Source organism: Columba livia, chromosome 2 (assembly GCF_036013475.1).
Source record: "Columba livia isolate bColLiv1 breed racing homer chromosome 2, bColLiv1.pat.W.v2, whole genome shotgun sequence".
Lineage (NCBI taxonomy): Eukaryota > Metazoa > Chordata > Aves > Columbiformes > Columbidae > Columba > Columba livia.
This window is the reverse complement of record NC_088603.1, coordinates 116,832,113-116,904,201: the sequence shown is the minus strand read 5'-3', so window position 1 is coordinate 116,904,201 and position 72,089 is coordinate 116,832,113. Positions and strand designations below refer to the sequence as shown.

Below are 72,089 nucleotides of genomic sequence, written 5' to 3'. Positions count from 1 at the left end.
TATAATGCGATTAGTAATGCACAAAAGTGAATTGGGATCTGTGTTTTTCTCACTTGGCTAAAAGTTGTCTATCTCCTCTGTTAGGTACAGTTGGAATAAGTTTCAATATGTCTTGGGCAGCATATATTTTATTATGATGGATTCATTTTCTTTAATATTGAGGAATTTTGAATATAGAAGCAGAAAAACTGATATCTGTGCATGTCTCAATATATGTATATATTTTCCAGTATCTGATATGCAATGTATTTTCTGTAGCTTAATATTTTTTACAGAAGCAAATTCAAGTATGACCCACTTTTGAGTAGGAAATAAAAAAGGAAATACAGTAGATTGGGCAACTCCAAAATGAAAGCATCAGCAAGTTCGATATCTCTCAGTTTGTACCCAGACTGCAGTAAAATTAGTAATCTCCAGTCAATGTGATTTTTTGTGGAAAATTCCATCACAGATTTGGGTTTAGAGGAAGATACCACCATTTTCTGAGCCCAAACTCCGCAGTGATGGTTATCTCATATACATATAAACAGCTTTTACAGTCATGTTGTTAACTTGCCAAATCAAAGACATAGTGACAACAGAAGGATAGCAGTTCCTGTGCTTACTATTTACTCGTATGCTACTCCACTGATGAATAATAAAAGCAGATGTAAGAAGAATTATGTCTCATTTTAAGTAAAAAAAAAGTCAGCAGTATGCATTGTTATAGAAACTGCAACAAAATATGTTCCAGCATATGTGAAAACTTGACAGTCAGAATGAAGTCAACTAATTTCCTCTGTCAGTTATTGGTTTTCTTTGGTATCAAATAAATCATGAGGAAAATGGTAATATCATGCCACTGGCTGAACTCTAATTTTGTCTATTGCTACGTTACGTTTGGTGTCAGTTGGTTAAGATTTACATCTCAGTTATACACAAATTTAATTTCTTTGCATATCATTGCATTAATAATGTAATGTGATAAAATGTCGTTAGCCAGTGTAAGATAATTAAGTGCAAAGGTTATAAAAGAAAATCAATCAGGGACTAAAACTACATTTTTTTCTGGTAAATCACACACTCATTTAAAACATGTCTTAATGTAAGTATGAATAATGTATGGAAAACATTTAATAATGAAGGATAAAAGTAAACGCTCTTTAAAAAAATATAAACTCCAAATAAGCCCTTAATGCCTGTCAATAATATGAGAAAATAAAAACACATTGTCATCATTGACATATGGAGAATAGAAGACTCAAGAAGACAGCAGTAAAACTACATCGGAGATTTTAGGAATTACTGACGGTAATTTTTCAGAACTGAAGAGGTGGCACACACAGACCTGACAGTGGTGGGAAGGGCTGGAATGATCACCGTGCTGGAAGCTTGTGGTGGCGTCAAGATCAGTGCTCACGACCAATGACATCAAATAAGGGCAGACAGAGTGCAGGCTCAGCCAAGATCTGGTACATGTGCACATTTCTGGCCAATAGGCATTTACAGATATGTATGTGTTTACTTAGATACCAGCATACAGGTAAATTGTCTACATTTGCCTAATTAGTTTCCTAGAAAAAAAGAAATAGTTAAGAAATAAGAAAATCTGAGAACGTATCAGGGAAGAAACTTAACAATATTAATGAAAATGAGGGTGTATATCAGAAGACTTTATTGGATAGAAAGTGTTCCACAATATTTTAAATATTAAAATGAACAATTTTATTAAAATCTCTTTCTGGATTTGGAAGGAAAGACAATAGTTAGAAGTAGATAGCAATCAAAAATATGTCGATAAAAATTACCAAATGAAGCCAAAGAAAATTCAAGCCGAGTAAAACCAGGGGCAATAGAAGTATAAATAAAAGAAGGTAAACCAGCAGCTAAGGCTCTGTACTGGACTGATAGGAGAGTGCTAATGGTGCAAAGAAGTGTTCAGCCGTCAGCTACAGTATTTGGTAAACACAAAAGGTTCTATTTGTAACTGATCAGGCTACTGGATAATTTGCCATCCCATAATGACCAGGTAAGTATTAAACCACATTAATTAAGAATAAATATTCTAAAAGGAAGACAGAGAGCACTTTCACCCAGTAATCCTAGAAGAGTTGGCTGAGGAGTTTTCTGTCTTGCTGTTAATTACTGTTAATAATTCTGAGCATGCAATGGAAGTCCTCCGATGCTGGACTCAAATGACATGGTTGACCTCATTAGTTATAAAATGTAAAAGATGAAGTTCAGTCAATAAAAATATATTTATACTCACTAACATGGTTTTAGAATTAGGTCTCAGCAGGTTTTTCCATGATGAAGTTACAAATATAATTGTTTTTTTCAACTGTAGTACACTCCCGTAGGATATTTAACCTAGGCTTTCATGTCCTACAAACTAAAATAAATTAGCATCATATAATATGAATAAGGTACACAGGAAATAAGAAATGCTATATGACAGTTCTTACAAAGTAGCATCAAAACCACACACACCTGATCTAAGATACTATTCCTATGAATAATCTGGAAACAAATATAAACGCATCAAATAATTGTATTTGCAGATGTGAAAAGCACAGATGAAAGGATAAATCATAATGGCAATGGACATTGTGCAGTGTGATCTGAATTCCAGGATAAATTGGGCCCATTCAAAGAAAGCGAATCCTAAAAAGTCAAGTGCAAGCTCATATATCTAGGGGAAAAAAATTGTTCCGTAATTCTAGAAGAGTAACTAGTGGCTGAACACAACCAGGCACTGGGGTGGAGAAGCAGCATGTGCTTCCCTGGTAGCGCTGCTATCAAGGAAGGCCAATGACTTCTGATGAGGATAATGACAGTAAAAGTTGAAAATGAAGTATTCATTGCATTATATTCAGGGCTCTAAGAGCAGAACAAGTAAAGGAACCTCTGTTTATTGCGACTCACCTACTAAATTTCACTTCTTTTTTTTTTTTTAATCAAGAGATAGAATTAAACCCTTCAGCTTAGTTGTTTATCTGAGCGCTGTGCACTTTTTACACAAATTTGAAAGAAATAGCTGCTGTACACCACTGTTCAAATAGGGCAGAGTTGGGTATTTATTGGTTCATTTCAGAGAGGTTTTGCTACTCGTACATAATTTTTCAGTATTTGTGAGTTCCTTATTTCCTATTTTTGAGGGCTTTGAGCACTATTAAGCTAAGCATTCTGGAGAGTCACAAAGCTTTAAGGGGCTTGTTGGCTCTGGATTGACAGTGACACTCAATCTGAGTTTTAAGACTGATTTTGCCCAAAGAGGCAAGACAATATCCTCACCTTCTCTGTGTATGTGTAAATCTGTCTGGCAGCACCTGACCTTGTGGAGCCTCCACCTGATGACAGAGCTGCTGTGTCAAGACCTGAGCCTTCTGTACCTCACCCAGACACCGTGCCAGACCCATCTGTGAGCACTGGGGGGCTGTATCTGCTCCAAATGCCAGTGCAGAGCCAACCCCAAGGGGACCAGACACCCTCACCCAGTGCTCCCAGCATGGAGGGTGTGGGAAAGGCCCAAAGAAAGAGAAAGAAATATGGTATGAGAAGGCTCTAGCAGGCAATAGCTCAAGGAGGCTGACCTAGAGCTGCAAGCTGGTTTTATTAGCTCTGCTGACAACAGCAACAGCTGCCAAATCCATGGTATTTAGTGAACACAGTCTCTGTTGAAGGGATACAAGCATAACCTTGAGAAAGAAGAGCTGGGAACATCGTAACATGATAAAACATTAAATAGTTTTCCCTCCTAGGCCCTTAATGTGGCTGCACTGTCCCTTCAAGCAAGGCATAGCATAACTCAGATAACCTGCACCCACAGATAATCTGCACAAAATTGCATTAAGAAAATGGGGATAATAGAAGGGGATGAGACGCTGGGAAATGGTTCCTGAACAGAGGCTCTGGGATACATTTCCCCTGGTGTAACCTGAGCGTGCATTGAATGAACGCTGCTGCTGAAACAGAGAGCATTTTCCCACCCACACCTAAGCCATGATTTTACAATTGAAAATGCATGTTGAAGCACAACAGGTGTTTGCTGACTAGCCTAAAAAGAGCACACTGAGCTGCCTTTCCTCCTTGTTTCCTTGTCCTAATTAAAAATACTAAGATTGTAGAAGATTTCCTCTTACGAGTTTCCTGTCATTTATGCAAGTCAAAAAGAGACAAGTATTTCGCACTCCCCAAAGGGAGGCACAAGAGCATGCACATATGTCAGGCAGCAGGGCTGTTGCCTTTAAATGTGAATTTTAACTTTAGTGAGCTTCCTTACATGATGACCCTTCATCTATTTACCTGATCATAATGAAACTATTCTGAGAAAGTAATCTCTGACAATGATATTATTCAGTATAGCATCCTAAAACATTAGTGTCTTAACCTTTGTTAGACTGAGAACAAAAATTAAGTTACTAGGTAACATCAATTGAAGTAGAAACAAGCTGCCTGGTGGCAGCATGTGTTGCCATAAAGCTGGTTTTATAAAATCATGGTGTAATCTATAACTTGCACTTGTACCTTGAGGAATGCAGCATTCTCCCAGGAGAAACCCTTGTGAATTTAGTCAAAAAGATAAGCCATATAAGCACGGATGCAGAGAGAAATCCCATCAGAGTTCCAGACCCGAGCGGACGGAGGAAGAAATGCAGCCGACTCAATATGAGTGATAAAGCATACTTCAACTTTATTGCCCGAGATAGCGTGCATTTATACCAAATACCATAATTATGCATACTTGTCTCTATCTAATAGGCTAAGCACATTTACTTACTCCACCTACTTGGGTTTAGCTAGCTATGCGCATCCCACATTCTTCTGACTCTTATGTCTTCAAAAATATCCTGACCCTGCCTTAGTTAGTACTTTTCCGTTCCCCCCTTTCCCACGGCCTAATAGACAAGCTAACTAAGGCCTACTTATGTCAACTAAAATGGGCTCTGCTCGTACAGTTGCTTGGTGGACTCATGTCTGTGCTCCTTGAGCCAATCCCCGACACACGGATATTTTTAATGGTTAGCATTTTAAGAGAAGGATTAAAATATTTTTGTTAATTTATGAAATTACTTAGCTTCCATGCTTCCTTCATGAGAAAGCGGCAATGAGGAAAACCAATTAATTTATTCACTGAAATTTATTTTTTGTTATCAGCATATAGGAAAATAATCTGCTTAAAGCCAAATAATTTTTAAAACTTTATTTGGTATTTTAATTTATCTATTCCTGATATTTGCCTCCAGCTCCAGTCCTATCTGTAACTGTGGTTTCCACACAGGTTCACAGACCTTCCCACTGAAGCCACAAAGGCCTCCCATCCTGCCCATCCTTCATGTACCCTCAAACCATTGCTCTGACCTCTAAGCAAACTGGGATTTGGGTCCAATAATTATTCCTTGCAGTACTGCCCTTCCAGGTACAGCTTTGTACACCGCTGTAGTCATTTTTCTCCAGTGTTTCTTTGTAAACCTGTAATTCAAGTTTGCTGCTTTAGCTTCCTAGGTTTTTGTTATGCTTCTTCATGTAGTGTTGCCTGACCAGTATCACTCACTGCTTTCCTGATCAATTTGAAATAGACATTATTTGTAACAAGTAAATATTTGGGTTTTGTGTGTGTGTGTTTTTTTTGTTTGTCTGTTTGTTTGTTTTTCCTGTGTGAGAATGCATGCTTGAGTAAATGTTCAATTTTCTCTGTACTGACACAGCATTTTCCCCTGAAGAAACCTCCACCAAGGAAAGGGACCAGCAAGCTTGAGACAGTGGCTGGCTGAGGGACAGCTCGCTCCACCTGGCTGGGCTTTTGGAAAGTGAACTAGAGAGAAAAGAAGCCCCAGGGGCAGCGTGAACAAGAGGCAAATGCGAAGGGAGCTACTGCAAAGCCTTTATCTAAAAAGGGTGTAGCCACACCGACCACATTCAGATTAGAGGAACTACACCTCTTTGCTGTTGGGCTCTTGCACCTGTCTGCTTATTAGAGGATCTGTAATGGCAAGAAGTGAGTTCATGAGTTCTGTTCCAGCAATAGAAAAAGTCTAGATTTTTCCTTTTCTAGGGGATGCCCCCTTTCAAAGGAAAGGGCAGCTTCAGCTCAGGAATATATGATGATTTTTGCGAAGTATAGTAGGTGCAGATCTAACAGGTGACTGAAATATTGTTCCTCAAGAAATTACTTTATTAATTTGTTTTTCACCTTAAACTGGCACAGAAGTTGAAATTTTGAAGGTCAACCAGGATGTTTAATTTTAAAAAAGCTTCTGTTTTTACTTGGTAATGTCATGCTTTTGATGTGTAATTTATGTTGTAATGTGAAATACCTTTTTGAATTAAATGGAATTACTAAATGTAAAAATTTAAGCAGGCTATTTGGAAGTGGTTAGAAAGTTTGGACTTAATCTTGCTATGGCTGCTACCAGACATGAGACGTGGAAGAAAAAGAAATTATCCTATGGTCGTGTTTTTCCAGTTTGGAAGCCAGCACTGACAGATGCAATCTAAGACACTCCTTTTCCTTCCTCCATTTCCCTTCTTTCCCAAACAGCAAAAAAAATAATTATCTATTTGATTCTAATTCCTAGCAGAAAGGATGGTTCTTACTTGTGTTGGTATCGTGCTGTTTGGAAGCTGCTGGAGTGGAGTGCTCTGACTCTACCCTTTGCCTTCCATCTCTTCCCAAGCTCAAGACTGTATTCCTATAAGTACTAGAGGAAAAATCACATCTTGCACATGAAATTCAGTGACTCCTGGTATAATTGAGGTGAGAACTTATTCCTTTATGCTTCAGATTATAATGCAGCAATTGAGAAGCTGAATGATGTCGCAGAATAAAAGTAGCATTTCTTATATTCAGCAGGAAGACTTAGAGCAGTATTGTACATTTCAATAAACAAAGTTAAGTGTTCTCTGTTTCCCTGTTGCCAGCCCATTGGTTCACTGTTACTGAGGAAGCAGCTCTGGTGCTTTCAGTGCAGACAGTAGCTGGTGATTGGAGTTATCCTCAAAACTGAGCTGAAAGAAGACAATGCATGGCTATGGCTTTGTTACCAAGTTTTGCAGCCTAAGAAGAGTGGATTTGTAGACTGGACCAGCTGGCACTTTTGGGCTTGTGGACTGGCCACCCATCAGCAGTTTCAGTGCAGTAGCTGTGCCCACGGAAAGCATTTCTAGTTCAGTTACATCTAAACCCTTCTCATACGGACCCAAAGTGCAGTGAGCAAGCACACTTCTCATCCAAATTAAAACAGCGACCAAGTTATATCTTATTGCCTCTCCAAGTCCAGTTCATGCTGTCTAAGGAACATTTCATCACCTTCGGGGTGGTTTTGCAGATAGCTGAGGTCACTTGCAGCCCAGGGTTCCTTTGAAAGGGCTGGTCCCATCTCCTGCTCAGAGCCACGGCTCCTTTCTCCTGTTTGTGCAGCTTTGGCCAAATGGTAAAATGGACCACTTGTTAAAAATAGGGTTAATTTTCAGCTGTGTTAGTTCATTGTTCCAGGTGATTTTGCATTCACTTGAGAAAGACTTACTGAGGTTCAAAGTGGTAGCACAAAGCGGGGAGGAATTAGGGAGGGTGGACCTGCTGGTTTTTTGGTTTAGTTTTAGGTTTGTTTTTTTGTTTGTTTGGGTTTTTTCTTTGTGTGTGTGTCAGTAATTGAGGCTTAAGTTGGCTTCAATTACTTGTGAAACTATGCCATAAGTAGACATCCACATGATGGTTCCTAAGATAAACAGAAACACCCAGTAGCTATTTTTATTGCTGATTTTATTCAGCAAGCACTAGCATTTAAAGAATTATTAAGCTGAGTAAAACTCATAGATTTTACACGCTATTTGGATTGTTTCATCTTTCTCTAAACTCTACAGACACACAGAATGGAAGGAACATGTAACTTGAAAAAAACTTTCCCCATTCCTTTGCCATTGGTATGAAAAAATATCTCTTGAGTGCTATTTTTCTTTCACTTTCCTCCTGTTGTTCTTTTTTTTTCCAACCATGATAATTTATGATCACAAAGAGTCTAAACAGGGTACTTTCTAGGAATATGGTACAGTCTATTAATAGAATCCAAATAACAAAATGTTGGTTTGGAAATATTATTTCTCACACCTTTTTGCATACAATAAAGTCAGTTTCAAAAAATTCTTTCAATTCAATCAGCCTGCAGTGTGGTAGATGAATTGCATCTACTTGACTATGATGACTTAAATTCTAGCAAGCTTCAGTTGACCTCTCTATGGCTACTTAGTTATTTCTAATGCATTGAAATACTTTTTGCAGTGATAATCGGCACTGTTTATGCAAAGACTGAATTTCTTTAAATGATGAGGAAAAGTTTATTTACTCGTTTTGCTCTGTTTGGTTTCTTAAACGTGGTAAAACAAATCTGTTTGTGGACAGAGAGGTGATTCTAATAATATGAAAGACAGGAAATCTCAAATTGATTTTATCCCCTGGAGTAATATCTGGTAAACAATGGAAAACTCTGATGTTATCATCCCAAGGCATTTTATTGTATGACTACGTAGCACTTTATTTATGTAACTAAAAGCCTGGAAAAATACTCTTTGTGAGCCAGGAAAACATCAATTGCTAAGTGAGAATCTACTCTTTGGCTCATTTCCATCTTCTCCTGTCTCCAACTGTTCTTGCTGAAGAGCAGAAGAGAAAATCCAGTTGAATACAACAATAATGTGCTGTGAATGCCTTTTAAGAAAAAAGATGAGAAAAAACTAATATTAATATGTATTTACAAGTTTCCTCTGCATTGAGCACGTTGCTTTTTGGCTAAAAGTATTTAAATGTAACTGAATAACAATGATTTGTAAAGTCTGTGTCTCAGAACTTTTAACAACACAGCTTGCCCTGGTAATGTGAAAAAGTGTAGCTTCTCTGTGGACATGAGAAACCAATATCCATATGTTAGAAAAATTCCATCTGGTCTTAAACCACAGTCTCACCCAACGACACTACAAGTAACTTGAGGACATGGCAGCTTCTCCTTCCCTCCCTGCTGCTCTCTGTGCCAGCGGCCAAAGCGGCTTAGGGCATCGGTCTGGTGGGGGACATTGGTCCGGTGGGTGGCACCATTCTGTTGGGCCACCACAGAAGTCATGGGCAAAAGGAGCTTGCAAATCACCTTGCAATGACTCACAGGAAGCTCAGTTTTCATACATGGCATAGTACAGTCTAATTTACCATAATTTTTTTGCAAACTGAACTAAAAAGGTTGCTTCATGTCACGATTTATTTAGTATTTTGCTATATAGCATGGAATAAAAAAGAAAGCTTTATGTTCGAGAGAAAATACTGTTTATTTTCATGGCACAGGAAGGAAAAGGTTTTGTTTGTGTGTTTGTTTTCTTTAACTTAAAGGCTTTACATGTGAATTCACCTCAGGTGAGCAGATGTAGTATGTTCATGATTACATCATGAAAAGTTCTGAAATCACAAACCCACTTGCATTTCCACATCCACACACTTAAGTTATCTAGTTATTGCCCCAGTGAATTTTTTTTTTCCTTTTATATAGATGGCTTAAATTTAACATCACTCTGACAGCTAAGCTCACTGAAATCAGAGTGGAAGCTAAGGAACTGGTTTTAATTAACTGGTTTTAATTCATACTTTCAGTTACTCATCTACACTTCTGTGTATGTATAGCATAACCAGAGCTTGCCTCTCATCCACGTGGCATGTTGCTACTCACTTTTGACCACCTACATGTTGCAGCTGTGTACTACACATATTCTAAGACGTACTTCAGAATACACCTTGATCTAGAACTACGCTATATGTTGGGCTTCTGCATGTGGCTAACACTGCAAAAATGAAACCAGTTTGGGGAAATTAGTTCGAATAGCACCCACACATTAAGAATCAGTTTGTTAGTCAGTCCTTTGTTAGTGATTCAGTTTCACCAAGTAGGGGCAACATCCCCAGGAATTCCTCTGACAAAGGACCCTCCAGAATCTGGAAGATTATCCAACTACAGTTTAAATAAATGTACAGCAAGGATGACTGATTTAAGATAGAAGTCTCTGAGATCACTAGGAAAAGAGAAGGAAAGTGTGAGACATAGAGTGTGTGAGAGAGAGCAAGGGAGCAACCTTCACTTTTTCTTACGAGTTATACCTGTCCCTAAACTTTGTAGTGAGTGGAGCCAAGGTCCTGGTGCTGAGCTGGGACTCACTTGCTTTCCTTCCTTTCTTTTTCTGCTTCTCTCTTTCTTTTGTTAAGCAGAAGCTCCATACTTATATGAAAAACCTTGATTCTTATGGATAAGTTTTAGATTGACATCTGTTAATAAAAAGAGGCTCTTAGCTTAGAAGCCTTGGGGAAGTACCAGCAAAGAATAAAAGATTGCTGTTGATCTTGGCCTGAGTCAGGGGAGTGGTAGATGGCTGCTTCAATGGTGAACAAAAGAGAGGTTCTAAAGAATTGTTACCTTGGAATTCCTAGCCTGAGCAGGATCATCAAGAGCTACCAGCTCTTCCTAGCTCTGCCTAGGTACAGGAAGTTGTTCCCATGAGGAACTGCCTGGAAGGAGAACTGTGTGAACAGGTATTCCCATCTCATCCCTAAAAGGGCATGAGTGTCCCATTGATTCATAACAGCTGGAGATGGACCATCTGCTATCATCTACTTTTTATGACCCACCCTGAGGCATGGCTGGGCAAACCTTACCATTTAACCCTCCCAGCTTCAGAACTGACCTTCTCCTTCAGCCAGTGTGTCTTCTGCCACCATGGGCTTGGTGCATACAGGCTTGGTACACACTCAAGGCCCCTGGCACAGTTCTTGCTGCCTTGCTGTGTGAAATCTTCCTTCAGAACTATTTTTTCCTTGTCTCTTGGGAAAACATGTGTTGATTCAGCCCAGGAGGAGTTGTTCTTCCTTCTGTCTGTGTGTGCTGTTTTTTGCTCATCTTGCAAGCTGCAGAAGGGCATTTTAAGAGATTTTCCTGATCTACGGAAGGCAGTGGAACTCAGGGGGCTACTTGTGCATGGCAGACGTCACAGACCACAGCCTCTCCTTGGCAGCAGTTCATCTTCCATTCCAGTGATGCTGGTGCAGAACAGCCAACACACAGGATCACGTTGGCCAAGATCACATTTGCTTATGGCTTGTGAAGGCCATAAGCAAATCCAAAAGCTGAGAAATCAGGGTCGGGGATTAACCTTGAGGAGTTAGCATGTAACAGCTAACTGGCTGTAAATCTGCACTGATACCTAAGTTGCAATGATTTGTTACTGTATCACTGTGGTTTATTAAAAAACCCTCAACCAACCAACTTCCCTCCCACACCCCAGTATGTAGCTTCTTGCATGATTTTAGCTAAATCTTAAAATCTCACCTCAAGTTATGCTGGAGTGAATTGCTGTGCAAAACATCACTTTTGTAATTCTGCAGAAGCTTGAACTGAGCAAAAACTCAAATGTACCCTTGAAGTTTGCAGGGAACTGGGAGTCCATGATGTAAACTTTCAGGGATACATTTTAACCTGTAACTAACCTACAGGTAAATGGACATGTTCCATATTCGAGTAACTGCAAATAAAAGCATTGGATTCAACCTCAGATTGCAGCATTTGCAATTCTTTATTCTTTTTCATCTGTCTTACACCTGCACAATAATACAAGAATGATTTTATTAACAGATGAATAAAACCTTTCAAATAAACTTTCTCATTAGCAGCTTAGTGAAGCAGAAAGGTCATGATCTCTGGCGAGGTGATCTGTACACAGGAACCGCAGAACTAAGTTCAGGAAGCTTCTAGCCCAAGGGGGTGAAAAAGCACTCCTGCCAGAAGCAAGGAAGCACCAGAAGGGTAGAGGACACATAGTTTCAAGTCCAAATTTTACAGTCATGTTATGTTTTTTTAACAATTGAAACAGTGCACATATTTTTCTATCTCAGTGATGTTTTTGTTCTGGTCTATTCAAGACACTTTTTTACTATCTGCTCTCTTTTTCTGTTCCCTCTGACTAGGCCTCCCCTGTCCCACCCCATACTACACAGTCTCACTTTTATTCACCTTCATTTCCTTTGACCCATCTCTTCTTCTGTAAGAAACAGCATTTTTGGTTAAATAATTCAGACAGTTAAAGCACTGATTCATTACTTTGTATTATCCCTTTGTGCTTCTGTCCAATATCTGTCCCATCTATTTGTACACTGTCAGAAAAAAACTTGTGAACATGTTGCCAGGCTTGGGAATGATACAAGTAATTAGTGGTGCTATATTCCTTCTGATGTGCCTTCTGCCCTGTAAATATAGTACTCTGTGAATCCTCTTTGACTATAGCATTTTTTGCAACAGATCTGGGATAGAACACCCTGAGCTACTGTGTTCATTGGAGATGAGGTTGTTCATCCCTTCTTAGTACGGCAGGCAAATCAGAGGCTGCATCAAAGGTTTCTCCATCATGGGAAAACACAACAGATCCATGAGATGGCAGAGACTATGAAACAGGCGTGACGGAACCAGTCCTTTGGACAGAGTCATACTGGGAGAGAACTGCCAGGAGAGCAATGCTAAGGATTGAATTGCTAATGCTGGTTAAAATGAAAATGTGTAAAGCATGTTTTCATATACAGAAAATAAATGTTGAGCACACAAATGTAGGTTTAGAATGCAGAGCTGCTCTAATTAAAAAAAAAAAAAAATCAAAACAAAATAAACACAACACATTTACAAAGTTCACCCTGTGTAAGCCACAAAAAAGAGTTTTCACTCTGTAGCAGTTACCAAAGATTGCTCAAAGCCACACCCTGACTAGAGAGCAACAAATAAACAAAAGTTGAATATCTGCCAGAAAGACATCATGATGGTCAGAATTTTAAAATACATTTTAATGTAATGTGTGAGCAGGTTTGGGACTTCTTCTGATCCAGTTCGATCTGGCAGATTTAATTTGTGTATCGTTCTGAAGTAATGGTTAAGAGGAGTACGGGAGAAACACTGTTGTTCCAAAGCCTCCATGTGGAGGTCATACTTCAAAATATCCATGAAAACATTATTTTGGAATAGCACTGGGGAATTTCCAAATGTGGATGCACAATAAATATTTGTAGAATGTTGGCCTTCAACTTGCTCTAAAAAATCTATCAAAGCCAAAATATTTTTTCTGCAATATTTAGTAGCTTTTGGATAGCATCCCCAGGACTCAGTCCTGAAAAACAGTGAGTTGTATGGTCTATCAGGTTTTTTTCTTACTGCCTATATTAAATAATTAATTTTTCATTCAAAGGAGTTGACCCAATTGATATAGATGAATGAGTGAACACTAATTTCCAAATGACTGAATTTGTTAGGGAAGACAATTATATATTATTTTTATGAGGTTTACTTGGTTTTTAATTAGGATATATTAATTCTGTAATACTGACTATAAAAATAACCACATCTTCCTTTTGCCTTTTTTTTTTTTTTTTTTAAGGATTTTATACATAATGACTTACTGTGGAAATCAGTTGCACATAAAGAGTAATTCTGGCAGTGGGGGAAATGAGTTTCGGCTTTTTATGCCTTTGTAAATCATGCATCTGAAAAATAAGGTGTGATCTCCCATTCAATGTAAGTGATAATAGCATCTCTAACTCCGACATTTGCATTTAGGAAGGACTGATCTCCTGTTTTAAGTCTTCCCTCAGAATAAGGTCTGTCCTGTACTTACCTGTCACCCTTCAGTAATTTGTAAAAACTTTCTGCTTCTGACAGGCCTGTCAAAACCTCAGAAATTTGGCTAATGATTTCCAAATCTTAGTTTTGAAATCATGCTCCATCATGGTCAAGCCTTGATTTCCAAAGACATAAGGGCTTTTTTTTTTTTGTGATGTTTACAAGCCTTGTCTTAAGGACTGTTCTTGACAGCATGTTAAAACCCAACCCTACTCCAGTACTCCACATTTGTAAAAAACGTGTTCAAAATTACTCCTTCTTGTCACTGATCACCATTGTTGTCTTTCTTTCAACTCACTTCCTTACTCAGGTTACAAGTGTAAAAGCAGAATTCTGTATATCGATCATGCATTAATAGGTAAATCTCAAAAATGATTTTTATTTTATGCATACAACTGAACAGCAACAAGCCTGCCAAAGAAACCACAAGCAGTTCTTTACTTTTTAATTATTCTGGCTATTTTTTTTTTAATAACTCCAGAGCTGCATGCTTTTTAATTTTTTTTTTTTTTTTTTACTTGTTGGGTTAATAACTTTGCAAAACCCTGGCTGATCCAACTTCCCCCTCCCCTGCACCTCGTTTAACAGGAAGCACCTCCGCTGGACAAAAAGCTGGCCCGGGCTGCCCAGCCACGGTGGGAGGGGCAGGGATGCAGGGTGAGGCAGGCGGCTTGCGCAGCGGTGGGGCTGGCACCTGGGCAGGGGCAGCGCAGCGGCTGGGGCCAGGGGGCAAACGCCAGCCCTCGGCCTGCCAGAAATCTGCCTTCTATTAGAGAGCAGTGTAGGGGAAAGGGACCTGGGGGTCCTGGTGGACAGCAGGATGACCATGAGCCAGCAGTGTGACCTTGTGGCCAGGAAGGCCAATGGCATCCTGGGGTGTATTAGAAGAGGGATGGTTAGTAGGTCCACAGAGGTTCTGCTTCCACTCTACTCTGCCCTGGTGAGACCACATCTGGAATATTGTGTCCAGTTCTGGGCCCCTCAGTTCCAGAAGGACAGGGAACTGCTGGAGAGAGTTCAGCACAGGGCAACAAAGATGATTAAGTGAGTGGAGCATCTTCCCCCTGAGGGAAGGCTGAGGGAGCTGGGGCTCTTTAGCTTGGAGGAGACTGAGGGGTGACCTTATTAATGTTTGTAAATATGTAAAGGGTGAGTGTCATGAGGATGGAGCCAGGCTCTTCTCAGTGACAACCAATGATAAGACAAGGGGCAATGGGTGCAAACTGAAACACAAGAGGTTCCACTTAAATTTGAGAAGAAACTTCTTCTCAGTGAGGGTGACAGAGCACTGGAACAGGCTGCCCAGGGAGGTTGTGGAGTCTCCTTCTCTAGAGACATTCAAAACCCACCCAAACACCTTCCTGTGTAACCTCATCTATGTGTTCCTGCTCCGGCAGGGGGATTGGACAAGATGATGTTTCGAAGTCCCTTCCAATCCCGAACATTCTGTAATTCCGGGTGTCTCCGGCCCGGGTACAACAGCCTGCAGCCTCAGCGAGGCGAAAGCCGTTGGCAGCACCTCTCCGCGAACACCCGCCTCGGAACGCACCAACAGCCGCGGCGGCGGGGGGTGGAAACATATACAAACCCACTCCCGCCCGGCCACCGTCGCCTCCCCCTTTCGGCCCCTTCTGCTCGTGCGCTCCCGGCCCGGCCCCGCCCCCTTTCGGCCAATCACATGAGTGAACGCGAGGGCCGCCGGGAGTGGGCGCTACCTGGGGGCTCGGCTGAGGCGCAACATGGCGGCGCTGGCCGGTTGCTGAGCGGTCGGTGGCCGCGGCGCCGGGGCGAGGCGGCTGGAGCGGGAGCCGCGGGGAAGCAGCAGCGGACAGACAGACAGACGGGAAGCCGGCGGGCCCGGACGGGAGAAGAGCGGAGGAAGGTGGCGGGGGCGGCTCGAGCCCCCGGGCGGCGGCGATGGCCCAGTGCGTGCAGTCGGTGCAGGAGTTCATCCAGGACTCGTTCGTACCCTTGGTGGCCGCGCTGTGCAGTGAGGAGGCGGAGAAGCTCACTCGCAAGAACAACCTGAGCTTCGCCGAGCTGGTGAAGCCCTTCTGCCGCCTCACCTCGGAAGGTCAGTGCCGGGAGCGGAGCCGGGGCGCGGGGTTTGTTTACACGGGGCGGGGGAGGCGGCGCCGCTCCCTTCCGCCCGGTGGGCCAGGAGCCCCGCCCGGCTGCCCGGAGCGGCTGTCACGGCGCCTCCTTGGCGCGGCTGAGGCGAGACCCCTTCCCCCGGACCGCGGTGGTGTCCTCTCGGTCGGGAGTTACGTGGAGCGGTGACAGGCTTCGCGGAGGCGCACCTTTGCCGGGGTTGCACCAGGTGGCTGTCAAGTCTGTTTTATTTATTTATTTACTTGTTTATTTTCGGTCTGTTCTTCTCTGCGGAGGCTTGGAAGTTAGGCTCCTCCTGGAGACATCACAGCACACGGCGGAAAAGAAGGGTGTCTGCAAATCTAGCTCTTCTCTAATTTTTCTTTCTTTAAAACGACTTCACTGTTATCTCTTACCTGCCTATTGCTGTAGATTTTCTTGGATTTCACAGCCGTGTTAAGGCTGTTAGAAAAGTACTCAGTCGTTGAAGGTATGCTCAGAGTTTCGGAAACATTAGTTGTAATTTCGGTTGCAAGTCATTGTTTTAGCTCGCTTGTAGTTTTATGGTATATACTTGTTTTGCTTGTTTCTGTGAGTAAGAGGTGTGCAAAGAGCAGGTGGGAACTGAGCTGGCTGTGTGGCACAGGTGAAATGACAATGTAAAGCAGCAGCAAAACTGGATATTGACCAGAGAAACTGACCAATGGAAGGTGGTACTATAGGATTCTTTTACTGTAATGCTTCAACTTACTATCTGGATTTTTATTTTTTTTTTTTAATGTAACTAAACTATGCTCTTCAAGCCACTGCTCATCAGAATAGTATGCAGAATAGCAATTGGAATAAACTGTCAGAATAGCAATGCAGTTACACTTGTCAAATTTGGTTTCTGACAGCTCAGACTTCAGTCTCTTCGTGTCCTGTGTTGAGGAAACAGTGTGGGAAAACACTTGAGTTAGTTTTTTGCATTACTATATAAAAAAAAAAAGGCACCAACTTAAAAGCTAGTATGCATTAAAATCTGCCTTAGTCCTGTGGCAGGTCTTAACTTAGTAGACATAACCTTTATAAAGGCTTTTCCCTTTTTTAGCAACACTCATGAGCTCTGTGAGAATGCATAGATAAAAATAATAAACGCAGCAGCTCACGTCCTTGCCGTTCTGAAGTTGCTTAAATATCCCTATAGGTTCTTTAGTGAAAGGCTTTCAAAATGCATCTAGCAAAAAAAAAAAAAAAACAGGCAGACTGTTCAAAATGAAGCATTTGCTCTCAAGGTTACTTAATTCTGTTGTTGCTTAGTAGTAAATATTTTTGTTGCAATTATAGCAACAGTTAAGGAACTTGCAAAGCTGAACTATTCTCAGTGTTCCCCCTGTAAATGCACACCTGAGTAGTATGTGGGTACTTTATATAAACCAAACTAGTTTTTACTGTCTTTTAGTAAAGGAATTAGTCATGGCTGAAGATTACACTTCCTCCCTTGATATAATGTAAGACTTTGAGCTTATTATGGAGAGACTGATACTGACTCAATTTCTGCATTCTTCTAAAAACTTGTAAAGAAAAGCTATACTGTTTGTTTTTCATAATTTTGTAGTACTTTTTGATGTTTCTGTAATTGGTCTTATGCAAGCTCTGTCATGGAAAAAAGTAAAACCTCCATGAATTGCCTCTAAAACCCCATTAATTTCCTGATTTTGCAGCTGTGGCTTTTGTGACATATATTTGAGAAGGGGCATCCTTGCTGTTCTGTGTAGGCTGCATAACTTTAACAGTGTGAACCATCTTATTCAAAACCTGATGGTCAGAGAACCAAGAAGCTGAAGCTTGGTACTGTGGGTTTTGTTGCTCTGTATTCTGATTCAACAGGCTGCAAGCCACACTGCAGTTCTTCACTCCTAGTGTGACTTCCTATTCTAGCTTCATGGAGAAAACATTACTGTGTGCTATATGTAATTTCTTGTGGTGAAAGCCAGTGTGCTGATGATAGCGAAACCAGTAGCAGGCGGTATTTTCTTCAGACAGAACAGTAGTTCAGTGTAATGAAGTTTCTCGTGAGTTTGTTTAAGAATAAGCAATTTCTCTAGTTCTGGACTTTGTGGAGTTCTAAGACAGGGAGACATGCTTGTTGAAGTCACTATTCTTGTTGCATAGTGACACTGTAAACTGTATCCTGTGTACAAGACCTAGAAATATTGTATAAGTTCTTAAATTGCTGTACCTTAATAGGTCTGACCAAACTTAGCAGTAAAATTTTTCCACTGTGCTTTTCATATCCAACTAAGAGGATGAGAAGCACAATTAATGATCTGACCCTCCACAACTGCATGCTTCACTGCTTGTGATTGTTTTGATATTTTCACTTATAAGCACAGTTTTTTTCCTAAGCAAGTATGAAATACTGTGATGTGGTGTGTGGTGTTTTGTTGTTTTTTGGTAATGAATACTCCTGTCTTAGTGGCTATTTCGTTGACTTTCTAATGTAAAATTGGATTGATTAGTATTTCATCTCTTTAGAAATAAGCTGTCCCTTTTACAAAACTATAAAGTACATTAATTACTTCCTGAACTCCTCTATAATTTGAAGAGCTCAGTCACTGGTTTCTTACTGCACTCTTAGAGTCCTGTTGCAATACAGATTTTTCTCTGAAGTTAAGGATTTACATAGCTTATGAGCCTGCTGAAGACTGCACATTCATCAGCGTGCTCGCTTAGAGAAGTAGTGCAGTTATGAAATGAATCTTGTGGTTTATGTGCAAAACAGTTTTGATACACAGAAACTAAGCTGAGCTTTTTACTGTGCATGTATTGATTGTCCTTCATGTGTTAACAGAGATGTGAAGGTCCAGACCGCTGCTTGATTCTTCAGGTAGTGTTAAACCACGTGCTTCTTGCAGTTGCTCAGTGCAAGGAAACCAGATTATATCTAATTTCAAGTAGAACTTCACAAACATATGTAATGTAGATGTTAAGAGGGGGCTTATGCACAGGTCACTATTAATCTACTCATCAGCTTCTGCCTATCAATGACTTACTAATGCTGATGTAGCCAAAAATACTCCTGCAATATAGCAAATTGTGATGGTAGGAAATCCAGAGCACAGGGTTCCAAGTGCTATGTACTGTAATTTTTAGCTTCTTGGCTTATGTAGGTAAGTCACTTTGTGTTATTGAAGGAGCGATGGTTGAAGAAAAAAAACTTTACTGTCCTAGTGAGTCTTGACTTTAGAAGAAAACAAATCCAAAACCCTCCCCATGCTTCAGTTTTTCTTTGGTAAAGGAAACCAAAAGTATATTGTGGATTTTATACCTTCACATTTATTCTCAAAGTGGCAGTCTTTTTTAGCTATTGTGCTTGTTAATAACGATGCCTAATTTAACAAATGCATGTACTGTATAGTTAGGTTTTTTTTTTTAAATAGCATCCTGTTTTTAAGAATCCTTAAAAATACTATCCGAACTAATACTGTCTTGGTGGGAGGGACAATTACAGTGTACATGTCAACTAGCAAGTGTCACTTTAGGATAGTCTTTGTTACTCTTAAACCAAAGTGGTTTTTGTGTGTGTGTGTATTTGTTTGTTTGGTGGTTTTTTTTTTTTTTTTTTTTTTAAGAGGGGAAGAGTTTCTGATAACTGTATCCGATTCTAAGCCTTAAATATGTGCTGGAAGTAAGGAGGTGTAATGAGAACACTGCATTTATTTGAGCTTAGTTTGATGTTAGGAGTTCCTTGTTCATGCGTATTTTAGTCAACATATGAATGTTTTCAGCTTCTGATGAGAAAGATCTTGTTCTTATGTACATTACTACTCTCACTTTTGGCAAAATACTTTCTGAAATCTTATGAACACTTAAAGGGAATGTATAACACTAGAAATGTTTTATTAGGGATTAAGGCAAGAGCTTTTTGGAGATCCAGGAATGTCCTTTATGTTGGTCCTTAGCGTTGCACATATGCTGGAAATGTCAGCTGTATCCTGTAAGGAAATGTGTTTGCTCTTCGTTATTATGTCTGTTGTAGTTTAGGAGAGACACCAAGGATGAGTTTTAGTGTTACAGCTGCACAGGTAAAGGCAGACTGCTTTCTTAGTTGTTTGTCCCTCCCATTTGCTTTACATTTGATCTTTTCAGTAGTCATGTGGAAGTAGGGTTGATAACTTATCTGTATCATAACATGGGAAACAAAAAATCCTTCCCTTCGGCTTTCTGATAGAAATGCTGAACTGGATGAATTAAGGTTAGCCAGCACAGTTGCCATCCTCCGTATTGATACAGCCTTATGATGAACAAGTTCAATCTGAAACTTATAGCTGAAAAGTACTCCACAGATTTTAAGGTCGTGTTGGGCAGGATCCGTTCTTTAAGTTGCTTCACTGTGTTTTCCCATGAGTTTCAGCGCTGGCTAAAAGCTGGGAGTGAATGTGTGACTGAGGAGGGTAGAACTATGCTGGTCCATACTTGAACCGCGATAGAAGTCTGTTTTAACAGCTAAGATGGACTGTAAACACATCTAGTGTGATCCGGCTTGGGCTGCACAGTTGTTTTTTCTGAAAAAGCTTGTGGAAAAGCTGTGGAGTGCTTCCCCTGGCTGGAGGGGACCAAAGCCTCGGTTTCAGACCTTCACAGTGTGAATTCTGTGGTTAGTTGCAAGATGAGGAGAACAACAAGAATGTTCATTTGTTCTGCTTTGTATATGCTATAAAGTGATTTGTGAAAACAAAATGCAAAGGAGTTGAGAGCTGTACTGTTGGTACATGGTAGCAGCAGGTGTCTTTGGTAGCCGTATTCAATGCGTCCCACCTGCACTTCCAGTCTGGCTTGCTTGGTGGTGCTTGTGGTTTGAAATTGGGAAAATATAATGAAAAATCAGAGCAGACCCAGGATTGTAATGTCTGTTGATAGTGTCATGAATACTTTTTTTTTAAAAGACAGATGGCTTGAGTGAGCAGGTTTCACAAAGATTCTACGAAGGGAGCTCTGCATTTATGAGTTATGTGAAAGTCAAATTATTGCTTATGGTAACGTGTAACTTTGTCTGTAAGATACAAGAGAGACTGCAGCCCAATCAAATTATAGTGGAAAGATCACAGAGATAGACCTTAAGTAGAAAGGTAGGCCAGTATACATAAGCGTAAAAAAACCCTTAGTTTTCTTGTGATCAATCTGTTTTTCTTTTCAGGAAGTTGAGACTCTTTTTTTAAATGATAAAACCACAAAAACAAAATGAGGGGCTTAGAGTTTTTGGTGGTTTTTCTGTCTGATGTCTTTATTGGAGAAGTTGGTCTTAATGGGAAGAAAATATTTTTTGGGTAAATAACACAAAGGTGATACAGTGTAAGTTGCTGTGTGCTATAACATAAGGCTGCTATCACCCTTTTTAAGAGCTAATTTTAATAATTAATCTGTTTATTTTCTAGTATTATTTTTATTGGTAACAGTCTACTTCACTTTTTCTAAATATGCAGCCTCTCCACATCAACGTTTTGCACATTTCCCAGCTGTTTGTAGTTCTGTCATAAACACCAGGCCCATGGCACTTAACTGCATTGTGTTTCTTTGAGGCTGTGTGCCATAGCTCACTGGCATGAGAGTTGTCAGGCACAACTCTTCATGCATAATTCTGAAATCAGTATTTAATACTCATAAAACTTTTTGTTTTTTTAAACAAGTATTTTAAAGTGAATTGGGAATGGTGGTGCTCATAGAATCATAGAATGATTTGGATTGGAAGGGATGTTCAAAGGTCATCTAGTCCAGCCTCCTGCAATGAGCAGGGACATCTTCAACTAGATCAGGTTGCTCAGATCAGGTCCAACCTGACCTTGAATGTCTCCAGGAATGGGGCATCTACAACCTCTCCGGGCAACCTGTGCCAGTGTTTCACCACCCTCACTGTAAAAAATTTCTTCCTTGTGTTTAGTCTGAATTTACTCTTAGTTGAAAAACATTACCCTTTATTCTGTTGCAGCAGGCCATGTTAAACAGTCTGTCTCCATCGTTCTTATAAGCTCCGTTGAAGTACTGGAAGGCAGCTATAAGGTCTCCCCAGAGCCTTCTCTTCTCCAGGCTGAACAACCCCTGCTCTCAGCCTTTCTTTATAGAAGAGGTGTTCTGTGCCTCTGATTGCCTTGGTGGCCTCCTTTCCAACAGGTGTTTCTTGTACTGAGGGCTCCGGAGCTGGGTGCAGAACTACTGGTGGGGTCTCACCAGAGCAGAGGGGCAGAATCACCTCCCTCGACCTGCTGGCCACGTTCCTTTTGATGCATCCCAGGATACAGTTGGCATTCTGGGCTGCAAGCGCACATTGTCAGCTCATGTCCAGTTTTTCATCCCCATGCAGCGCTGCTCTTCAACAATGTGTTACTAACATGTGTACTAATGTTGATTAATTTTTATTAGAAGTTTGTCACTCCAGAAATGTGACTTCAGTAACATTCTTTTAAAATCAGTTGTGTGATGCCTTCGGCAGAACGTGCAGTTTCGCAGGCGTTTCTTTAAAAAACAAAACAGCAGAACCAGGGCGATCACATGGTAATGTTAAAAAGGAAAGGATATGTTCATTTTGGATGCACTAATACTATGTTGTCCCTGTCAAGTTTCTTGAATACTGTTATTGTGTACTGATGTTTTCTTGGAAACTGAGGATCCCTTGGAATATGAGATGTGTGACGTCCATACATGGTTACTATAGGCTTTCTGTGCAACTTGAGTACATTCTACAGGGAAGGGGGTGCATCAGTGTAGGGTGTGGGTTTTGAGTACTTTTGTTACTCTGAGTGGATATTCTTACAAGCTAAGATCCTATGCTAGGTGTTCATAAGTCTGCTTAGATGAACCTAATGTTGAACATGAAGTAATTCCTCATTCTTTCCTCCCTCCACTCCATTTTTGATATTCAAGTATTATGGTCTGTGATCTGAAATTGATATGGTGGTTTAGTCAAAAATTAATCTTTAAAGAAAAAGAATTATCTGTTGGGAGAAATATACTATGTTACGGTAACTATTTTAACTCTGTTACACTCCTCAATAAAGCTTATTTCTTTTCTTTTTTAGTTCACATGAGAGATCCTAATAATCAGCTTCACATAATTAAAAATTTGAAGATTGCTGTCAACAACATTATTACTCACCCACCTCAGCCTGGTGCCATTCGAAAACTTTTGAATGATGTTGTGTCTGTCAGTCAGCCTGCTGAAGGACTAGTAGCTAATGTGATCACAGCTGGAGATTATGATCTCAACATTAGTGGTATGTAATGTTATTGTATTTTTTGTAACTTAAACTGGAATTTACTGTAAGCTTGATTACAGGTTTGTGACATATATTAAGTTACTCTGAGAGCTGATAAGTTTTGAGTCATTGTTTTTACTGATTCAGATTTGTCAAATAGTTTTGGTTTTATATATGATGCCAAAAGAGTGGCTGAACTTAATTAATAATTCTTAATATAACATTTCCTAATGTTGTAATTCTTCTGAACTTGTGTTAAATCATCATACTATATTTAATGCAGAAAATACTCATACTTTCATTTTGGTAAGAGCTCATCAAATTAGTGAGGTTTTTCTTGTTACAGAACTGGTATGCTAACATGTTGCACTTGGTTGAATAAATATCAGAATGTATTTACAGTGGTACTCACATACAGCTTCACATGAAAGTTAGTCCTCCTGCCTCCTTTTATTGGTCTTTTTACTTATTGCTTGATGCAAAGAGTTCATGAAGTTGACATAAAAAGTTTTAAGATAAGAAGTATGTGATTCCGTGTCTTGTTTTTGTTTGTTTGTTTTTTAACTGTGAAACTCTGTACTTCATGTTTCATTGTCAAAATGGCTAGAATAGTCTAAGGGTGTGTTTTCAGATCCCCAAGGAATAAGGCATTGTGAGTTATACTAAATGAGACCTGATCTTCAGAGCTGAGAAGATTAAACTCCTCCCAATTAAGATCCTAATCCATTAAAGCCTTTGAGTACATACTTAATTCAAAGCATGTATGCATTGCCCTATTTAAATGAGTAATTTATTGTACTTAAAGTTCAGCATGCGGTGAGGAATCTCTGCTATAGCAAAAGACTGATGAAAATTCATGAGGATTAGTAAGGGATGTTGTCATAGTATGTTTTTTTTTCATGTTGATGGTGAAAAATTGCATAGTTCTACATATTTGAAACCTAATTTACAAGCCACATCCTCAACTTGATGTGAAATACTGAGAGAAAAAGGAAGGGACTTGAGCCTGGAAATTTTTGGGAGCTATTGGAAACTGCACAGTTTCTCAGTTTCCATGCCCCCGTTTATCTGTGAAATCAGTGAATTTCTATTTTTATGTGAAGTCTTTCTAGAGAGGAAGTCTGTTTGAATTTTAGAGATTGAAAGACCCTAAGAAAGCAGAATGGTTTCAATGAAGAGATGTTTCTATAACATTTTTGATGACCTCAGTTTAAAAGTGAAGTATTGAAAGAAGTGAAGAAGAGTAGTGGCTACATCAAGCCATGCTTTCTAGTTGTAGAAGCAAATAATTCTCCTTTTGATTTCCTTATTTGCTGCTGGTGTTATGCAAACTGCCATACTTGACTGTCTTCTGTCTCTCAGTGATGAGGTTCTTATTTCCATTCAGACTGGCAGTATGCATATTTGACAGAAGAAGGAGAGATGTATAATCTGATTAAGATCATACAGAAGGACAAAATAACGTAGGAACAGAAATCATTTAAGAACGACGAAATAATGTAGTTTTGTGGTACCCCTTTTTAGGGCTTTAGCACAAAGCAGTGGCACAGTGTTGTCATGTTGAAACTTAGATTGCATAGTAGGAGGATGTGAGGAAGTCCCTGGTTTGCCAGGTAGAGTTCCTTTTCTACTTAGGAAACTGAGCATTTACCAATAAAGTTTTTTCTTTTTTCAACTTTGTTAGAGCATTTTATTGAAAACCCGTGGAAGCATTAATTCATGGCAGCAAAACAATCTTTTTGGCATGGAAATGTGAAATACTCTAATCTGTTATTTAATTTGCTCTTTTTCTTTTGGTGAATTAGTTTTCTGGATAGCCATATTTAAAAAGTAATTCCTTAATCTTTAATGGTGATCGAATGCAGTCTGTTTTGAAGGAAGACAAACGTTTTTTTTTAGAGGCTCATGTATGGGTGTTTTCAGCACTGAGATCATCATACTGCTTTTTTTACATTTTCTTTATTTTTAGAAAAGTTTTGGAACTGCTGTGGTAAATAGGTTTGTTTTTAATCTTTCTTTGTTACACTTGTTGTTAATTAGTCTCATAGTTCTGTAATGCTCTTTTAGTGAGAGACCTGGTTGATTGCTGAAAGGGTGCTTGTGTTCATGCTTACTTCTCCCATGTGCTGGTGCATGTGGAGGGTGAGGAGAAGCGATCCCACTAAAGACTTTTCTTCTCCCAGATTTTCAACTGGATCACTTGCCTGGTTATGTTTGTTCAGGGCTGCATGATGCTAATGATGGCATGCAGCAATATGGTGAAGATAAGGGAGAATGTTGAGGTGACTGCTTTCAGCAGCTACATCTTTAGTTACTTTAACTCTAGTACTACAGACTGAGAAATATCAGAACTTAGTGTCTTACATTTATAGTCTCTTCCAACTAGAAAAAATATAATATGTAACTGTAACTTAATTATTACTACATTATAGATTTCCTTTTTTTATTCAAGCCCAGAATTTAGGCTGAACCAGAAATTAATATTGGATTCTATTAAAATACACTCTCACATGTTGAGGAGCCTGAAGAGTTCATGATTAAGGTTAGCTGGAATCAAATCTCTTCAGTCCCTGGTGGGCCTGCATGGTATAGATTTTCTGCTTCATGCTACCAGAGTGTAAAAGTCAGTAGAGTGTTTGCACCTGACCCTTTTTAGTATAATAATATCATGTTTTTTCTATCAGATCGCTCAGTTAAGGCTAGTGTTCCTTGGTACAGTAATTGGAAAGAGACACTGATGGAACTGAACACATCCACGTGTTATTCAGGTATTTTTTTGTGGTTGGTGCCAGTTTGCCAAATTGCCCTTTATTCCTTTTCCATGTGCCCCATCCACCTTTCCTTACCATCTCCTACAACCGTTTAGCACTTTTCCTGGCGTAGATGTGTGTTCCTCCATTTTTTTTTCCCTCCAAATGAAAAATTGTTGGTGGTGGTTGTTTAATTTTTCTTTTAGTCACATTTCTATTCCTGTTGATCTAAATCATTTGGTCTTTCCATAGAATCAATAGATGTAGCATGGTGGTGGGAAATGTCCCGATGCTGGAAAAGCACTGTCTTGTTTGATCCTATGGACCTATATACTGTCCCTGTTCTCTATTTCAAATGTAAATACTTTCTGCTTCTCTACAGAATTTCCTTCTCAAGGGATAGTGGTGCTTTTCAAATTAGAGCTGAAGTGCTGACTGTACTAGGGGCACATCTGCCCCTGTTATATTGGCATTCTTTCTGAGTATGACTCTTAAAAAAAAAAAAAAAGTGTTGTAATACATTTTCACCTGCTTTGTAAGACTTAAAGCTACCAAAAGACATTGTTTATTGACCTCTCAACTTACAGAGAAGGCCTGTGTTGTGCTCTATCAAAGCCAGATTTTGATGTTTTTCAGTTTTAGATATTAACAAAGTTTATGCCTTTGGTTAGTAATAGCTAACTTTTCAGTAGTGTCTGTTCACATGCTGCTAAATGCCTTCCTTTCTGAATGGTGCTAGAGTACCAGTATCTGTGAAATTCATCTTAGTCAGGTAGCTAAAAAGTACAAAACTTAATGAAGTATACTTCTCATTCTTAAGCTGTTGTGTACAAATATCACTTACCAGTTTTGTTCTTTTTTGATTTAACAATTTACAAACACATTAACAAGTTTGCCTAAACTTCAGTTCTGCTCATTTGCTATACTGGAAACATATTACTAGAAAAACACAAAACATACACCTCTGTGTACCTAAATGACAGTGTTGCAATGCACTGCTTTAGCATGTGTTATGAAATGTTACCTCTGAATTTTTTTTTTTCAAATATTGTTTTTGTTTCAGGTATTGTGCATGATTATTGTTATAAGTATCTACTATAAATGATTACAGCCCTGTAAATGTTCGAGTAAATACTGAGGTATAATATGTTGTGGTTGTGTAGAGAGAATCTAGTTGCCTTTGTATCCACTTCAAAGGTTCTTAATAGTCTGAATGAGAAAGGGGAGGTGCGGAAAGTAAAACTACCCCACAAAACAAAGTAGTACTTTGCTGTTTGCAACTCTGTCAGATTAAAAAAAAAACCAACAACTTCTATGTGGTTCAACTGTAAAACAGAACCAGAGAACTGAAAACAGAGCTCGAAACTAAAATGCAGTTGAAATTTATGCCTTAAATGGTTTAGCATTGTTTGGTTTGGACCTGAGTTGCTACAATGCTTTGTTATTCTTGTAAAAAAATATGCATGAGACTTGCTTTCTCATGGTTTGTTTTTAATAACAAGCAGTGTTTTCCTTAATTTAAATAGTTGGCATATTTACATGTAGGACTTGGTAAAGCCAAAAGCTTTTGATGTGCTAGACTCAGAGAGCAGTTGCTAGAAAGGCTGTAATAAAACACTAGAAGTTTGTCTACTATTCATCTTTCTTTATGGGAGATGTGCTGGCTGTTGGACTGAGTTCTGTTAAGTGTGACTATATCTGACTTCCATGTGGATGAAACTGATGTAAGATGGCCTGACAATGTAGGATTACACAAAATGCATTAACTTGATGGACAAGAAGATACTTCCAACACAAATGGAACTCAGTCTCCTAAAGCCATCAAAGTATGTGTTTTCTTGGGTCCATATAAAGAAAATAAATATCTTTAGAATTTCTTATCATTGCATTTTTTTCTGTACTAGTTATTGTTTTCTAGTTTGCAGATGAGTTTACATTGGGTTCCAGTTAACTTCAGTGTGAAATCAGGTTACTGGAATTGGACTAATTTTGCTCTGGGGTATTTTTTTCCTCTCAAGGGAAGGAACTGCAGAATTGAGATGGCATAAAACAGGCATGAAGGTAGAAATAATACTTCATTGCTCAGCTGATAGCTGGCATGGAAAGAAACGGACAAGATTTTTGAGTTCAAGTGTTCTTTGGATGTCCCAGACATACTTGTTTTCTCTTGATTTGTTACTCTTAGAAAAATGAAATCCCTGTTGTAAAAGGGCATTTGAACATGACAGGTAACTATTAAAAGGCATTTATGGCACAGCTCGGATCTGAGTTTCTAGCTTTTTGTATCTCTGCTCTGCAAGCTGACAGCTGAACTGTTTGTTTCAGCAGAGCAGAGGAAGAGGACTAATGTCAAGCCAAGTCACAACACTTGCAAAAAGCTTTAGACAAACTGGCAGGGTAGGGTTTTGGCGATCTTTTAGTTCTTCTATGTAGTCAGAAATTAATTTTGCTTCTCAATCAATTCTTGTATTTCTAGCCAAGGCAAATTCAATGCCTGTTAGAAGAATTTGTTTTTTCTTTTCCAAGTGTGTGAATTTACGTTTAAAGGAGTGGTAAGGAATAGTTACTCTAACAAGGTGTGAATACATGTAAGCTTACAATATTGAGGAAGTGGATGCTTAAGATACTATTCAGTTTCACAGGATTCGATTCAAAGTGTTACTGTTTCACCCACTTGTGTGTATTTTAGATGCTTTCTTCTTAGACTGTCCCCCCCTTCTTCCCTCTGCTATGCAAACCTTGTCTGAGTTTGCAAGATTCACTTTTAGGTTTAGTCTTTCATATTTCCTTTTCATAAATGAGTTAACAGAATTTTGGCTGAATATTCTAATTTGTTTTATCTTATTGTGTATTCCAGCTACTACTCCTTGGTTTGAGTCTTACAGAGAGTGCTTTCTTCAGTCCATGCCTGCATCAGATCATGAATTCTTAAACCACTATGTTGCATGTATCCTTTGAGTGTTACAGACCCCTCAAGTGAAGGCTGTTAGAGCTGACCGCAGAAATGTCATGTAGGAGATTTTAAAACTTTGCAGTAACTTTTGTTTCCATTATGATTTGAAATATATATTTTTTTTCACTATGTCCAACTATAATATATACAGACTAATTTTGTAAGGGTATTATGGTTTTCTTTGTGGTTAGTTGTTTTTTTAAACAACTTTTTTCTATGTGTCAAACTGAGCTCTGAGATAATACCTGTAAAATAAACTTCCTCATCCTAAAATGCTTTCCGCTGTAGCTCTTTAGGTATCTGTTGACTGTCCCTTATGTACAAGAGAGGCTTTTGCATTTAGGATGTACCTGCTGCTTTTTATAGCTTTTTCTAGCAGATGGAGTGAGGAGGTTGGGGAGGGTGCTTTGGAAAATTGGTGAACTTGGGGGTATTTTGGACAAAAAGAAGTCTGGAAAGATGCCTTAAATGCCTTTGCTCCCCCCTCCCCCCCCCCCCTTTTTTTTTTTAAACCCCCAAATTTAAGCAAATTTGCTTGTCTACAAGGAAAATGAAAATATGCACTTTCATGATGTAGTTGGTGTTTAGTTTTACAATAATTATAATGCTGCAGGTTTCATAGCACTTACTTTGTTCTTAACTGTTTACTGTGCTTCATCATTTCAGTGTGTTGGAACAGGTATGTTAGTAGCCATTAGAGCAAACCATTTGTGCAGAATTAATGTGGCAAAATATTGATTCTGGCCTTTGACTTCTACATTTTGATAACATTTAAAGTACAGCTTGCTTTCTGATTTCTCTGAATTTATGTCTTTGGATAGATGTAGCAGAGCAGGATGTTCCCTATTACTGATCATGAGGTTATATTAAGGTAAAAGTCTGGATGCTTCTGTTTTTGCTCAAAAAATGTTGCTCTTTTTATGAATACTGGCTGTTGTTGCTCAGGTGATAACTTGAAGTCTCAACTCATGTTCAAAGTTGAAAACTAAAGTACACTGGGAGTGAATTTCAGGTATATATTTCATAAACAGTTGGTCTGTATCTAAAACCTTGAATGAACTGTTAGCTCTTATGTATCGGCTTAAACTTTGATTCAGTGTTAGAATTGGAGCAAGCTCCTGTTTCATTTCATGTTACAGATGTTAGTTAACAGACTGTTTAAATAGTGCTTTTTATCAAGACTAAGGCCAAATTCTAATTGTGCATACTTTTGTGGTAGTGTGTTTTATAGGCTTAAATATTGTACTCATCTACTTTGTTATACACTATTTTATTATATGATCAGTGGTTGTTCCAGGGTTCTTTCAGTTTAATGTCCTTAACATGAGTTTAGGTATGCTTGTAGTTTCTTCTAGTGAGCCAGAGCCTGTGGAGCAATTTCTGAAGCTTTCTCAAGAGCAACATCGGATTCAGCATAGTAGTGAATACTTATATCCAAAGTGGTTTATACCAAACACGCTCAAATACTATGTGTTACTGCATGATGTAAGCGCAGGAGAAGAACAAAGGTGGGTTGTCTACATTCAGTGAAGTTGCAGATCAACTCTGACTGAAATGTTAACATTTATAAATTCAATTGAAATTAGATGTGTAACAGGATCCATTAGCTAGTATGCTGACTATTATCAAGGCAGTTTTCCTTAAGTATTTTTAGATCTACTTCTTGTGTTCATGAAAGAGTCAGTCTTAGCTTCTTGAGGTAGATGCTTTCTTTGCTGTCTTGATGAACTAATTCTCAGAGATTCTCAGTTTCACTTGCATAAAGGACTGATTGAAAACAGGGCAATTATTGTTTGAATCCCTATAGATAATAGTCTAAAAGAGCTCATTGCAGTATATACTTAGAGTAGAACTTGTTTGATATCAAGACAAGGTAAATGTTCTGTTTTTCCAGAGCTGACTCCATTTATGAAGAGATGAAGCAGAGGTATGGAACTCAGGGTTGCTATTTGCTGAAAATAAATTCTCGGGTGTCTAACAAAGGAACAGATGAGCAGATACCAGATCCTTGGAGTCAGTACCTTCAGAAAAATGCTATCCAGAACCAGGTATGACATTATTTTTAAAACAATTTATAAGGTGTTGTGTTAACATAGCTATGACTTTTTGTGAGGGCATAAGATGAATCCTTTCTCAAGGAACTGTCCTCTATGCTATTTAAATTGACAGTATGGAGCACTGAAATACTAGACTGTTTGAAATAGGCTGACAGGAGCACTGAAATAATAGACTTTAACTTTATGCACTGACAAAAGCAAGTAACCTCAGAAGTGTCTTACTCATAGTAACTTTCTGCATTCATTTTGATTAATTTCCTTCACTCTTGAAATTTGCCTTTTTTTTTTCCCCAGGTCCTCTATACTTCACTAAACAGTGTGGATGTGCTGGTTTGTGGGGGTATATGTGTTTTTTTTTTTCTGGTAACATCTTGCAGTCCAGACTGGTCTGTCATCTGCTGAGATGGCAAATGACAGTGTGTGTTAGGTCAGAGGAGTTCAATTTGCCATAAATGTCTGTATTTTTGGCTTCAGGACCAAAAATATTCCTTCTTGAGTTTGCTTTTGACTGACCTGGGGTTTTAACTGCATCTGATTAAAAGATTTGTTTGTGGAATGATAGTTCTTTGCCAAATGTAGCTGACACTGGAAAGTCAAAACATCTCATATTCAGTAAGCTAAGAGAACCACTAAGTAATGTTCCACCATGAACTAAATGGATTTTTTTTTTTTTCTGTCACATGCCAACTGCCCAATATAGATGATTTTTGTTTTTTTGTATGAGCTTGTTCAAGAATTGCTTTTAGGGAGCATATTTTCACTGCTGCAGGCATTGCCTTTGAAGAGTTGGAGTTGCATAACTTGACAGTGAAGCTGTTTGAGCAAGCCAGAAGATACTTGCTTCATTTATTAGTGAATGGGACTTTCACTTTTACAATAGAACAAGTTCTTAAAACCTCACAAACTACTTAAGAAATGAATATGTACAAACATGCTTTCTTAATAATTCAGTTAACTTATTAAAGTTAACAACTACTGTTGACTGACCTTTGTGTGTGTGCTCTAGTATTCTTAAAATTGAGGTGTGTTTTTTTTTTTTCCTGGCAGGATTGCTATGAAGATTGCCCTTACACTGTCATTTCAAATAAGAATACTGATCACTTGATATCAGATGGCTTAGACAGTGAAATTAAAGGTATTTTTATAACTTCAATCAAAACACTGATAGCATTTATACAGCTGTCTCATGTCTTGGACAGTAATCGCTTGAGTGTTTTGTTAGGGAATTTGAACTAAGAGTTTTCTAAATGCTGAAAGATAATCTAATGAGGTGTACACAAAGAAAAATGCTGTGGTGCTGATCCGCTGGATTGATGCTAATTGGTAGATGTGTCTTTAATGAGATGGCTGCTGATGCACTGGGCTCATCTTTTGTAAGACTAAGCATATTGTCTGTCAACTCTGACAATTAATAAAAAGTAACACAACATTACACAGTTAGTTTTCATCATAATAAGTCAGTGTGCTCTGATGTAGCTTGGAAGCTGAGGGATCTTTTTTGTCCTTGTTTTTGGTTTTAAATCTGGAAATTAGAGTAGTGACTTAGAAAGTAAGCTGACTGGAAGAATTTGCCTCACAACTGAGCTTGTGGATGGCAGAGGATGGTAGATGGAATTGAGTGCAAATTAATGCATGGCGGTTTTATTTAAAAATTTTTTTTCAAGGCAGCTGTCTAGGATTCAGATGAGAAGAAGCATCATCAAATAGGGAAGAAGTGGAGGTACGTGCTGTCTGGCCTGGCTCAGCTCAGATCCTTTAGACCTGACTTAAAAGGCACAGGAAGACCTGTCTATGTAGGGGTGCCTGTAGTTGCCTGAAAAAGCAGCTTTCTGGGGCCTTACAGCCCAGGTGTTGTCTGCAAGCTGCTGTGCAAACTGTCCATATCCGGCTTTACATTTTGTGAGTAAAATCCATTAAGGATTTGATTTCACAGCTAGGCCTTGCTCAGTGTTAGCTATGGCCAGATAAATAAAGGAAGCTGATTTTCTTATATAGAAAGGAAATAATAAATAAGAGAACTATATAAGTCTTAGAGTGAAATGATGTCTCTGTCTATTTTGGATAGCTGGGTGCAGTAGTGACCAGCACCCCTTCTCATTGAACTGAGAGGACTTTGGAAGTCGTTTTACATCATGATTGCTCATAAAGGCATGGAAAATGAGGGGTTTTGTGTGTGTGTGTGTGTGTGTTTTTTTTAACCTTAAAGCATAAACAGAAAACAGTGAGTGGATTCAGTGGAGCCATTGTAGTAGTTGCTGCATTTCCAACTCTTCACAAATATTTTATTTTAAGGTCTTCATAGTTTTCCTTCTGTGTTGTTGATGTTAGTTAGGCTATTTTGAGATTTTTTGCGCTGTAGTTGAGAATCAAAAGTGTCCATATTTAGCTATGTTGTAGTTCCTGAGATTCCCTGAGCTTTCTGAAGAATTTCAGGAATGATGTGGTACTGAGGTAGTGCTCTGCAGCTGTCTACTCAGCATTGGTCTGTAGTGTGGAATAACTGGCGAGTAGCTTTGTTTAACAGAGTTCTGAGTAAGGAAAACTTTGAAGTAGGTTAATAAAAATTACATTTAAAAACTAAAATGTTTAAGTAGCTTTATACTTACTAGTGGTTTTGTTTCAATCTTTTAATAGATGGCCTATCAAATAACTTTAAGACTCACCCTCTTCAACTGGATCATCCCAGCGGCAGTTTGGACAGCACTGATTATGTGAAGGCTACTACGTCATTGCAAGACTCCAAGAAATCGAATTCTGGAACGCCACATGGTGCTTGTTTAACACTCACAGATCACGATCGAATTAGACAGTTCATACAGGAATTCACATTTAGGGGACTTTTGCCACACATAGAGAAGACAATTCGGCAACTTAATGATCAGGTTGGTTTACTTTTAAAAACACTTTGTGCCATATTAAAACAAACAAACAGTTGGGGTATAAATCCAGTTATCCAGAAATCTGTTTTGAAATGACTACTTCCTTCTGCAATTAATCATTCAATGGTCTTAGTGAAAACTGTAAGTAAATTAAAGAGAAATAACTGAAGTTATAATTTTTGCTCAATTTGTCATTTTAAAAAAGCAAAAAACCATGTTTTATCAACAGAGCTTCAGTGCAAGATGGCTTCTTGGTGAAAGTCTGTCTGAACTGTTATCAGAGATATCTGTCATTGTTCCTAAAATCTTCATATTTTATGCTTCTGGATGATTCTGGCATGGGGAACAAAAAATACTTTTTGTTTCAACATTAGATTTTACAGCTGCAGTTCGGAAGTGTATTTTCGTCAGTAATTGTCTGCAAAAAAAGCTGCATACTTCAATTGCCACTACTTTACAGGAGGAAAAAAATGCTTGGCCACCCTAAATCATGCATTTGTCTTTCAATCTCAGCAGTTTTTGCAATTGTATATTCTTTTCTCAAGCTAGTATCTTTTTTTTAAGTGTGATGGTTGATATCATACCCATGTTAAGTCCAAGGCATGCATTAAAGTAGCTTCCTTCGCAGTAAGGTCCTTTCTTTTATATGTCTTTCACTGTTATATGGTCTTAAGCAGATTGTTAACTTACATTAGTGCAATCAAATTACTGTATTTAGCATTAGGCTTAGACCCGAATATCAATCTGTTTTCTGAAATCTGTATTGTGATTTGAATTGTCCATTCAGGTTATAGTTCTAAGTCTGAGGTGTTTTGATAGTAAGTATCATATGCTGCAAGGAACACTCTGCTGACCGTGTTTACACTTGGAAAGATTTATGAAGAAACATTAAAAAAAAAAAATGTGCATACACAAAGCGTAGCAAGCAGCCTTACTATTAGGAATATAGTAATACATTCCTAGTCCTGGTAAGATTTTAAAGATAATTTTGAAAATTATCTTTAAAAAGAGATGTAGTTTGGCTTAGATTTTAGGAATGGTAATTCCCTGTGGAAGTTTCCTCATTGGTGAAAATTATCTAAAAGAATAAGATTGTGTAACCCTCCTTGCAGGGAGCCTCCTGGCATTTGAAACTGATGTTAGCAATGTGGTAATGCTTTATGGGGATGGTGATGGGGAGAAACTTCTCTTGAAGTTTTGTACTTAGTCTAGATTTTAGGTTGGACTAATACCAGAAATTGGATATTCTGTTAGATATCAAACAGATGCATCAGATGTTTCAGTTCTCGTTCTTAGGATTGAAATATCTGCAATTTACAGCAACAGCAGTGAACCTTAGCTGTCTGAAATAGAACAAATATATAAATTGCAACTTCTATCTCAGTGTCAGTGATTAATTCTAGAGGAGTGTTTCTTGGTTGTTTTATTGTTTTTATTTTTTTGTTTTGTGGAAAAAGCAAAATTTAGGGGTTTATATTAGTTTAACTTATACTAGTATATCTCTTGCAATGTAGTGCTCTAATTTAGTGTCTTTTTGCAGTTAATATCCAGGAAAGGCTTGAGTCGATCACTGTTTTCTGCTACTAAAAAATGGTTTAGTGGCAGCAAGGTTCCAGAGAAAAGTATAAATGAACTGAAGAATACTTCTGGTTTGCTGTAAGTAATTTCAGTCCTTACTTTTAGATCTCAACTGAAAATGTACCTTTTTTTTTTTTTTTGGAGTGGTATGGGGGGAGGGGAAGGGAAAGCCTGTATTTATTTGATGGTGTTCTGCAAAGTGAACTATATCAGCAATATTGCGAGAGATTTTAATTAGAGAAATCATGAAAAGTACTGTACCTAAATGTGCACAATAAAGGAGTAGCAGAACTTAAAGTCAAAGGAGATAAAAGAAGCCGTTTACAGAGCCATCTTCCAGCTGTATTTACAGTGAAGCTTTTGAAGTTAAAAAGAATATACATTTTTAAGAGTAACAATAAAATGAAGCTATGTTCTGCTGTAAGGGATTTTTTTTTTAATTAGTACAAGCTTTTTATTTTGTTATTTAAGCCAAACCCCATGTGTAGGTGTTTTTGTTTATGTAACTGTAACTTACTGCAGTTGAATATCAAGTATATTGCCTTTGCAAGTGCGTTTGACAGCTAAATTAAGGGGATTTTCATACTTTTTCCACCTGTATTTTACACTAAAATCAGGTTTTAAATGTTACCAGAGTATTCATTCTGTATGCTTTGTAATTTCTTGTTGTGGATGAGGATGTGTAATCATGAAAAGCAACCTCTTCAACTCTCTTAACTACAGAAGTCTGAATAGCTCTTGGATGTTGCCTAGCCCAAGTTAATATCCCTGACACTTACAGCTTTAAATTAATATGTTGTGTGTCTTTGGATTCATAATCAAAATGTTATTTATTTCAGCTTTCTCTGTTGAATGTTTAAGCATGCTTTGCTTCCTGCAAAGTCTGACTAACAAGTGTTTTGATCTTCAGTGAAGATATTAATATATATTAGACTAACTGAAAGTTAAAATTATGCTTACAGAGCACAGGAACTTGCCCAGTGTTTTGGCATAAGGCACAGTTTTTTAGTAGATTTTTACTTTCAAGACAAATGGGGAGAAATAACAACTACAGCTAGGTGAACAGTCAAAGTCTTATTTTTTTTCTTCTCATGTAGTTCTGTTTGGCTCCAATAGTTAATCTTACTGAGCAGTTTCAGTGATGTCTGCATAGTTTTTTACAGTATTTCTTGGCTAAGGGGACTCCTTGTTTTGAATATAAGCAGAACAGTGAATCTTGTTAATCGGAAAGTAGGGTATGAAGCTGAGTTACTTGTGGCAGAAAGGAAGCAGCTTCACTTTTCTTAACTGTTTTTTTGGGTAAGGCTGAAGCAATGCAGTTTTTACTCCTACTCTGTGAACAGAAATTAAGATGAGAGAGTATGACTTTACAGAGCATGTTTTGCTCTATTTATTAAAATTATGACTTTGAATTTAAATATTTGTATTTATAGGTATCCACCAGAAGCACCAGAGCTTCAAATCCGGAAAATGGCAGACTTGTGCTTTTTGGTGCAACACTATGAACTTGCATATAGCTGTTACCATACAGCAAAGAAAGACTTCTTAAATGATCAGGCAATGCTTTATGCAGCTGGAGCACTGGTTGGTACTTCATGTAACATAAACATTCTGTGTACTTTTCCTAATAATCTGTAATATTGGTCTGAAGGTAACAAAATGTGATCTCTTCACCTCCAGATTTATTAAGGGGTCTTGTCAAATTTGCTGTATATCTTTAGCAAATCCTAAAGTCTTCTCAAATCTATTTTCTTTATTCCCTATGAAGGGAATAAAGGTGTGAATAAAAATTGAAGAGTTAATTTTTAAAATGTGAAATATGGAAAGGAGAATACCTAGAATGCAACCTCCAGCAAAATGGATCTTTAAACTTGTAGTCTGATATCGTTAACTGAAAAACACTTGTGAATTAATTTATCTCTTTTAGACTTTGGCAAAATATTACTTGCTAGGAAGTCAAGACCATGTCTCTATAAATATGGTATTGTACTTTTTTTTTAAGACTCTTGAGGGATATATTTTGAGTATGTCACTGCTGAACTTCACTGTAAACACATATTCATTCATTAACTTCTCTTTATACTGAAGGTATATGTGACTAGATTTTCAGCAAGATAAATGAGAACACTGGGGAAAAATAAGCTTGCTTTAACAATTTTTTAGAAGCTATGTTTTGTAGACTTTAGCCTGGTTATCTTGATAAAGTTTAAAACTTTCCTTTGCAGAGCTATGGAAGCATTCATGTACAGTGTCTCATCTTGATGTAAAACCTTTACATAAATATATTTTTGCAGTACAGACAGTCACTCTGCATTTGGTTAATCTGAAAAGTTATCTTAATTCCTTAATGAATGGTTTGTAGATATCTTAATTATGAATTTTTGCAACCTGCAAGTCTTAGTCATTATTTACTGCAGAAAAACTTTGCCCTATATCCACCTCATAAGGAAAGAAGTAAATTATCCAAGTGCATGTTTACCAGAGCTTCCTTGGAAGCTGAGTATGTATCTTCATTTAACCAAAACTCAAAAAAACCAGTCCTTGTCTTAAAATAGATGGTAATACTACTTTAGCAGCAAGATTGTACCTGCAGTAGGAAATTCTCTTAGACTTGTAAAGCAGTACTGAATCAATGCTTCTGCATAGTGTTGGGGATACCATCAAGTGAAAACACTTCTGTGCATAAAACTCTTGCTGCTGTCTGGTTAATTACAAGCAGAGCCATAAATAGGTTATTCTGCTAAGCCTCTTATCAGTTACAGTGTGTTTGGTACACTTTTGTGTGCTAGTAACTGATTAAATGAAGATCTTGAACTATTAGGTTGGCACAAAAGTAATTGCAGTTTTGCATTGTGAATTTTAAATTATAACTGGGCTTGAACGCATCTTTATTAATCAGAATAGGAACCATTGCAATCAACACAGTTTTGCTAATGAGAAATAAGTTTGTTTATTCCTGTAGCATAAAAATCTGTGCTTTGGGATTTGATTAAGTCTTGGAAAGCATTTTCTGCATTCTGCTGGTTGTGGTGGTTTTCCCTGTAAAAAGTTGTCGATGCTTGAAGAAGTGGTAGTTGGTTGGTGATAAGTCAGGTGAATATGCTGGATGAGGCAAAACGTCGTAGCCCAATTCATGCAACTTTCAAAGTGTTGGTTGTGCGATGTGTGGCCGGGCACTGTCGTGGAGAAGAATAGGGCCCTTTCTGTTAACCAACACCGGCTGCAGGCGTTGCATACTTCAGCGCATCTCATTGATTTGCTGAGCAGACTTATCAGATGGGATGGTTTCCCTGGGATTCAGGGAGCTGTAGTGGATCAGAGGAGCAGCAGACCACTAAACAGTGACCGTGACTTTTTTTTTTGGTGCAAGTTCGGCTTTGGGAAGTGCTTTGGAGGTTATTCTCGGTCCCACCACTGAGCTGGTTGTCACCGGTTGTTGTGTAAGATCCATTTTTCATCACACATTACAATCCTATCAAGAAATGGTTTGTTCTTGCATGGAAGAGGAGGAGATGACACATCAAACGATGTTGTGGAGCACTTAGGGAGCTTTTCCACCTTTCCAATTTACTTCAAATACTGCATGACTGTTGAATGGTTGATGTTGAGTTCTTTGGCAACTTCTCATGGAGTTCTAAGAGGATCAGCTGTGATTGCTCTCCGTTGGTCATTGTAAACTTCCAATGGCTGGCCACTACACTTCTCATCTTCAAGTCTCGTCTCCTTTGCAAAACTTCTTGAACCACTGACTATACCTGCCTTAACAGTTCCTGGGCCAAATGTGTTGTTGACGTTGTGAGTTGTCTCCTCTGCATTATGACTAGTTTTGAACTTGAATAAGAAAATTGCTCGGATTTACTTCTTGTCTAACAGTCACTCTGCATTTGGTTAATCTGGCTGTGGACAATTTCCATAGTCTAAAATAAATGTAAAATAACCAGCAAGTAATAAGTCATTAGCAAATAAAACAAAGTGAGAAAAGTGCATGGAAATTATGTATAATATTACCATGTTTATTGAAGAAAGTATTCCAATATCAAATGGCAAATTTCAACAGTGCAAAAACCAGAACTGATTTTGCGCCAACCTAATAGTAGCTGTTGAAATGTTTTCCTCAGCATTTTGAGGTTTGCAATTTGTTGAAAAAAGCTGCAGTGACCGTACTGAATTTCTCTTGTAGGAAATGGCAGCAGTATCAGCTTTTCTTCAGCCTGGAGCTCCTAGACCATATCCTGCTCACTATATGGAAACAGCGATTCAGACTTATCGAGATATCTGCAAGTATGTTGTTTACTTTTGTGCAGATCCAATGCAAGTTGAAAGACCTGGTGGCTTAATTTTTCTTCCTCTGCACAGTGATAGTGCCAGATGACTAAAAGATCACAGAACTATGGTAACTTATTAAAGAGTAACATATATATGTTATTTAGGATGACATGGAAGGGGTTCTGTGCTCTTCTTACCAGAATGCTTATTAAATTTGTGTACTGGATTTACCTGATAAGATTTTGGTATTGGGGTAGCTACAGGGATGGCTTCTATGAGGAGACAGCAGGACCTGCCCTGGTATTGAACAGGGCCAGTTTTCACCCAACTCCAAAATGGACCTGTTGCTGCCCAGAGCTGAGCCTGTCAGCAATGCTGGTGGCACCTCTGTGATAATGTACTGAAGAAAGGGTAAAAATTGCTCCACAGCACCTGCGAGAGAGGAGTGAGAAAAAGAGAGAAACAACCCTGCAGACATTAAGGTCAGTGAGGAAGGAGGAGGTGCTTTGCTGTAGCCTGTGGAGAAGACCATGGCGAAGCAGGTTGTCACCTGCAGCCCATGGAGGACCACAGAGGAGCAGGAATCCACCTTGCAGCCTGTGGAGAACCCAGTGCCAGAGCAGGTGGATGTACCTTAAAGGAAGCTGCAGCCTGTGGAGGGCCTATGCCAGAGCAGATTCCTGGCAGGCGCTGTGACCTGTGGGGAGCCCACACTGGAACCGTCTTTTGGACTCTGACCTTAAGGGTCTTTTCCAACCAAAGTGATTCTGTGAAGGACTGTACCCTGTGGAAGTATCCATGCTGGAGCAATTAATGAACTGTATCTGTGGGAGGGACCCCATGCCAGAGCAGGGGAGGAAGAGTGTGAGGAGGAAGCGGCAGCAGAGATGAAATGTTATTAACTGACCACAACTTCCCTGCCCTCCTTGTGGAGGAGGAGGGCTAGAAGAGTTGGGAATGAAGTTAAGCCAGGGAAGAAGTCAGGGGAAGGTGTTTCAGTTTTGGTTTTATTTACTGCTATCCTATTCTGTTATTAATTGGCAATAAATTTTTATCTTCCCCAAACCAAGTCTGTTTTGCCTGTAATTGTAATCGATCAGTGATCTCATTGTCCTTATCTCAGCACATGAGCTTTTCAATCTAATTTTCTCCCTGTGTCTTGCTGAGGAGGGTGCATGACAGAGCAGCTTTGTGGGCATCTGGTCCCCACCAAAATCAACCCAGAACAACTTCTTTCCGGCTGTTGGAGTTCTCATTTATTAGATCATTTAGTTGGCTGGATCATTTTTAGTCGGTATTTGTATAAATACAATGCTCTCTAGCTTTGACTTTCAAAAAACTGCTTTTGTAGTAGGATAGGACACGTAATATGTCAGTCTGTTGTTTTGCAGGAGGTGAACTTTCATATATTTTACTTTAAGGAGGATAAACAACAGAATGTCAGTCTGATACAATATGGAGAAGAGTTGTCAGATTTGAGGTTAAAAGTTTTCCATTATTTATTTTAATAATTATTACATCTCTGTTTTTGCCTTAGGAACATGATTCTGGCTGAACGCTGTGTGCTGCTTAGTGCTGAAATCTTAAAAAGTCAAAGCAAATATTCCGAGGCAGCTGCTCTTCTGATTCGTTTAACCAGTGAGGTAACATACTTAGTAGCTTTTTCCACTCTTGCCTTCCCACTGCGTACTTACCAGAGCTCTTCTAGGTTATTTCTAAATCTTGTCCTAAGATATTTTCTAGCCGAAGGTATCAAATGAGCTGTTATAAAGCATGAAGTGAAGAAAACTATTTACACTGGAAGTGAAGAAGCTAGTGCTTTTATTCTTTTTCTAGTGTAGCATCTTTTGTGTAGCTTGGAGGAAACTCCAGTGGGTAGTTAATTCTGGCTTTGTGGCCAGCTGCACCAAATCTAATGCTTCTGAGACACTTTTGGGGACAGATCAGGCATAGATTAAATTTGCTTAGTTCTGTAAGTTTCTCTTTCAAGTGTGATGTGTGGGGTTTTTTTGTTTTGTTTTGTTGGGTTTTTTAGCTTCATTCTTGTCCCTCTGACTTAAGCTTGTCACCAAAATTTATGTGAGCAGTGTAAGTTATTTAAACAAGGAATTTAAATACTGTTGGCTCTGCACAATCACATTACGACTTAAAATTATATGTAGTATGATTGTGTTGCCTTTTGGTACTTGCAAGGAAAATCTTCATAGAATATTATGTAGGTATTTGAGAGTGTATTTGTAGTCCAGACACATACTTGGACATCACTGATGGCATGGACTTCAGTTGTATTAAAATAAGATAGATTCTGTTCTGATATATAGCTGTGTCTTGGCATGAGAACAGAAGGGGATAATAATAAGAAATTGTACATTATTAAGAAATCATCCTGGTTCTTGTGGTACAAATTCACTCAGTTTCATTGTTCCCTTTTTCCTTCATCCTGTTAAAGCTCTTTTTTTATTTTTTGTTTCTAGCTTTATTATCTGCAGGGGGAGGGATGGGAAAAGGTAGCAGAGTGCTTCAGAGGTAATGGTGTGGGGAACTGTAGCCTGAGTAACTGAAAAAGCAGGAAATATTTATTTTGTCCCTTATACTGAAACAGGTTGATATAAATCTCTCCACTGGAAAAAATACCAATGCGGTTGGTATTGAACACTATACATATAATAAAGTGAAAAATAAGTCTAGTCTTATTTTCTTTATAAGCATCCATGTACATGTAATAGTAAAAGAATCTTCAGCTTCGCAGCACTGTTACAGCTTAGTGTCCCTGCTATTAATAAAAGGCCACTGTTATCTTTGTTTGCATTCATCTTTGAGGTTAATTCTGCTTTTTACTTTTAAATAGGATTCAGATCTTCGCAGTGCACTTCTGTTGGAGCAGGCAGCCCATTGCTTCATAAACATGAAAAGTCCCATGGTTAGGAAGTTTGCATTTTATATGATATTGGCTGGCCATAGATTTAGCAAAGCAGGCCAGGTGAGTATTATATTTCTGTGTGGAAAATATGCCCAGTATTTGATACTTACTCTGAACAACATGTTAAATGTGTCACTAGTCTGGAGAAAGATGCTTGGCTTTTGACACTTTTGTGTTACAAGTACTCACCTCTCTGATCTTCTGAAAATTACTCTGACATTGATCAGCTTAATCTTTTACTTGTGTTTTTGAAGTAGTGCTGAAGGTCTCTGACCTGAGACTTAACTAATGTGTGCTTTCATTTCTGGGTCTCAGTTTTATACACAGTGAAATATAGGTTTTTATTTGGGTAAATGAGTATTTTTACTTTAGAAATGAGTGAGTTGCAGGAGTTAAGGATTTGTTAAACTCTTAATTTATTAGAATAATAGCAAAATTTAACCATTTTTCCTGGTGCCTTAACCACAAGCTTTTTAGTGGAGGTGCAGGTGTGTGGACAGTTACTACAAGACAAACTAAAGCATCTCTTTATGGCTGCTTAGACTTAAGTAGCAATTAAACCAGTACACATCACATTGTTTTTACTTCCATTCACATTCCTAAGCAGACAGCTCTGTGGTGAATTAATTTAACGTTTGGACACAACTTGTGTGCACTATGTCTGTTTCAGTTGTGGAACAGATACTCTAAAGATAGCTTGTGCTTGATTCCTGCTGTGGTTAGCCACCAAAGTTCCTTTATGAGCCTGTCCTCAAATGCAGTCAGTTTCAGTTTACTAATAAGCTGCAAACCTGTGACAGAAATAAATTTCATATTGCAAGTCAATAATACAGGAGAACCCAGACATGAGAATTCTATTTGAAACAAAGCCCTGTGGACTTGGAGGGGTATTCTCCTACCCTACCCAGTTTCGTTTTTATCATCCTGGCAAGGACTGAAGAAAACACAGTTTTATTCTGTATTTAAAGTCACAGATGTGAAGAATAGTAGTAGTATTCCCTCTACTCCTCAGTTTTCTTCATGCAGTATTTTTCTCTGTCTGTTTCAATGACAATACAGTATTGACAGGGAGCTCTTGATCAGAGGGGTTTCTATATTTGTTATTTTATATCTCCTTTGCCTGGAAAAATGTATGCATTTTGTAAAGCTTTGACTTTGTCTTCATGTAACAGCTCTCTCATTGTTTGCATCCAATTCCTTTAGGGATTCTGGTTTCCAAGGAATTCTTTTTCAGTGTTACAGTTTGTTTTTTGTTTTTAACCCTCAGAGGCACCAAAATATTAAATGTTACTGAAGAGAAGTCAGCCAGGCTGCTTAGCTGCATACTGTAATACCATATTTTAAAGTGTCAGTAATATTTGCTGATGTTAAGGATTTACTGATTGTACTCTGCTGTCATCACCACACAAATTTCAACCTAACTTAGATTTTTTTTTTTTTTTTCCCCCCTCTGCTGCTGTAAATAAGGGAACGCAGTTCCCTTTTGTTAGAAGCTGAGACTTGCCTGTACAGTGAATTCCTATATAAATGTTTAATGCCTAGACTTGGGGTTGAATGCCCAGGTCCTGATGTATGTAAAGGAAGGGAACTGTGGATCTGATTAGGAGCAGAGCATCAGTCTCCCAGTGGCTGATGTGATTGGTAATTTTGTACTGTAGGGCTGTGTTTTGGTGGTTTGCTTGGCATGGATTTTATCCCAAGTGTGTCTACTGACCAATGATTGACTGGGAGTGTCACACTGAAAGTTCAGTTACAGAAATTAAATGTGTTAAGTCTAGCTTATGTTCCGAGGCTTGGCAGTAGAGCTTTGTAGACTTTAGTAGTCAGTCCTAAAGCAACACAGAACACTATTTTAGAAGTAGTATTCTCTTGTTATTTGGTTTTTTAACTTGATGCCTCTTACGCTAGTCTTTGAAAACGTGAACTTAATCTGCAGGTTAGGCTCTGTGCTGTAGAAACCAACACTTCTGCGGTGCTTAGATTACTGTTGACCAAATGTGATGAGGTGCAGTTCTGCAAACATTACACTTAGCATGATGGGGGGTGGTGGTAGAAACTTTAGCAACTTTTCTGAATTACTGTTCAATCTTCCTAATATTACAAAATAGAATGAATGGTTAATGGGGTTATTTGATAAATTAACTTACTTGTTTTTTTTCTTGCAGAAGAAACATGCCTTGCGTTGCTACTGTCAAGCTATGCAGGTTTACAAAGGGAAAGGCTGGTCTCTTGCAGAAGACCATATCAACTTCACTATTGGTCGCCAGTCCTTTACCCTTCGGCAGCTTGACAATGCTGTGTCTGCCTTCAGGCATATTTTGATCAATGATAGTAAACAACCTCCAGCTCAGCAAGGAGCTTTTTTAAGAGAATATCTGTATGTTTATAAGGTAAATGACTTTTCATTGCCTTTATTCCTTGAGTAATCAGTAATTTTATTACTAGTAATTTTCTGTTAAGTCATTTAATGATTTTTCGATTATACCTGCTTTGTTCCAGGATTGAGGTTTTTTTTTTTTTAAAATCTAGTTCATGTGTTCATTTTTTACTTTAGATTTCAATAAAACAAATATACTGCATCTCATGTGTGTATTAAGTGTATTTCCACTGAGTGTTAGTGTGATTTTGTATGTGTTTTTATTACACTAAAATGAACTCTTCCTTTTGAGGGTCATGGCTGAATTGCAGCTTGTGATAGTTAAGTTTCTTTCAGAGGAAGTGGATCTGGATTTTTTTTTTTATTAATTTATAATGATATTTGAGGCTTTTAATATTGTTATAAATGATTAATAAAGACTAGGTAGCTCTGTCACCTTTTTTTGGTACTACAAAGTACTCCCCATCCATGTTGTAGTGCATTATATTCTTTAATACAGATATTTATAGATCAAGTTACTCTCACTGGGTTGGCTGTAAGTTCATGAGTGATTCTGCATGGTAGTATGCCATGTACATTGTGGGCTGTTTAGTGCTGATATCACCACACAACTTGCAGCCATGTAGTTACTTATTACCTTTTAAAGCCTGTTAAAAGGATTTCTGTGGTGTTAGCGTTATGGTAGACATTACTCAGCTAGTGTTTAAATCCACAGGTCAGCTGTTGTGTAGTGGTGGTGGTGTAATGAAAGCAGCTTATCAAATTCTGAATTACAGAGTCAAGCTTTGCATCAAATTGTGGCCATGCAGCCACAATAGTGATTAGAGTGCCAGATTAAGATAATTATTCTTTTGTTTTCTGTAAAGATCTCACAAACTTCAAAATGTTACTGAAGAAAAAAATGTTACTTCAGAGTGTCAAAGCAGAAGAAAGTATCAAAATAGTTGATTGAAATGAGTCATTCGATCTTAAAAATACTACCTGTTCAAACATTGAGCGCTTATAGCTTATCTTCCTTATCAATCAGTTATTGGTAATGTAGAGTGTGGACATAATGTATTTGCATAATGCATGACACTCTGTTTTCCTCCTTTTGCTCCAGAACGTGACCCAGCTGTCACCTGATGCTCCCTTGCCACAGCTTCCTTTACCATATATTAACAGTTCAGCAACCCGTGTTTTCTTTGGGCATGATCGAAGGCCAGCAGAAGGTTAGAAAGTTTTATGTAAACAGATTGAAGTCACTTATTTATGGAACCAAAGCATATGCAAGAGTTGGTGTCATTTAAAAAAAAAGTCCATCATTATATAGAGCTAATGTAACAAGTTAACTTCTTAAATAAGATTTCAAAAGAAAAGCTTAAGCTCAGTATTTACTTGCTAGATATTTTCATACTTCCTGTGTAAATATGAAATCCACACATGTGAATGTGCTGACTTCCAGTATTTTTCATAGCTGGAAAGCTTCAGTGCAAGTCTGTAATGAACTTCATGAAAGGGATTATTAATGCTTTAGCAAATGGTAGGTACTAGTGCCAATGCTAGAAATTAGCTTTATAGTTATCTTTGTCTTGGGTGAAATGTTTGAAACACTGTGATTCCTGAATGTAAAGTAAGATGAGTGGAAATTCTTATATAAACCAGGACTGTACTGTGGGGATGTAGTCTGTCATAAACTGAAAATAAATAAAATGAGTATACCGTGTAGCATGCTAAAATCTTGGAATACCACAATTTGCAAATATAAGTATACTCAAATTATCCTCAATATGGTCTTCTGTGTGTGTATTTCAAAATGTCTTGTGATTCACTGACTTAAATCAATTGTAAAATAAAAATGACAGTGACTTAGAACTTTAAAATATTTTAAGAGTACTTGCCGCTGTTCTCATCTTCTAAGATTGCGTTACTCACACCAGGTGAAAAGCAGGCAGCTACGCACGTCAGTCTGGATCAGGAGTATGACTCAGAATCATCACAACAGTGGAAGGAACTTGAGGAGCAGGTTGTTTCTGTGATAAATAAAGGAATAATACCTTCAAACTTTCAGCCAACACAGTTCTGTTTAAATCGCTACTCGGATAACTCCAGATTTCCACTTGCTGTGATAGAAGGTGAAGTTAAGATTTATACACTTCAGAAATAAGTTACAATATTTCCTGTCTTATTGTGGATTTAAGCCAATGTTCTTGTGCAGATTGTTTGCACAAGAATGCTTTAAGTGAAGCTTCTGCTTGTTGTGCAGATATCCTGTTGTCATTATTTTCTTGCACTTTTTTTTTAAAATAGAGCCAATAACTGTAGAAGTGTCCTTCCGAAACCCTCTCAAAGTTCCACTTCTTTTGACTGACCTTTCATTGCTATGGAAGTTTCAACCTAAAGACTTCAATGCAAAACGTGATGGAGAAACAAAAGAGCTGGTAAGGAAAGGTTCATTCTTTTTCAACCAAAAGCAAACAGCTGTAGTTACAGAGTATATCTTAACTGAAGTCTTCAAAATTCTGTAATAGGAAAACAACTGTTGTAAGTGTAAAATTAAAAAAAAAAAAAGAGGGGGGTGCAAAAAAAGGTAGCCACTGAATTTCTTTTTGCATTGTTTATATTTTCATAGATCCATAGGGCACAAAGCAGCCAAGTTAACAGACACACTGTAATGAGTATTGTAAAGCTTAATGCAAAGCAAAATACTTCCAACATTTCATTTTATGTGTAGTACAGCTATTTTGAGCCACACTAGCCTTGACCAGCAGAAATGACTTGTGATAACATTAGGTATATTATATCTTTTTCTTGAGCTACTGTACATAGTGAAATCTATGTTCTGAAAAACTGTGCTGGAATGACACAGGAAAATCTTGGTATCTCAAGTAGAAGAAAAATGAAAGTTTATTTTATTAAAAAGTAATGTTTTGAATACTTTATATGAACTACTTACTACTGTTTAATTTAATACTTCAACTAATACTGTCAAAACTTCCCTCCGAAAGGCTGTACTCGCATTCATATTTTTAAAGTTTGAAAATGTTCTAATACTGAATATTACAGCAAATTCCTTAATAATTTGGTTTCCTGGCTAAAAGCATTTGTAACATAAGTGATCTCCAAGGGTGCTGTGTTTACCAGAGTTATAAACATGGTTTCACATAAATAAACCTTAGGGACTACCATACTCTTTCCCTTCTGTTCTGATCTGAACTGTTACTTCAATGATGTGATAAATACTTCTGTGAGTGTCAGTGAAATTGATGCAGAATTCCAATTTATGGTGAAGAATCTTAACTTTCCCTCAAGCAGATGTTTACTGAGCTCTCTAACTGCTGCTTTAGTTCAGAAAGCCTGAAAAACTGGACACACAGCACCTGCTGCTCTTAACTGCCTGCGGTCTGAAACTTGGATGCTTTTTTTCCTTGAGCACTTTAGGAAAGGTGTGGGAAGTAATATTTATGGCACTTTTTCTGCCTAGGAGTAATAGTATCTGAAAAGCTGTTTCTTCTTTTTAGGGAGTGTGTGAAGATGCTATGATAGGAACTGAAGCAATAGCAGAATTTTTAATTAATAGTGAGGAGACAAAAGTGGTAAGTACTGTACTTTGTTGTAAAAATAGTCTTTTCAGTGTTGAACTTTTAAGGTTGGAGGTCAGACTTGTTATGATCTGAACTTAATGTTAAACTTACATAAGACATTACTGATATGTGAAGTACTGGAACTTCTGAATCTTTTCAGTGTGTATAAATATCTGAAGGGAGGATATGTTGGGGCAGGACACAGTGCACACAAATTGAAACACATGAGTCTCTGTCTGGACATCAGGAAACACTTTTTTTTTTACTGGGATGGCGACTGAGCACACTGGGCACAGACTGCCTGTAGAGATTGTGGAATCTCCATCATTGGAGATATATAAGCCATTTATTTGAACACAGTCCTGGGCAGCTGGGTCTAGGAGGCTAGAGCAGATGAGTTGGACAAAATTACCTCCAGAGGTATTTTCCAACTTCAGCTATTCTGTGCTTCTGCCTCTGTTAAATTTCATTTTTGTTACAATTTAGGATTCTTTCCTAATGTAATGAGCACCTCGCATCTGTGGAGTGGTTTGATACATTCTGTATACAGGAAACTTTGAATTCAGTAAATCACCTGTAGTTATTGTATGCAGTTACATCTGACACAACTATAAAGTAAATGTAGCTGTGAGTGTCTTCAGCAATTGGCTATTTAAATGTAATAATACTTTTTTCTAGTAGCAACAACAACAAAAATTTAACATATCTCCACAGGCAAGACTAAAGCTCTTTCCCCATCAAACAGGGGAGCTACATATTCTGGGAGTCGTTTATAATCTTGGCACTGTTCAGGGTACTGTGACATTAGATGGGATAGATCCTTCTATTGGATTACAGACAGGTAAGTGTATTACTCCCTTAAGCTGGGTGTCTCTGGGAGGGGAAGGCATGGCTCCTGCAGGGTAGAACTAAATTCTGGTGTTTAATGCTTGACTACTGTGATGCAAGGCCCTCAGGTAAGGATGTAGAAAAAAAGATAAGAACAGGAACAAGAAAAGAATGAATTGGCACCTGCAGGAATCCCATGAGAAAGGAAGTAACCTCTAGCAAACCCATACCTATTGTTGCTTTTAAATCTGTGGAAATTTAGAAGCCACTAAAAAAATACACCAAAAAATTCCATCTGTGCCATGTTGAAAGTATAACAGCTTTCACTGACTGTTTTGCCATTGATTTTCTTCTGGGTCTTTTAGGCAAAAGTTGGAAGCTTACAAAGCAAAATGTTACACTGAAGTTCTTTGCATAGATTCCCAAATTTAAATTTGATGCTTTTTTGTTAAGCATATTGACTTTATTTTGTTTCGCTGACTTTATATTAACATATAAATGGCTTATTAATTGCATGTTTCTTGATCTGTTTTGTTGAGTCATTCACCTAATGTACCTGAAACTGTATATCAGGGAAAATTGAGTTGTTGGAGAAAACAGAGACTAAAGCACTTACTTGAAAATGTCTGAAAGAAATAAAGAAGCTTGTTTAGCTATCTATGAGCTGGAAACCTTTGGAATACAAAATCTCTTGGAGAGTGGTAGCTGGTCTTTGAAGGAAAAAAAAATGTTTTGGGAGACTTTTCCAGCTTGTCAGAAATTAGGGAAGGAAAGAAATATATCACCTCCCCAATTTTAGTCACCTTATTAAAAGGTGGAGAAAATACATAATAGTGGGTAACTGCCTGTTTAACCTTGCAATAACTATGCATTTTGTGTGACAGTAAGCTTTCAATAGTTCTTTATCAGTGATGCTGCTTGATCAATGAACACTGCATGTACCCACTAACAGAAAAATCAAAATGATTTTTGAGATTGGGTAGGGAGCTTTGTATCACTTCTCAGGAAAGAAAGTTAATTACTTTGTTTAAAAAAATATCAAACTTCTAAAAAAATTGTTTCAGGAAAATTTGTCTCCAATGGATTATCTGTACGAGGACGACAAGATTTAGAAATCCAAGGGCCTCGACTTAATAACACAAAAGAAGAAAAAACATCTATTAAATATGGACCTGATCGACGTTTAGATCCCATTATTACAGAAGAAATGCCTTTGTTGGAGGTATGTAGCTAATTCTCTTTTGGTGGTTTTGAGGAAATAGCTGAATCCAGAGCTTATAAATGTAATTCTAACAATGAAATGTTAAACTTTGTTAATGCCAAATCTTTCCAGTTAACTTCTGATCTGTCAGTGCCAAACTTGGGTGGGTTTTTTTTTCTTCAAACTGGAAGCCTCCAAATCACTGTTCTGAAAACCTATATTCCTTCTAGAATTTTAGTTGACAACAGCTTTTGTAGCCAAGTTTCAAGGTGAGGGTGATCAAGCAAAGAAGCTTCTTTTCTATTTGCTTGCCGTTCATCTAAAATAGTTCAAGTTGCTTAATTAAAACACGGCGGTTTTCCTTCCTACTGTTATTAAAATGGTATGACTAACTGATTAATGACAACGCTCTGTAGAACAGATTATTTCAGTGGGAATGGATCTGCAGTGATCATCCAGTCCAGCTGCCTGACCACTGCAGGGCTGACAGACTTCAAGTATGGTATTAAGGGCATTCTCCAAATGCCTCTTAAACACTGAAAGCCTTGGGGCATCATTCACCTCTCTTGGAAGCCTGTTCCAGTATTTGACGACACTCTCAGTAAAGAAATGCTTTCTAATGTTTAATCTAAACCTCCCTTGGCACAGCTTTGAGCTGTTCCCTGGTGTCCTATCACTGCGTACCAAGGAGAAGAGCTCAGCACTTCGCTCTCTACTTTTCCTCAGGAAGTGGTAGAGAGCAATGTAGTTTAAATATGTTGGTGGTTGTTTTCATTCATGTTGGCAACTTGGCTCAGTGTTCATATTTTTTTCTCCTTTTCTCTCCCATACAGGTGTTCTTCATAAATTTTCCTACAGGGCTTCTCTGTGGAGAAATCAGAAAAGCGTATGTAGAATTTGTAAACGTAAGCAAGTGTCCTCTTACTGCACTGAAGGTTGTGTCTAAGCATCCAGAATTTTTTACTTTTGGTGGAAATACTGCTGTTCTAACACCACTAAGTCCTTCAGCTTCTGAAAACTGTAGTGCTTACAAGACCGTTGTGACAGATCCTACCTCTGTGCGTACAGCGCTGCTATCTTCAGCTTCTTCTGTAGACTTTGGGGTTGGCACAGGTCAACCTGAAGTAATAAACGTCCCACTTCCTGATGCTGTTCTTCTTCCTGGGGCTTCAGTGCAGCTACCAATGTGGTTACGAGGACCAGATGAAGAAGGTGTTCATGAAATTAACTTTCTATTTTACTATGAAAGTATTAAAAAGCACTCAAAAATGTGGTAAGCTCTTTATCTTTTTTTCTGTCGTACTTACTAGACGCATTGTAAACGTTGTAAGCATAAATGTAGATATTACTGAATTTCTTTCGACTGCTGTGATGTTGTAGAAATGGTCTGTTATCTGCTATTGTAAGCAATGATTTTTTTTTTTCTGCTATATGATCTAATTTCAGTATGAAATTATAATCTACAGTCCTGGAGATTGAGCATGTCTGGAAAAAGGCAGAATAGTGATGGTTCTAGAAGTCAACTTTCAAGATTCTCAGTTCAGGGAAATATGTTGAATGCAGTGGTATTCTGTCTAAATGTTTTTTTTATCAAATTTTTATGAAGGACATGTGACCAACTAGTGGGCCTCTTATGGTTTATTTACTCAAGAAGTCTGTTTTCCAAAGCGTATGGTGGCATTAAATAGATTCATGGTGTCCCTGTGCTACTACATGCCTGTTTTTTCACTGTGGCGGTTGTCTTACATCAGAACTATTTCAGATGTATTTCTTATCATGGTAACATACAAACCTGTTTCTGCAGTATTCAAAACTGGCTAAGAGACTGCATGTTTGAACAGCACCTACCTGCAGCATGATTGTTAAAAATAATATAGTTTTGATAGGAAGCTGAAAAGAAAAGTCTCTTTGGTTGAAAGGAATACATAGTTTAATGGTCTTAATATTGATGACAAACATAAAAGCTAAACCTCTTGATGACAGGTTCTGGACAGCTGTTCTGGTTGTTCACAATGTCTTTTTCTTCCTCCCCACCTCTTCCCCTTTCCTAGTCACAGAGTATTAAGGCACACTGCAGTTATTTGTACTAGCCGGTCTCTGCATATTCGAGCTACTGTCTGCAGAAGTAATGCACTTGAAGATGAAGAAGGCAGAGGAGACAATATGTTGGTGTTTGTGGATGTAGAAAATATCAATACTGTAAGTTCTTATTTTTAATAATAATGCTGTTCTAACGATCAGCAGATGTGTAAGCATTACCAGTAGAAACAAGACTTAAGTAAAAGGATTTTTTACAACTGTTATGCAAACACTAAGCAAACCTTGCGTATTTATTTTTTCCAGTCACTGTTGGAAATGAAGTACTAATATTAAGTTATATCTCAGCTCTCTGGAAGTCTGCTGTAACTGTCTGTCCTAAGTGAATCCCAGTACTGTAATTCAGAGTGCCTTTTTATTCTAGGAAGGTTATTCCAAATTCATTCATCAAAAATGATGATCACAGTTTTCAAGATTGTTCTGAATGAGACAACCTGTGCCCACTGCAAACTTTCAGTGAAAACACTGGTAGAATGAGTGGTAATGTGAAGTAAATATTTAAGTTTCAACTTGAAGGAAGTTTCTCTGTTTACATTTATTACCAAATTCTAAAAGACTTTTTTTCAAATATAATCCAAAACCAGATGTCTGTTGTGATCTGTTTACTTAGCAAAGCAGATTAAAAAATATCAGTTTTTCATACCACAATAATTTAAATTTACTAATTTTTTTGCTAAAGCTGCTCCCATTTTTTCAACCATGAAGTAAGGTAGTTGAATCCTCTGTTTATAGAATTCTTGGACATTTAGCTGGTAGTGGAATCACTGAGCTGATTTGTTATTTTGTTTGAAAGGGGTATGTGTGTGCTATTCTTTTCCTTTAGCTGCTAAAGTGAATATTGTCCATCCTTCCTTTGAGGAGGAAGGAATGTTTCATAAAGTACTCACCTCATTAACAGATAACACTTCGAGACTTAATTTTCCACTTCCAACTCTTTCCAAGAAAGGAAACTAATGCCAAAAGCTACCTTTTGTTGTGTATATATGTTAAAAAAAAAAAAAGGTATTTTTGGGATTTGTGACCTAGCAATATTCCTAAAGTAATCTTGGAAACTAAGTGTCCTTATGGGCAGTGTTCTGCATTGGAGTTAAAAGCGTAGGTTTTATTATAGTTGTTTTAATCTGAAATGCTAGCTTGTGGGTGTTTTTTCTGCGGAATCCTTTTTTCTTTTGATATGGCTTTGTTTACTGGAATTGGAAGTTGCTGTGAGCTGGGACTGTTGTTTTATGTTACCGTGGGTCTTAAATCTCTTCTTTTTCCTTAGTACTGTTATGGATGGTGTGCCTAATGAGTTAAATTAAGATTCTAACAATACCACCTTGCAGTGAACACTTATTATGAATTGTAGAACATTACAATTGTCATTGGTCTTTGACATAATTTTTGTTTTTTTCCTTAGAGTGAGACTGGTGTTAAAGAATTTCATGTAGTACAAGTTTCAAGTAATAGCAAGCACTGGAAGCTTCAGAAATCTATTAACATGACTGAAGACAAAGGTGTGTATCTTTATTACCAGAAGGATGGCGTGTATCTTTATTACCAGAAGGATGGCAAGTCAGGCTTCTGCCTGACAACAACAGAAAAAAGAATCCTACAAGGAGTTTAATTTGGCTTTCAGAATAATTGATTTCTGAAAACTTTTTTCAGACATACTACAGCCCTTCTTTTGTTAGTGTTTCAATAAAAGTATATTGACACATAACTTTCAAACTTCATTAATTTTAAAAGTGGACTTACACATTAAATTATTTATTTCTGTGTTGTAGAGAAATCTGTGTCTGGGCTTGCTGATAACTTGCCTCACAAGAAATATGTTTCAGTGTCCCTTTACTGTTAGTTATTAATATCTGTGTTAAATTTAACCAATCAACAGAATATTTGACAAGTGCTCTATTCAGTTATTAGAAATATACCAGAATTACTAATATTGTATCCTGCATTAGCTAGTAAAAGCTGCTAACTTTTGAAAATATTATCTATCCTGGGAAAAAAAAGTGCTGTCATTTTATATAATGAATGTTACAGAATCATAGAATTGTTTAGGTTGGAAAAGACCTTTAAGATCAGAGTCAATCTGTTAACCAACACTGCCAAGTCCAACACTAAACCATGTCCCTGAGCACCACATCTACACTTTGAATTATTACATTGGTGCAAAAGTAATTGTGGTTTTGGACCGTGGATTTTAAATCATTATAACTAGACTCAAACACATCTTTACTAATCAAAATAGGAACCACTACAATCAACAGAGTTTTGGCAATGAGAAATAAGTTTGTTTATTCCTGTAGTGTAAAAATGTGTGTTTTGGGATTTGACGAACTCTTGGAAAGCATTTTCTGCATCCTGCTGGTTGTGGAAGTGTTTTGCCTGCAAAAAGTTGTCCAGATGCTTGAAGGAAGTGGTAGTTGGTTGTTAAGAGGTCAGATGAATATGGCAGATGAGGCAAAACTTCGTAGCCCAATTCATTCAACTTTCAAAGTGTTGGTTGTGCGATGTGTGGCCGGGCACTGTCATGGAGAAGAATTGGGCCCTTTCTGTTAACCAACACCAACATCTTCCAATGGCTGGCCACTACGCTTCTCATCTTCAAGGCTCTTGTCTCCTCTGCAAAACTTCTTGAACCACCACTTATTGTATGTTCATCAGCAGTTCCTGGACCGAAAGGAAAAACTCGATGTTGCGAGTCATCTCTGCTGCATTACAACTTGTTTTTGACCTCAAATAAGAAAATTGCTCAAATTTGCTTTTTGTCTAACGTCGTTTCCATAGTCTAATATAAATGTAAAATAACCAGCATGTAGTAAGTCAGTGGCAAACAAAGAAGTGAGAAAAGTGCATAAAAATTATGTGTAACATGACCACATTTATTTAAGAATGTATTCCAGTATCAAATAGTAAATTTCAACAATGCAAAAACTGCAGTTCCTTTTGTACCAGCCTAATACCTCCAGGAATGGTGACTCCACCACTTTCCTGGGCAGCCTGTTCCAATGCCCGACAACCCTTGCCATGAAGAAATTTTTCCTGATGTCCAATCTAAACCTCCACTTATGCAACTTGAGGCCATTTCTTCTTATCTTTACTTGTATGCTGACACTTTATGTGCTTAAAAATCAGTCTAGACCTGTATTCCTCTTTTATTAATACTGAGGTTGAACCAGTCAGATAAACTGCATATTTTGTCTTCTTTCTTTTTATCTCCTTTATGTACTATGGCTCACTTCCTGCTCTAGAAGTAGATGGAAGGGATCAGCAGAAGATACATCTTCATTACTACTACATAGTTGCTGTGCTTGATTAGTTAGGCTTTGAATATCATCAGTGTGTTTCTTATTTAAGTTTAAAGGCTGACTTTTGGCTAATGAGGAGGGTCTTTGCAATTTTTTCGCCTTCAACATAATCAAACTTTTTCTTTCAGATACCAAGCTTGCTAGCAGAGAGAGAGCGAAGTTATGCTTTAAAGCAGTAAGATGCAAAAACTCTGAAGGTAGGTTCTGCTGAATGTGGCATTTTGAAGAAAATACTATTTGGTTGCTGTATACTAAAGTTGTGGCTTCCCATGATGCTGAAACAATGCCTTCTCTTTTTATCCTTTAGAAAATTACACATTTGCAGACATTGTCTTTGGAAATGAACAGGTGAGTGAACGGGTGCAACTGCATATTTTTGTCTTGCACACGCTATCCTTGTCATGTGCAAGTATTCCAGTGAAGGCCTTGTTAAAGATTTAAAAATGGGAACAGTGTTTTTTATAGTTAAGAAGTTGAGTTTTGCCCATCAAAAACTATCGGTCTTCCAGGTCAACTCTCTTTTTTTTGCAAAGAGAAATTAAGATAGTATAGGCTAGGGGGTGGTCAGGAGTTTTAAGTTCTGAGCTCCACAGCTGAGCTACTTTAGGAGCACATTGAAATGCTGACTTTCCTGCTAACATCTTTCCTTCCTTTCCAGCTTTTCAGAGCGGTTCCTATGAATATTTCCCAGCCTTCTAGTCTTCTAGTAGAGATCTGTGGATGTCAGATTGTTCTATTTTTTTTTTTGTAATTATATTTTTACAAAGATAAGTTAAAAATTCTAATTGCAGCATATTCTAAAAATAATCGGGAGAACTCTGATTGGTGTAGGTACCAGAATTTCAAACCCATTAATGTAGATTGCAGTCAGTTCAAGGATTCTTTTTTTGATTTTTCTTAAAGTTTGAGATTCTAGACTACCACACTCTTAATCACTTTAAGCATATAGGTATCATCTAAAGAAAAAATCCTTTTGGCAAATGATCTTGGTACAGTGAATGCTTTTCCAAGTTCTGAGGGAAGTAGGTCACTTGCATCAGATGAGAAATCCACATTAGCATGCTGGATTCAGTTAGCTGGATGTCAGATTGCTTATTTTATGCTGAGTGTGCATTTTCTGTATACGTATCGAGCTTTTAAAAGAAAGCCTGCTCACTGCCATTTAATTTTATAGGCATATAAATTGAAGTTAGGACTAAAAATCTGAGGCAGGTGATCCCTCTTTGCATTTTTAAATTTGGTGAGCTGCATGAACTTCAGCTTTCTTATAAGAAATTGTTCTCTATGTGGAGGATGGGGTGGGAGGGTGCCCTGCCTTCCAGAGAGTTACTCCAAAAGCAGATTGTATGAGTATTCTGCTAATGCAACACTTAGCAGCTCTGCAACAGCATATCATGGAAAGGCTAACCTTTTTGAAAGGGAGGGGTTAGGAAGCTGAAGTTTCTTACTTATTCTGCTGTCTGCAAGTATCGTTGCTGTCAGTCTTAAAACTGCTGCTTCCTTATTAAGCTTTTGTGTTGGAAAAGCTCAGCACAGATGATGGCAAACTTCACAGACAGCACAGTACGTACACATGGATAATATGCTGTGCAATCTATTGTCTTTGCTAGCGAAATGTACGTTCCTAACTTTGATAAATAATTCTAGCCAACCTGAGAAAGATATTTATAAGCAATAATGACTTACATGTGAGAGTTTGTTTGACACATCAATTCTCTTCTGTGCTTGTTGTATCACAGTAGGCTGTCTGGTGGTAATAATCAAAGGCCTTATTTCCAAGTGCTATTTGTAGTTTTAGGTGGATAATCTATAGCTCTGTTTCCCTGTGTTACCTTAGACAGCTCATTAGGTAGGGCTGGTCTCCAGCAGGGCAAGATGTGTGGCATCCTGTAGGTTTGCAAAGGGAGGAAGCAAAACAAGATAATGGAAATGAAATACTACAGTGATGAGCTCTGTTAGAGTTGTTGGCTTGTGGCCTGTTCTGAGAGCACTCTTTTTTTTTTTTCTTACAGATAATAAGTTCAGCCAGTCCTTGTGCGGACTTTTTTTTTCAAAGCTTATCCTCTGAATTTAAAAGAACACATGTGCAATCTCATACTCATGCATCACAAAGGGCTACAAAACAATCGTTTGATGAGACAGTCAGATTGATACAAAGATGCAGTGAAGTGGATTTGAACATTGTTGTACTGTGGAAGGTATGTATGGTTAAGACCTTTGTAATTTGGCTATGAAACTTGACTTAGAAAATAGTTTAATATGATTTCCTGAACTTTCAAGCATGCTCATACAAAGTTCATGGCTGACTTTTTTATTTTTTTTGGAAACAGGCAAAGAAATAAAGTAATGTAAAGAAACAAACCCAGTCTTAATAGCTGTTACTGTAATAAGTACGTTTAATTGGTTTTACATTACTCTGTGTGCACACAGTTCTTAAAAGTTCACTTTTTAAGAGAAAAACCGAGATCTTAAGCCAAGGTATTTGTTAATGATTGCTTTTATGATGGAACTGTAAGAGTGACCCAGTCTGCTTTGAAGAAGATGATCTCATTTACCAGAATGCAAATATTAAGTAGTAGAAATTGGCAGACTGAATTTCAGCAGTTTTCTGTACTTGCAAAATTAAAGGCGTAGACATAAATATGTCATGCTGGTCTTTAGGTTTTGAACAGTACATCATCTTCCACTTAGGTTGGGAAAAATCAGTAATTCTGTGTTATGAAGCTTATGATAGTTTCTGGTCTGCTTATGTCTTTGTATTATATTCTATAGGCATATGTTGTGGAAGACAACAAGCAACTTATTTTGGAGGGCCAGCATCATGTTGCCCTTAACACAGTTGGGAAGGAGGCTTTTTCATTTCCTCAGAAGCAGGTAATCTAGGGTGAAGTTTTCCTTTCCAATTGCTTCTTTCCCAAAACAGACTTGATGAGTTTTCTTGTGAGTAAGTGGAATCACTTTGGGTGCATTTGTAGTATCTTATCACATATGTGTTGTTATTAAATAATTCAGACTGACTGACTTCAACATTGATTAGTCATCTATATTGAAATAGCTAGGCTCAGTTTAAGATGAGGAAAGCAGTATAGAAGTAAGTATAATGCTATGCAGTTGTTGGAATAAACTGTTCTGTGGTATTGCAGAGTAGAACTAGGAGCTTATTAATGGTATTAAGTCGAAGTTAAGAGTTATTTCATAACGAAGTTAATAGTAAAATGGTAGAATTATTTTCAAGTGTTACAATCAATTTTATAAATTCTACTATTATGCATAACTGAAGGCCTTTAGTGTAAAATGTTAGAACAGCAGAAACACTGGAGCAGATAAAAAGACTCTGAAAGCTCCATTGGAAGTGACCTATTAATAGTACATTGTTTTACTTTGAAGCTTTATAGCCTGTTTGATTGTTCAAAGAAAATAGCATCTGAGAGAAACTGGTGGATGTCTCCTGGTATGAATCAGTAACAACTGTGGAAGACAAGTTTCTGTAAAAACTTCTATGCTAGTTTTTGAAGAAGATTGATGTGCAAAATGATGAAAGAAAAAACAAGTCTTGTTTAGTCTTCTGCTGAGCATTACATTGCTGTTCCTTCTTGTTTTGATGCCATTCTCCTCATGTTTTTACTGATATTGCGATCATAATTTATAACTTTTTGTGATCTCTTACTCAAAGTTGCAGCAAATAGTACTATACATAAATTTTGTCAAGAAAACAATATAGGACAAATGTGTCGGTCAATATCATACTATAACATAAGTAGTGAGTTCTTCTGAAGCTGTGCACCTGTCTTTGGTTCACAAGCCTTGAAGTATTTTTGCGTCATTGAGATGATTTTTCCATTTAATTCTTTGTGCAATGAAATAGATGGAGTAGGTTGAAAGGGTCGTGTAATTTGAGCCAAACTGGCTGGTGTTCATTGGTACTGAAGAATAGGAAAATTTAAGTTCTAATATATGAAGACTTATTTTTTCACTTAACACTCTCCTAAAAAAGAAAAGCCTTTGCATGTGTGGGTTTAAACTGTGCTGAGAAATACTAGGCTGTGTTAGTGTTAATGACAACTGTCCACTCATATTGCCTGTCGTGAGGGGTGTGTATAACAGTAGATCACACTGTAGACACCTTAAGTTAGAAGAGGAAACACTGTGGACTTCTGATGTCATTGAGGTCTGGTTTTAGCAAATTGGTGGGAAGTGAAGAGGTAGGAATGAATCACATCTGCATCTTAAACAAATGAACACACTGGAGGTAGAAACAACAATTAGTTTCATGAAACTAATTCAGTTTCAATAAACTAATTCTGCCACCAGCAACAAGGAGGAGGATCCAGATGTATCCTCCTCTGTTTTGAGGAATACAAGCTACCATATCAGCATTCTGTCTAAAATCTGTTTTTCATCGATTGATGTTAGATTGTTTATTGTATTCACTTCCTTCAGCATAAGGAGCTTACTTCCTTTGGAACATTCTGTACTGTGGCTGGAATCAAAAATACATCTGCATTATGATGCACTTGGAATCTGGTATAAGATTAATGGTGGTTCTTAATAAATGTATAAATTTTATGTCCTCATGGTAACCAAACCCCAGATTTAACTTGGATTTTTAAAAGCCTGTAATCTCAGGACTGCTAAGGATTGGTAAATTCTATATGCTCATTTACTACTTTTTTATTGAATTGGCACTTTATACTCTGAGGTGAGTAGATACCTCACCTCCCATCACAGAGGGTTTATAACAAATTAAGTGATTTGAGACATTGCAGCAGTTTACTTTGGTCACTCCACATTTAAGAATTAAAAGAATCCCGAAAACAGGATTAAGTGAGGCTAAGTAGAGAAAATAATGTACTTAATCTATTAAGGGTTGCATATTGTCTTTAAGTTATTTTGGTTTTGTGTTAAAGTTACACAAGAAGTGAAAAGCTGGGAGAGGCAGTGGTAGGTGGAGAAAATCCCAAACCCAAACAGTACTTGTAACTTAACATTTTCGGTTTATAGTTTTGAGACTTACAGTGTAATATTCAAACAGTTTGCCATGTAAATCTGTATTTATCCTCTAAGTCATAAATGGGGTTGGAAACTCGAGACTGTTCTTCAATGCCTTGAGCTGACAGTATAGAAGATAGTTGTGTTCTGTGGTCTAGACAGCAGAGGGAGATGGAGATGCGTGCTTTTTACTGATGCATGCTGGTTACCAGTACTTAAATGATTAAGGGCTGCTCAGATCTGAAGAAAATTAATTTATCTGCAGATTCTGAGCAGGGTGTCACATAGGATGCAGGAGTCCAGTCTCTGCATTTCTTGCTGTGTTCTTTTTGTTGTTATTCTTCAGAAACTTTCGTCTTGCTTTGAACTGCTTTATTTTCATGCTGTTTCAGCCAGCAAAGGAATTTTTGTGTCTGTTTGGCAATACAGTCATCTGCAACAAAGAACAGCCTCACAATAGACATGGAGAAAACACAAACATGATTTCTCTCTGCGCCTCCTGCCCCCCACCCTTTTTTCCTCACATAACTACGTTGAAAAAATCAGGATAGCTTGCTTTATATCTTGGTTAAATTAGACATGCTGGTTGGCTGCTGTGCTTTGTCAGTATGATTTATCTCAGACTAGCTCTTTGCCAGCTTTTAAGGATTTAATTTGGTTTTATAGATTCTTCTGGAACTCTAGAATTTGCTAGGGAAGCAAATCTGCAGTAAAGCAGGAGTTGGGTGCGCTGATATAATCATCTTTATCTTGTGTCGAAGTGAAGATGTTGAGACTGCTTACTGGGATGCAAGGACAGGTGGTTACTTCTGCTTGGTTTCTTGTGGAACATGTAATGCATGGAGCAAGATGTGGAACAGGCTGCAGGATGTGATTCTTCCTGTACTGCAGTACCATAAGTTGACACAGCATTTGATAAAATCAAGATAAGACCTCTGGTTTCTATAAAATGCAAGGCGGTGGGGCTTGGAGGAGGCTTAAAATATTTTTCTGGGTAACATTTTTTTATGTACCTGCATAAAAAGAAAGAAAATAACAGTAAAATTCTGAACAAATTTTAATTAGATGCTCAAATGCATGTGTTTCCTTTTCTTCCCATGTCTATTCACAATAGAATTTGAAACTTGTTTTTGTTCTAACCAAGGCAATAACTATGACTTTGAAGCTTACTTGTTTTCTGTCACTGAATACAGGTTATCTTGTTGTTGTTTACACTACAGGTTTTTTTATTTGTTAAAATAGCACTGCTTTTGAGCATAGGTTACTGGACACAGTAGACTTATCAGGTGATGTGATAAACTACTTACATCTTTATGTTCTGAAAGTTTGGAATTATACAACGTAATGTGCTGAAGGAACACTTAGAATATTGACTCAGCATTTTTTTCATATAGAAAGCTCTCTGAGTAATATAGAAAACATTTATCTTGCTATCCTTTGTTTCACTCGTCTTTTTCAAAAAATGGCCTTTTGCTAAAGGTTGGGAAAAATAGGGTTTATTCTTGAATCGGAAACACAATAGGTGCCACGAAGTGATACGAAAGTGGCTAGCAACAATATGTTAAGAATAAATCACATAAGGTGTTAGTAAAGGGAATAGGTCTGAACAGATGTAGCAGTAGCTGTTTGAGCTGAAGTAGTAAAAGCCTCACTAATAAAAATTAGCTGGGTGTTTAATTAAAGGCTGGGTTTGTTTTACTAAGGTGCTGCTATGGGTTGTTTCTTTTCTGAAACTTGCTTTCAGGAACCAGGCTGAACTGAAGGTTGATATATGATTGCATCTGAAATACAGCTATGCTGTCTCTTGTTCTTGACCTCTCTACATTAACTTAATAAAAGGACAAACTTTAAAGACTTTAAACAGCCATTTGCAGTCAGGGCTGTTGATCAATATTATTTCAAATTGCTGTCTCTCATTTTTCCAAATTGGTGAATTCAATCCTAAAGATTCTAAAGGAAAAGTACAGTGTAATACGGTGGGGTGGAAGTGGTAGTGTGGGGCTGGGGCATTTGTCAAACTTCGAATTGGCAGAGACTTCATGCTGCTGCAAGGTGAGGAGGAGTCTAGGAGAGACTGGTCACTTGGCATGGTGGGAATAGCACATCCATCCTTCTGAAACACATCAGCATGTGAGTGTGAACTTAGTTTTGACTGACATGTAGATGAGATAAAGTATCAACGAGTGTGTTTTAGATCAGGTGTACTTTTATTTAAGTGACTGTCCCCATTTACAGCCCTCTGTTTTCATTGTGGTCTTGTAATGCACAAAGCGGATACCTTCCAGGCACAATTAATCCAGATGTGCTCCAGGACTGGGCCACTCCTTCAGTCCTGTGGATTAGGCCAGTGCTAGCCCAAGGTAAAATCCATGAAATGCATACAGCATGGATGTGGGCTTCTTGGCAGTGTTTTCACTTTAGAGATTATAGTTTTTGGTAACACTGCTTCTTAATATGGATGCAGCTTAGTGAGCCAGGAACAGTTGGGTTGGAAGTAGGAATTTTGGAAAGGCAAGAGAGGGTAGGGTTTAAATAACATTATTTTTCCTAACAGCGAATTACTGGAGGTGCTAGTTCAGATTTTTGTTTTTTCAGGATACATAGGAAGGGATACTTGAATCAAACATAGACTGTTGGAATGGATTTAAGACTTCGTTTAAACCAGACTGATGGTGGGAAAGCAGAATTCTTAAAATCAAACATCAAGAGCTGAAGTGTACATTTTTCACTCAGTTGCATCAGTTAATGTCCCAGTTACTGTACTAATTTGGGAGGACGGGCTTATGTGATTGTCATGAATGAAATACTCCAAATGGCTGGAAAATTTTATCTGCTGCTTTACACATTGATGGACTGTAGACATGATGATAATATTTGTTTTCAAATGCATTATTACTGGTGTCTTAGTAAAGCACTATCCATGGAGTCATTTCTGTTGTTGCGAGCTAGAATGAGTATAGATAAGTCACGTCGTAAAGGAAACCAGCTTAAAACTGATATTTTAAAATGGGAGTTCTGTGAGCTAAAATGGGAAATAGAGAAACATCACTTGGGATCTTGCTATATCTCACTCTTATTCTGTTGCTTTCATACATTCTGCTTTTATGTATGCTTAGTGTTGTTCTAGAGTTTTCTATTTAGCTTTTCTTCTCTGCTGTGCATAGCAGTCCCTCATACTTGACTGAGCATGTTAATAATCCTTCTGGCTATGTGTAACACGTGATTTTTATGGGGCAAGTCTGCTGAATGTCTATACAACTTGGGAAAAAAAGTTGTCATGTTTAACTTTTTCTGGTGTGTTTAAGAGCGCATTGTCCCAGTAATTGAGAAGACTTGTTTTCAAAGTTGCAGACTTTCATATTAAAGTAGAAATGTCCTTTAATATGACTGCATATGAAGATACCATGTCCATCCATCTAATGGAAAGGAAGAACTTTTCAGTTAGAAAGTATATTCAAAGAGATTATGGAATGTATCATAGGTAGACCTGTCCATTACATATATGAGATAATGCAGAAGATGATTTGAATGATGTAAGTTTTGATTTTTCCAAATTTTGGATTAGTACAGCTGCAGGAGATATCTAAAACCAGTGTGAATGACTAATATACCATTTCAGAAGTTTAAGTAGGGATAGTATGTAACTCTTTTTCAAATCAGCGAAACATCAGACTCTAAAGGTCCTGGCTTTTTTGTAACTACTGAATAAGTGAAGATGTTGAGATTATTCCACTAGGAACAGCAAGTTTGTGTCTGGTTTTAACATCTGTGTTTGAAGCTCACATTTTTAGATGGTTTTGGGCAGCTAAAAGCTTTCTGAAAGTAGAAACAACTTCCCTAGCACCAGTTACACAGTTTGTAGCTCTTGGAGGGTAACAACTGGGAACAGTGTGGTTCTGGTGTTAGTACCTATGCATGTCGTTAGGCAAAAACAAAATGCTTAAAAATGTAGCTATAACATTTAAAACAATAAGAGAAACTGCCATTCCCTCATCCAGTTCCTCCAAACTCTTCTTATGATGAAGTCTCTTCCAGTCAGTTTCATCTGTAGCTCTACCAGTATGTGTGGACGAGGCCTTTGAACTACACCTTAACCATTGTTGTGGCTGCCTTGTATGCAATAAATGGTAGTTACCATCTCTGGAGACCATGGCACTTCTGGAGGCTTTGCAAGGAACCATGATGGATCAACAAGTGGACTTCAGGACTTTTGGTTTTGCATTTTAAAAGGCAATACTCCATTGGGGCTGGTACTCTAGGAGTTTAGCAACAAAATACCACCTGATTAATTCTTGGATTAGCTTTAATTTCTTTCTAAGTATAGAGAGTCAAAAGTTTGAGGCTCTTCAGCTTGGTGCATATTTTTGAAGGGAGGGTACAGGTGCTCAAGTAGTTATGGGCTGCTTTTTTTTTTTTTTTGTAGCCTTGATCGAATTTTCCAAGCTTAAGAGTAAAGCAGGAGTTTAATGCGTCCTTAAACTTAGCATTTCTTATTAACCATCTCTTAAGTAGTTCCCTGATCTGTATGCATATCTTCTTGGTTACCATTTGGAAGTGCTTGATTCTGTCCTGAAGCATGTACCAAATGTCATGTATCAGCCTTTATTCTAGGTACACCATTACAAAAACCCCTAGACTTTGAGCAGCTGAACTTGGAGACACAGATTTCTTTTTTTGAATCTGACACCCGGAGTCTGTCTGAAATTAATGTTTAGCTCTGTGATGGTAAATGGTTAATCTTATTGCCTTCCAGTCCTTCAAGAGACATATAATATGGGAACTAAATTTTGAAATATTAGTAGCACTCTGCGCTATGACCAGTAAATGTTCCTGCTGCATTTCATGATGTTCTTGTCTGTTTGTAGAGATAAACCTTCGTATTTGTCTTTTGTAGGGTTTAAAAAAAATACTCGGGATTTCTGATTGGGAGGACTTGGAACAGGTAATTGACTCTAGGGCAAACTACAGTGTATAGGATATTGATATGTGGTTGAAGAGGGCATTGAATAACTGGTTGGACTGTAATTTCAGGGGAAAGATCAATTTGAATGAAAACTGATAATCTCATCTCTGGAGGCCAGTGTGTTTCATGCTGTCAATTTTCATCAAGTTAAATAACCATGGAAATACCATATTAATTCATAATTCAAAATGTATTTCATTGTTACTGTTTGTGTTTTGTTTTCTTCTCAAAGTATGTTAAAAAAACCCTACTTCTCCTTTCAAGAGGAAAGAATTACAAGCTTGATAAAACATGTGATGTCTCTTCCAGTGTTGCTAGCACAGGCAAACAGTGACTGAGGTGTTCATACATACTGCAGAATTCCTAGAGTATCTGTTTTGAGTCAGGTTTTGTTGCTAATAGTATTTCTTCTCAACCTAAATTCCATCACCCTTAAACAAAAATTATCCCTTTGTTACACTTATTGGTGGATTTTAAAAAGTCTTCTTTCACTTGCTTTTAGAAGTTACGTTTATTGCTGCAAATTAGTTTTGGTTGTTGGTTGTTTTGTGTGTGGCTTTTTTCCTTTTTTTTTCTTTTTAATTTTTTCTTCCTTCTAAAGGTGGACTTTTTGCAGAATAGATTTGTAGGGAAATGTCACATTCCTCCCAAAAAAATTCTCTTGGCAAAACAGTTTAGCTGATGTTGGACAGAGTTACAGTAGTGCTGTAATGCTGGACCAAAAGCAGCCTGATGGCCTCAGTTGGTGTTGCATCTTTCTGTATCATCTTCCTTATTCTGCTTCAGAGACTGATTCTACCCACAGGGTTAGGATGAATCCCAAGTAGTGTGTCAGTGCTTGGCTTGGGCTTTCAGCTGGGGAAAAGGTATCTTCCATATCTGCAAGAGCTTGCTATATGATTTTTAAGATACTCTACATTATTAAATCCCTCTGTCATTGTTAGCATGTCCCTATAAATTTCTGCTTGCTTTACTTTGGATCTGTTTTGTGAAACTTGGCTATTGGTTTTCCTTTTGTGAACTTCCTTTTTTTTAAGGTATAGATGCTGAACAGGAAACTATGTAGATGCTGTCCTTTTTTCCTATAAACAAACCAAAACCAAACACCAGCAAACCACTGCCACAACAGCATGCTTTTGTGAAAGTCGCACAGGTAGTGTTTTCACAAGCAGCTGTGAAATCTGTCTCAAAAGATACTAACAAATCAATTATATCAGTTCTTCCTCCAGCACGCTTACATACAAAACACATCAGAAAAAAACGTAAGATTCACGATGTTGTAGACTTATTTCCCTGGAGTTGTAGTTCATAAAGGAAAATTGTAGGTTCTGTGACTGGATTTCTTGTGTTTGCACAGTACCTTATGTCAATATTTTAAATGTAATCTGAATTTATTTCAGGAATTACCAGAAACGGTTCTTTTAAAGTTTTTTCGACCAGAAAACACACCAGTACCTGCAAGACCAACACCAGAGCAGCTTTCTAATCTTATCAAGACAAGTCTTCATTATCCAGAGTCTTTCAATCATTCTTTTCATCAAAAAAGGTTTGTGTAATGTTTTTGTTTGAAACTTTCAAAATATTGTTAATTTGATATATCCTGTTGAGAGATACTATGTGGGTTATGTTAAAAAAAGATCAAGTCTGGTATGCGAAGGTGAAGTCTTGCTCAAGTCTTAAAACTGCTTCAAAATTGTATATGTGAAATGAAAGTTTTGTGTAGAGAAACTGATTAAGACCACAGATCAGTTTTAATGTTAACTACTAATGTTATCAAACACACTGATAGAAAAACAAATCCTCTGCTGTCTTTGTGTTTATTTTTGGTGTTAGAGTAAACAGTGTGACTACTTTGAGGATCTAGACAGAAAGTGGTACTTTTTAAGTCAAAAACTGCTATGTCTGCAGCATCTGACTTGCCAAGATTGGCTGCACATGATTCTGATTTATGTTGGAAGGAAGGTGGTAACCGTTTAAATCACTGCGGCTTGTCTCCTGGAAGAATATCAGAATTAACCTCTGTCAAAAGGCAGAATGCTACAGTGAATTAGTTGGAGCCTGTAAAATCCCTGAGTCTTTCAAAATTGATCTGAACACAGCCCTCTGGATTAATTTCCAGATATGAAATGAACTATACTTGAAACATAAAGATACATGTTTAGGTTTCAGTTGTTTTATCTGAGAACTCTACTGTGTTATACTTTTTTCTAAAATTTCAGTTAGTGCAAGTAATTTGCCAAAAGAGAGGGGTTTATTTCGTTATAAATTCTAACATTTAAACATTTTATAAGATGGCATATTTTGATGACAGTTAGTATGCATTATTCTAGTAACAAGTTCATATTTTATTCATTATGGTTGCTAATTTTTCCTTTCTTAGTAGTCAGGTTTAGGATATTTAAACTGTTAAGCAATGTCAATGAATTCCAGTGACATAAATCACTTGTTGCATGCATAGAGCTGTTTCAGCTGCAGTAGTTCGTGTATCTGCCCGTGACTTTCTTGCTGCAGCATTACTGATAAAAAGAATCATACTCATTGTGAGCAACTTGTATTAGTTTTATTCAAGGTAAAGGCTTAAATTAACACCAAATATGTATGTGTTGTCTGTTCTGTTTGGGCACTACTCTGGCTAAAACTTTAGGTCAGATGCAATTCCTCTATGGAAGATGTTGCAAAAGAAAAATATCAAGACAAAATGTACTAAGCAGTGGTTCAGATAGTAGCACGGTGGACCATGTTATCCAATTCTGAAATGTCTCTTGTCATAACAGTAGATTTCCTGTAAACTAAGGTATTATTTATGTATTTGATTGGCTTTCTCAGCTGGATGAAGGAGGGTGGTAATTTTGATTGGCTTAATTCAGTCAGTGCTGTTTGCCACAATTAATAGCATTTATTATAGGAAACTCTAATCAATCTAAGTTATATTGCTATGTACACTGGCTGTTCCATAATAGACACTACATGTTAATTTTATATTAGTTGAAATTTATTTTAACTATTAAAGAGTATAATTAAACCTATCCAGAGTAAAACTTCTTTTCCTTTACGATGGAACTGTTTCTCTTTGCAGCCTCTGTCTGGTACCTGTCACTCTCTTACTATCCAATTGTTCCCAGGCTGTTGTGGATGTAATGATTGACTTGCGGCATAAAACAACAAGGTAATGTTAATAAAACAATACTTTCTGAGAATGCTTCCTAGTTTTGGGGAGTCTTGTAATGTTTTAACTGTGTTGAAGATCTAGAATAGGATTTTTTTCCAGTTTCTTTGAAAGAATGGAAGGTAATAAAGGCTTCAGACAGTCAAATGGGAGTTTTCAGTTGGTGCTCAGTTTAACTTTGCTTCTGACTGTTGCTAAGACAGAACCTTGGGTTGTGTCTCCGGTTAAACTCTGCAAGTCTTTTCTAGGAAAGTGGAAATGCTTGAACTAGTGAAATATAAGCTTCAGCAGCCTTACTTTATTAAACATACATTGTTAAATACTTCTGTTAAAACAAGGTAATTTAACTCATTTCTGGTTAGAGTGATGCCAGCTCTCCTGTCCCCCCAGTAGACATAATGCTACTTGGTCTGCTTACCACAAAATAGACCTTGTGGGATCCCTGACCTAATATTTGTGGTGGGAGGGAAGATTGTAGAGACATTGTAGAGGGAATCATGTAAAGTGGTAATATATGCTTCAAATACAGAGAACTAACTTTGTTACCTTCTTTTCCAGCCCAGAAGCACTAGAAATCCATGGATCTTTTACATGGCTTGGGCAAACACAGTACAAGCTTCAACTTAAAAGCCAGGAGGTCTATAGCTTGCAGCTGAAAGCTTGCTTTGTTCGCACAGGTGTCTATAATCTTGGAACCCCAAGAGTATTTGCCAAGCTAGTGGACCAAGTTACTTTGTTTGAAACAAGTCAGCAGAACTCCATGCCTGCACTGATTATTATCAATAATATCTGACCACTTCCTGGAAACAAACAAACAAACAACACAACCCACACTAAAAGACAAAATAAATGGGATTCTTTTCTTATTGCTGGTTGACATTTTGCTGCAGTTTTTGGAAATAGCACCTCAGACATCTAACTTGTTACTAAAGATTGTGTAGGAAAGAAAATAGCAAAATATTCAGACTACTTGTCAATTTGTTTCTCAATGCAACGCACGTTGGACTGAAAATACGTTTATCCTTTTATAATGTACTTCTTCTCTGGTAATTAAGATATTCATAACACGAAATACTCTAACTCCAAATCTGAACATATTTATATGTCATATGCTCTGTCAAAAATGCAGCTTGACAGCTGTTACAACTTCCAGCATGGTGTGTTAATATTTGTGGCTGTATTAGGATATGGTTCAGGAAGAAACCCTCATTGGCTCTTTCCTGTCTGAAGCCATTAGTCATGAGAAATCCCAACCTTACTGTGGAGTTCAATAAGGTGTCTCAAATTCACTTCTGTTTCTCAGTTCTTTAGCTGAAGATTTTGGGTTTTCATGTTTATGGAAACTGGCGACCTTTCAAGGTTTACATACAAGTCCCACCTAAGGTGTTTCACAAATAATTTCTTCAGTCAGTTTGAGTATTTTCTCATTCATCTCAACACAGAGCGTAACCATGAAATTGTCATTTAAATTGTCACTTGCTTTATTATGTAACTATAACAATTGATCTGTTTAAAAAAAAAATCTACTCCAGATTTTCAAGAAATGTATTATATTTATAACAAAATGTACTGTAAATAGAATAAAACATACATCGTATTCACTGTATGGACTTGTGGCCTTTTTCCCCTTTTTATATACAGCTGTAGCAATCTATAGGTGCTGATACTGTATATATATTCTGTACTGTCTTCATCCTGGCCGTCGTTGCTCAGGTGAAGTTCCTGTCCTGTTGCCCTGTGTGGTGTTGAAACTTGTAGTGGCTGCTGCATTTGCCTTTTGAGTTCTTATCCACTGTTCCCAGGTACAATCTCCAGAATTCAGCTGTGTGGGAAGTCTGAGTTACTTGCTCTCTGCTGAGGATTTTATTTTGAGTAATAGCTGTTGAATGTATGGAAGGCTGTGTGAAGCAAACAAGTGCAGCAAAACCAGTGTAGAGTTCAGAGTTACGATTTATGGTGAGTTAGCCAGGTACAAAGGAAATTGAGTACCTGAAGAAATCTAAGACTTCTGATGGTCTGGTATAACTTGTGGCTGAAGGTAATTCTTTCTTAGGACAACATGGAATTATGAAACGGTACCTTTGCCTTCAGATGCATATTTTTATTTGTAAGTAAGGTTTCCAATTTTATTTGTATGTAATACACTGACTGTCTCCAAGTCTTAAAACTTCCTGAAAAGTCTTAGAATGCCGTCACGGCACATGACTTAATATGACCGTGGATCATGTTTTATCAACAGAATACTTGAGTGTTAGCCAACAATACATATATTGCTTCTGGGAAGGAGTTTGGGTTGTGTGTTGTGTGTGGTTTTGTGGTTTGGGGGTGTGTGTGGTAGGTGGTGTTTTGTGGTGTGTTTTTGTTTTAGTTGATTGTTTTTTACTGCTGTTAGGTAAGTTGGAAGACTACTCTTTCTAAATGATTCTTGGTGTTGTTGCCTTGTGTTATGTCACCAGCACTCTTTCTTTCTTGGCACTCTTAGGAAAAGAGGAGTCACTATTGATACCATTCAGCTATCTAGCTGTAGATCACAATGTTCTAAGTCACAGTTGGTATATTTTTAAGACTACTTCAAATACTCAAGTGACCTAAGTAACCATTATTCTGATAGGTGTTTCCACAAGAGGTTTGTGAGATAGGGGTCAGAAGTCTAACTTTTTTTTTTTTCAACCTGTTGGAAGAAACTGGTAAGAAATGGTATCTCCTGTGGTTTGGAAGTTGTACTCCTGTAAACAACAGGCATGACTAACACTACAAAACTGCCAGGCTGTGCTATCCTGATGACTGATATGTTGCTTGTCAGTGATCCTAAATTTCAGATGAAGTAAACCAACACTCACCACTTCCCTTAGTGCCAATCTAAGAAAAAAAGCTGTGGTTAAACACCTGTGTAGCTTGGCTTGATGGAAATACTCTGTCGAGACTGACCCTTCTTCAGACTTGAGAATGTTTATAGCGTTATGGTGAGCTAATGGGGTGGAAAGAAGCTAAAAGAGCTGGAGCAGTGTTTTCAACTTGGGTAAAACTAGTAAACTCTTACATATGCAGTTTTAAGGTGATTTCTATGTTTGTGTATCTAGACATGAGAGTTTTTTAATGTATAAGAAGTATTTGCAAAGAGTTTTTGGCAATGCAAAGCTCAGCAGGATAGGCTGTCAGCCGTATAGATAAGCTAGGGCTCGATTTTTGCTGTAGACACAATATCATGTAGCTAAAGACAATCCA

The 72,089-nt window shown here is 37.7% G+C and overlaps 1 protein-coding gene across 4 annotated transcripts; it reads left to right on the top strand.

Moving 5' to 3' along the window:
• The first annotated feature begins 15,361 nt into the window (after positions 1-15,361).
• Positions 15,362-70,470, top strand: TRAPPC8 (trafficking protein particle complex subunit 8). Of its 4 annotated transcripts, XM_013367547.3 has the most exons (31): positions 15,382-15,735; positions 22,808-23,002; positions 25,669-25,752; positions 28,592-28,681; positions 30,021-30,195; positions 30,582-30,735; positions 31,792-31,879; positions 33,379-33,626; positions 35,164-35,279; positions 36,635-36,785; positions 39,382-39,482; positions 41,005-41,110; positions 42,316-42,447; positions 44,553-44,777; positions 45,867-45,975; positions 46,684-46,878; positions 47,054-47,184; positions 48,265-48,339; positions 49,042-49,168; positions 50,220-50,377; positions 51,190-51,629; positions 52,408-52,555; positions 53,853-53,949; positions 55,875-55,943; positions 56,054-56,094; positions 57,759-57,944; positions 58,519-58,620; positions 65,630-65,677; positions 67,099-67,244; positions 68,775-68,864; positions 69,423-70,470. In XM_013367547.3, the coding sequence occupies exons 1-31, from the start codon at positions 15,579-15,581 to the stop codon at positions 69,655-69,657; spliced, it is 4,419 nt and encodes a 1,472-aa protein (XP_013223001.2). In that variant the 5' UTR covers positions 15,382-15,578; the 3' UTR covers positions 69,658-70,470. The 4 variants fall into 4 exon arrangements, with proteins under 4 accessions (XP_064909478.1, XP_064909479.1, XP_013223001.2 ...); XM_065053406.1 differs by lacking the exon at positions 25,669-25,752 and having other exon boundaries at positions 15,362-15,735; XM_065053405.1 differs by lacking the exon at positions 65,630-65,677.
• Positions 70,471-72,089: the final 1,619 nt, after the last annotated feature.

What these genes read in the sequence shown, in the direction of transcription:
- TRAPPC8 (XM_013367547.3), top strand. Translation starts at nt 15,579, where the DNA reads ATGGCCCAGTGCGTGCAGTCGGTGCAGGAGTTCATCCAGGACTCGTTC. An exon ending in CTTAAACCACTATGTTGCAT is followed by an intron (nt 28,682 to 30,020) that starts GTATCCTTTGAG and finishes ACATGAGTTTAG; the next exon opens with GTATGCTTGTAGTTTCTTCT. An exon ending in AAGAATACTTCTGGTTTGCT is followed by an intron (nt 35,280 to 36,634) that starts GTAAGTAATTTC and finishes TTGTATTTATAG; the next exon opens with GTATCCACCAGAAGCACCAG.